At 52.8% G+C, this 71,229-nt stretch overlaps 1 protein-coding gene across 1 annotated transcript; it reads right to left on the bottom strand.

The window, feature by feature from the left end:
* Positions 1 to 2,984: 2,984 nt before the first annotated feature.
* Positions 2,985 to 49,141, bottom strand: ACVR1B (activin A receptor type 1B). The gene is made up of 9 exons (XM_075551659.1): positions 49,017 to 49,141; positions 24,398 to 24,637; positions 23,155 to 23,403; positions 19,936 to 20,166; positions 16,987 to 17,154; positions 16,022 to 16,178; positions 9,695 to 9,819; positions 7,380 to 7,510; positions 2,985 to 5,874 (listed from the first exon to the last, which is right to left on the bottom strand). Exons 1-9 carry the CDS (start codon positions 49,105 to 49,107, stop codon positions 5,749 to 5,751), a joined length of 1,518 nt encoding a protein of 505 aa, XP_075407774.1. The 5' UTR covers positions 49,108 to 49,141; the 3' UTR covers positions 2,985 to 5,748.
* Between the last annotated feature and the right edge of the window lie 22,088 nt (positions 49,142 to 71,229).

The following is a 71,229-nucleotide window of genomic DNA, read 5'->3' on the forward strand; positions in this document are numbered from 1 at the left end:
ATTGGTTGGATTACAACAGAATGGGAAGATGGCCAAAATTCTCACAACTGGATCAACAGGTCACAAATGGAGAAAAGGGTGAAGTTGTCAAGGATTTTGTCTTGCTTGGACCCACAATCAAGGCTCATGGAAGCAGCAGTCAAAAGATCAAAAGACATGCTGCATTTGGTAAATCTGCTGCGCTAGAGTACTGAAAAGCAAGGATGCTACTTTGAGGATTAAGGTGCACCTGACCAAGTATTCTCCATTGCGTCTATGCATGTGAAGATTGGACTCTCGATAAAGATCGGGGAAGAATCGATGCATGTCAATCGCGGGGCTGGTGAAGACTACTCAAAGTACCAGGGGCTGCTTAGGAAGTAAGGCCAGAATGCAAGAATTTAGCTTCCACACTTTGGACGTGTTGTCAGGGGAGACCAGTCCCTGGAGAAGGACATCATGCTTGGGAAACTGGAGGGGCAGGGAAAGGAGGCAGGCCCTTGATGAGCTGGATGGGCACAGTGGCTGCAGCCATGGGCTCAGGCACAGGAACCACTGTGAAGCTGGCGCAGGACCAGGCAGTGCTTTGTTGTTGTGCACAGTCGCTGTGGGTCAGTACTGACTCGATGGCCCCTAACGACAGGGTTGTTATGAGAATCCTTCTAGCGCTTAGCCTGCCTCTACTCATTGGTGCATCAGTTTCACTTATCTCAGCTGAACCCTCACCACCTGGACTAGCTCGGAAGAGAGGCAAACAGTGAATCCTGCATTTCCCGGGCTGCCCTTCTGCGTTGCCTCATTGAGTTATGTTTGTCATTTCAAGACTGTCCTCAGCACTTCCTTCTTCTTTGAGCAGCAAGAATTACTATTTTCCATATGCATGAGGAAATGGGAAACCTTGGATCCTGCAGGTTCCTGTGCGTCCTAATTGCCTTAACCAATGGAGCTTTGTGTATCTTCTTGTGTTTCACAACAAGGTTTGCTCACGGGGGTAGTTCGCTTATCTCCCCAACCTGGCTGATACACACAGGTGGTTAATTGAAAGGTGAGGGATATGTGGCTCACTGAACCCCTCCTTTCGAGTTCTTGAGGCTCTTGCTTTTTAGTGGTCAGATCAGGGTGAAGTTACCTTAGCTATTTAACTACTTTTGCTTCCAAGGCTCACTTCCTGCCAGGCAACTCTGAGCAGAAGCCACATGGACCTACAATGCTGCAGCCCTGGGTGCCGGAGCAGCGGCGTGGAGCCCCCTGCTAATCCTGAGGTGATGACCCTTTCACTGACTTGGCTTTCCCCCTGCAGTCGGCATCATTTTGCCTCTTTTGAGAGATGGAGGAAAACGATGGATTGGGGGTGGACATATGGGATGCTGGACTTGTGAGCTTGGGCAGCTCTGGGAAGGGATGTTTTCTAGATGTGCACTTAACATTTATATAAAACTCTCGCCTCGGGTTAATGCCTGGGTTGAATATTAGGTTCCCTTTTTGGCCAACGGTCCTAGCTGCGCTCTAACCAAAGTTGCAGCAATGGGCAAAGCTCAGAGATCCGTGAGAACGCAGTGGGTGGTGCCCTGAACCCCAGGACGCGGCAACTCAGGCAGCTTGGGACTGACCTTGTGTGACTTCTCTTATGCGGTCAGAATGCCCACCTCCTACTGTTGTTTTAGGGGGTTTTTTGGGGGGGAGGGATTCAGTCAGTCAGTATGTGAGGCAAATTTTTGCCCGTTAGCACCACAATTAGTATTTTTTGTGAACACAGACTCCAAGAAACTCTGGAGCCCTGGTTGCATACAGTGAGTGTCAAGTTGGGCTGCTACCCATAAGGTCAGGTCAAAGCCACGGGCCACTCAGGGCAAGAGGAGGCTTTCTGCTTCTGTAAAGACGGACAGCCTCGGAAACCAGAGTCACTTCTGCTGTCCTGTAGCATCACCGTGAATCAGATCAACGTGACGGCAGTGAGCTTAGATTTTGGTGAGAAACTCCCAAGTTTCACCAGAAGAGACGTAACAAAAACGACAGTTGCCTCCCAACACGCGGAGGGATCCTATCTGGAAGAGGGTCCTTTTTAGGTGCTGTTGAGTTGGCCGTGACTCACAGTGACCCCGTGTCTGTCCACCAGAACCAAACTCTGCCGGGCCCTGCACCATCCTGACCATGCTGTTTGACCCCATGGTCCCAGCAAGTCTCAGTCCGCCTCGTTGAGTCTTCTTGACCAAGCTGAGGGCCTTTGAAAAGCCACGACGTCACATGGAGATTGCTCAGTGGGGCTGCAGAGAGCAGCTCGGGCCGCAGGAGGAGGTTGTGGGGAAACCCAGGGCCTCGGGGATGGAGCACGCGGGCCCCCACTAACCTGAGATTCTGGGTCCTGCTACTTTGGGCTCCCTCAGCCCGGAGGGAAGCCATGCACGGTCACCCACGCTCCAACAGAAGTCCACCTCACAGTCACCTGTTGTCCGGTGCCCTTGCTTGAGTTGGTTCCAAATCCTCACACCCCCAGGTGACACACGCAAGGGATTTCCGAGGCTGCCTGTCGTCTTCCCGGGGGCAGGCCTTCCGCTTCCTGCTGAGTGTCAGCTGACCTGCTGATGGATGGGCTCAACCTGTGCGTTCATTCTCCTTTAGGAGGGGGAGCAAAGCGCAGGGCAGTCCTCGGGGCGGCCTGCGTGCCATGCTGGCGTGACTACTGGGGATCTGGACCCTCAGGGGTTGAGACTTCACTAGCAAGCAAAGCCCCCCAAAGCGGGGGTTGGCTTCTGCCCTCTTTCCCATACCAGGCCCGACCTCCATGAACATGGCTGTCCTTCAGGAAGCCTCTCGTTCAGGAGCTCAGATCAGAGCTTCTCCTGAGGGTGACCTGTCCTGCCCACTGTTGTCCAACGCTGGGCCCGGCCTGACCATCAGCCCCTGATGGGCTGGAGGGCAGAACATGGGCACCAGTCCCAACTTCCCTGCAGAGCAGGGTGGTGACTGCACATGCGCAGGACAGATGGCAGCCGAGAGCTCTGTGAATAAAACCTTTAATAATGTACAGCAGAAATCGGACAGGCTTGTTCTTATATTAAAACAAAAGATTTTCTATATTACAATATATTTACATTTGCATACTGAAGAGGTAAAGTGTCTAAGTGACTATCTTACAGACCTTTCTAATAAAATGTACAAAAACAAACAGAAGTACCGAGAATGCCGTGGGGGTAGAGGGGCGGCTTGGCGCCAACAGACCGGCTTGGGCTTGGTCTGTGAATCCGGGTCCACAGGTGCAGGCAGCTCTATGGATCAAGGTTCGCCCCAAGGGGCTCCAAACCACGGCTTTAGCTTCTCCCCAACTCTTGCTTGGTGTTACGAGTGTGTGCCTGTGCATGGGGTGGGTGGGGGTATGAGGGCGGGGGTTTGGTGTGGGGGGTGGTCCCCCAAATGTCTTCCCAGCGATGGAAGAGCTGGACTTGGGGGCGAGGAGAGCACAGAGGGGGTCGCTAGGCCGACAGGTTGGCAGACCCCAGAGGCTAGTTGTGGCTGGGGCGGGAGAGGGGGCACGCATGGGAGACGGCCCTCCGCGGCTCTGCTGTGGGGCGCACAGGGGGAGCCCGCAGGGTGGGAGATTTCCCCTCCCGACACAATTAGTATTCAAGGAAAATCAGTCAGTCAGTGGCCAGTAAATTGGCCTAAAGGGCTTGGGGAGGATCTCCTTTAACCAAGTAAAGAAGCGACCCATCAGGGAAATAAATAGCCACGGCCAGAGCGCGGAGGCCAAGGGGAAGGGGCAGGGGCCAGCCTCTTCGGGGCTTTGGCAGGGAGCGTGTCCAACACGCGCCTGGGGGGGGGTGTTGGGGGGGGCCGTGGGAGGACTCAGCTCGACCGGCAAAGGTTTGTTGTCTCAGCGGGATCCCCGCACTCTGCCTTTCTCCTTAGTCAGTCCACAGTTACAGTTTCAGAAGACTTGCAAACAGGTGGGCGGGGCTCCCAGAGTAGGGGGCGGGGCCTGCCTGGCTGGGGAGGCATCCCCGGGCCTAGCACAGTGCCTGGCCCCCAACAGACATCTGCTGAGACAGGCCGCGAGGGGAAGACCCAGCCAGCTGGACACAGCACGAAAGACAAGGGCCCTGGACGAGGGGGGTGGGGGGAGCTCGGGCAGGGGCAGAGTGCGGGAGACGAACCAACCACTTCTCCCAGGGGACAGAGGCAAGCGCCCTGCAGACCAAGGGCAGCTCAGGTACAGAGACAAGCATTTCCAGTGTGATTGAGCGCTGTGCGTTTGATTGAAGATTTTTTTTCCTTTAGCAGTTGTTTTTGAAGGGATTTCTTTAAAAACAAATAGATCGAGAGGTAATCATCGCATAGAGATGGTTTTTCCTTTTTACAAAACATAACATTAAAAAAAGTTAAAATCCAGACCCTCCCAATAAAATTAACAAAACACAACAAAGCAAAACAACAAAAATCAAACCGCTCTAGGTAAAAGTTATGGCTTCAAAGTTATCATACACCTAAGATACACTGATCACTCACCACCCGCCACCGTGTTTCTAGACTGTTAAATCCTCTACTCGAGTTCAACACCAGGCGCAGCTTGGTGGTTCCCTTCTGGGCAGGGCCCCAGACTGATGTGGTGCGGAGCTCACACCTCTGCCCCGCCCAGGTTGGATCACCCATGCAGATGCCTCCCCACCCCGCACCCGCCCCACCCCAAACCCACCACTACCAAAAATATACACTGCTGCTTCCAGAACCTGGGATATGGGAGGCAGATGTGACATTCCAATCTGAGTCCCTTGTTGCTGCAGAGGTCAATGCCTTTGGGGGGCTCCTTCCCCATGGAGGCTGATGTCCTGGCTACAATACTCCAGCTACCACCCCCAAAGATTCTTTCTCTGTTCCCCACCCCATCCCTACTCCCCGCCTCCATGGTGACCCAAAGGCCTTCCTCCAAGGGTGAGTGGGCCAGCTTTGGTTCCAGTCTGAAACAGAGAAGGGCTGTGTTGACACCAGGGCGTGCAGGGCGGCCTGCGGGGAGAGTCCCCGGGGCTAGGGGGATGCAGGGTCCCCGGGCTGGGCACCAGGACTAGACGCTGCTCACTACTGAACACAGAGGCACCAGCACGCGGATGGCAGGACAACCACCCCAGCCCTGCACATGCACAGAAGCTCAAGCAGGTAAGGGTGCACCTACAGACACGGACACGGACACACACACACACACACACACACACACAAGGGCGTGGCACAGACCAGGCACAACAGGACACACCTCAGCACATGCACACACGGCTGGACACACATGTGGCGGATTCAGGCTCCACTGGCCACCCCTCTGGTGTCTGTGCGAGGGGGCGGGGCCCTTGGCTCAGAGCTGCCGGGGGAGGGCTGCCCTGGGGTCACCTCAGGTGTACGGTGGGCTGGCCCCTGAAGGAGCCCCTCGTGGCCACTCAACACTGGCAGCCACAGCCCCTGCGGGGCACCCCTCCCGGCCCCGGCTGCAGGCCAGGTGCCCTGAGGTGCCTGGGGACCTCCCGAGCTGCAGTCGTCCAAGTGGTGGCATGGGTGTTCGCCCTCGGCGCCCCCGTGCCTACAGGAGGTAACTAGAAGAGGTGTCTGTGTCTCAGACCCAACGTGGGGGTGAGTGCGGCTCTCCGGCAGCTCGAGGGCTCTGTCCCCCGGGCGGGCCAGGGCTGCTGGCCACCGAGGGCTGGGCAGAAACGAGAGGTAGGCCTCCACTGGATGCTCCCCGCGGCAGCGCTGGGGGAGTCCTCGCTGCCCGGGTCGTGGGGGGCAGGGCTAGATCTTCACGTCCTCCTGAACGCTGAGCTGCGACAGGGTCTTCTTGATGCGCAGGGCGGTCAGGCGGGCTGCGCCGTTGGCGTACCAGCACTCTCGCATCATCTTCCCCATCACCCGCAAGGCCTGCCAAGAGACCAGAGGCCGTCCGTCACCTGCCTCCCGGGCCCAGTTCCCGGCGTCACCGCCCACTGTCTCCACATCTCCTTCCCTTACCCTTCTCTCAGGTGTGTCCTCCCGCAGGGACAGGGGGGTCAGGGTAATGAGAAGAAGCTGCTACCTGCCTCCGGCAGAGCGTGGCAAAGCCTGGGGACCAGCAAGCACTGGCGGGACCATCTGGACGAAACCCCTCAGACATCAGGGGGTCTACCACTAGGCCTTCAGGATGCAGAGCCCATTTTAGGACGGCTTACTGATCAATCATGTTAAGAAAAAACGACCCACAGCAGTGGAGGTGGTGGCGAAGGGAGAGAACGCAAACCAACCCGCTGCCAACGAGCCAATTCCAACTCACAGCGAAGCTCGGGGCAGGCACATCGGAGGCCCATCTTTCGCCCACAGAGCGGCTGGTGGTTTCGAACTAAGCTACTTGGGCTCCCCTGAAAAGCCATCTGTCAGCGGCAGAGGATGGCACCGCTAGTTCCTGCCGAGAGGTAGGGCAGGGAAGTCACCTCTGACCCCTGCTGGTTACTGGGGGCTATGAATTTTCCTGGTTGCTAGGGTCAGCATTGGTTTGTCGGAGTGGCGGAACCCATTTTCCTGCGCAGAACTCCAACATATCACCACAAAACTGCAGATGGCACCGACTGAATGGGGGAGTTGAAAATGCTGCCCCAGGATGCAGTGAATCCGCTCGGGGGGTGCAGGGGTTAAACACTAGCCCAGAGGTCAGTGGTTCAAACTTACCAGTGCCTCCACAAGACAGGCCCCTTATGCAACAGGAAGGCAGGCATGCACCCACCCTCCTGCCCGGAGGCAGCTGTGCCCGGCATCAAAAAGCCTCTGGCTACACTAGGCAGACACAGCTGCTGAGTAAAGGAGGCCCAGGGGTAGTTAGTGAGGCCAAACCTTGGTGCAGTTGACATTAGGCCTCAGTCATCAGAGTAGCCTCGTTTCAATGCCCCACTAGGTACTGCCCCATCCCCACTGCACCTGCCACCTCTCCCCGGTCCTCATCCTCCATCTTCATCCCAACCTGGCCTCGCTTCACCCTCCTCCCTTCTTTTAGAAAGGCCACTTCCCTGACTGCCTGGCCAGCTGGCTGACATGGACAAGTCTGGCTAAGTCCTGTCCCACCCAGTCTTCTGAGCCCCAAGACATCTCTGCTTCAGGGTCCCGCAGACAGGCAGACAGACAGGGCCAACAGCTCCCTGGTCTGGTCTTGCTCACTGGTCTGGTCTCCTGGTGGCCGCCTCCAGAACCCATGTCCCAGGCCAGAGCCTTTCTCCCCCACTCGGTGGTCAGCACCAAAGGGGCATGTCCCAGTGCCCAGGGCAAGGGGCTGTAGTCTCCAGAGGCCAGGACCGAACAGCACAGGCCTCCTCACTCCCTTGGCGGGTGTTCCTGGGGGACAGCGACGGATCAGGTAGATGGCATGGTTGCCTCAGGGGGAAGGGAAGCATCTGTCCTACCTCATAACTCTGCCACCAATTAGGGATGTTGGGACGTAGCTTCTGGTCACAGACAACCTTTCGCATTTCCTCAATGGAAGGGTCAGAGGGCACTAAGTCGTAATATGGCAGCTGATATTCTTCATGGACTCCTGGAAGGAAAGAAACGGGCAACCTGCGTTATCCACGGAGGGGAGAGGTGACCTGGAAGCCAACGACAACACGGCCCTGCGTGTCATTTCCCACCGAGACCGATGCGGGCTCCAGAGAAGCTGGTCAGTTCCTGGAAGGAGACCAGGCATGCTGGAACTTGCCAGGAGCATCTTGTGTTCAAGACTAAAAGGCAGCCATCAGACTGCGGAGGTCATACCAGAAGGACTTCGGCACCGACTTGAACAGCGCACACCACCAACCAGCGAGGAGGCCGCTTTTTCACTCCTGATTCAGAGAGGAACCTGGTAGGCACCTCTGGCAGATGCTGGGCACAGGCTCCCTCTGAGCCATGGATGGATAGGTGTAAGAACCAAGCATTGAGCCTGCCTTTCCTGGCCTAGCCCTGCCTCTCGGTAACCTCCAAGAGCTTTAGACTACGGTTTCTCTTTAGAGAAGGAAGTCGGCCAGCGCACGCGGAGGGACAGGATCGAGACCCTGGCCTTCTTCAACGCTCGTGCGTCTGCGCCTGGGCCAGCACAGGGAACCAGACCTCCCTGGCGACGTAAGCAGAGAACACGGTCTACCAGGGGGCTTTGCTACAAAAATCAAATGGGATGCTGGCTGCTAGATCGATTTCACAGGAAAATACTAGGAATGGCAACCAGCAAATTCTAGACTGGAAAACTTGACAAGACAAATGGCCTGGATTCCCCACAAACAGATGACAGAAGTAGGGAGCGGAGGAGAGAAATTTGAATAAACGGTTTAAAAAAATAGCCGGAAATAACTGGAAAAACCTCAACACTACTTGAGTATAAAATTATATCAAGAAATTAATGTTAAAATGCAAAAAATAGAGAAATTATTGAGCAATATTTTAATATAAAATGTAAACAAAACTTTTCTGACTTTAATGCAAAAAAGAAATAGAAATGAAAGTTACTCAAGTATCTACACGGTCGTTTTAAAGAGTGATAAAATGACAGCCCTGTAAGCTGATGAGAATATTTTCCACAGTAAAAACTTCATTGAAAACAAAACTCGGATAATAAGTAAATAAAATTCCCCAAACCAAAATTCCGACAAAACCTTCTTTTCCCAGAACAAATGCTGCTGCCCTGAGCTGGCAGGACAGGACTGTACAGTCTGACTTGGTGACAACTTAAAGGGTAGTTAGGCCTTTAAGCCCTGCCCTCAGCCTGGTTGGGTTTGAATTTTTACTACTGTGCCATCTTGGACCAGTTTCTTAACTTCTCTGATGCAAATTCTTCACCTGCAAAATGGTGACAGTCAGAGTGCCTACCTTATAGGCACAGCAGCGCTGGTGGCACAGTGGTTACGCCTTGGGCTGCCAACCGCAAGGTCGGTAGTTTGAAACCACACCAGCAGCTCCGCAGGAGAAAAGCAGGGCTTTCTATTCCTGTGAGGAGTTACAGTTAAACTCACCGGGGCCAGCAGTGAGAGAGCACTGTAGACAGGGGTCTGTGCGCACCAAGCCCCTCTGCTGCAGGGGCCATGCCAACTCACAGCGGCCCTCTAGGACACAGCACAACTGCCCCGTGGGGTTCCCCACGCTCCACAGCTTTCGTCCACAGAGCAGCAGTGGGTTCCCATCACGCAGGCGCTAACCGACGCGCCCCAGGCCTCCCTTTACACACCCAAAGGGCTGCGTGAATGGGGTCTAGTGGGCGCAGATAGCCCTCCACACTCAGCCTGGCGCCCTGTGGTGGCTGGCGCGCTGCCGAGACACCGGGCTGTGGGCAGGGCCACATGGAGAGGAGCAGAGACTAGAAGTGGTCCGTGTGGTGGAGCACGGGGACGTCAAGAGGCTCCTGGCGGGGCCCTGCAAAATGCAGATATTCTGACTCCCCTTGGGGAAGGCAGCTGGTCTGCGAGATCTGATGTTGCCTTTGACAGATTCTGACATGGCTCAACATTTGCAAATACCAACTATTTTAGAAGAATGTTACCCACTCCCCTAAGCTCTCTCCAGCTTAGTTGAGAAACGACCACCAGGACAGAGCCTCGAGGCCAGGGTTCTTCGAGAACAGGTGTGCTAGGACCGGCTGCTGCTGGCAGAGGCCAAGCCCACACAGTTGGTCCCCGGGGCGTAGTTTTAACGTGCCCGAACTGGGCACCAGGCATCACGGCGGGTGGGAAAAGAAGGCGAGGCAGAAAGGTACCTCCGGAACTGCATCTCCGAGCAATCTCCCAGTAGACGAGCCCCAGGGCATATATGTCAGCGCACTTGAAGGAGTCGAAGTGTTTCATATTGATGGTCTCATCAAGGACTTCGGGGGCCATGTACCTGCATCGAGAAAGGAAAGCGTCGTCAGGTACGAAAGTGCAGGAGGGAAGCACTGGCCACAGTGGGCTTACACCCAGCCACTGACTCGGGGCCTTCTCAAGGGGAGAATGGCTGTTGCCGTCTCAGCTACAGCCTCACCCCAAGACAGGCCTTGGGCAGGAGGACGTGGTGGTCCATGCTCTTCATTGCAGACGGTTCAAACCCAAACACTTAGGCAGGGATCTGGCGATACTCGGAGCCCCCTTACTTGTCTCTACTTTTATAATCCTCAAGATTCACTCATTTCAAACATGCTCCGAGTTCTTGTACCCAGAGCATCATCCGGTTGTTCAAAAGAGCAACCCTACAGGGCAATGCAGACCTGCTCCTGGGGTTTTATTTATTAAATAATATTATCAGGGGCTCATACATTCTTTTTTTTTTTTTAACAATTTATTAGGGGCTCATACAACTCTTATCACAGTCCATACATATACATATATCAATTGTATAAAGCACATCTGTACATTCTTTGCCCTAATCATTTTCTTTTTTTAAATTTTATTAGGGACTCATACAACTCTTATCACAATCCATACATATATATATACATCAATTGTATAAAGCACATCCATACATTCCCTGTCCCAATCATTCTCAAAGCATTTGCTCTCCACTTAAGCCCTTTGCATCAGGTCCTCTTTTTTTTCTCCCCACCCTCCCCGCTCCCCCCTCCCTCATGTGCCCTTGGTAATTTATACATCGTCATTTTGTCACATCAGGGCTCATACATTCTTATCACAATCCATACATCCGTCCATTATGTAAAGCACATCTATACATTCATTGCCCTCCCTCATCATTCTCAAAACATTTGCTCTCCACTTAAGCCCTTGACATCAGCTCATGTTTCCCCCTCCCTCCCCATGCTCCTCCCTCCCAAACCCTTGATAATGTAGAAATTATTATTTGGTCATATCTTACACTGTCTGATGCCTCCCTTCACCCACTTTTCTATTGTCTGTCCCCCAGGGAGGAGGTTATATATAGATCCTTATAATCGGTTCCCCCTTTCTATCCCATCCTCCCTGCACCCTCCTGGTATCACCACTCTCGACACTGGTCCTGAAGGGATCATCTGTCCTGGATTCCCTGCGTTTCCAGTTTCTATCTGTACCAGTGTACATCCTCTGGTCTAGCCAGATTTGTAAGACAGAATTGGGGTCATGATAGTGGGTGAGAGGAAGCATTTAGGAACTAGAGGAAAGTTGTATGTTTCATCGTTGCTCCCCTCGACCCTTCAGTAAGGGGATGTCCAGTTGCCTGCAGATGGGCTTTGGGTCTCCACCCAGCACTCCCCTCATTCACAGTGATATGATTTTTTGTTCTTTGATGCCTGACACCCGTGCTTCTTCCATGTGGGCTTTGTTGCTTCTGAGCTAGATGGCTGCTTGTTTACTTTCAAGTATTTAAGACCCTAGATACTATATCGTTTGATAGCCGGGCTCCATCAGCTTCCATCACATTTGCTTATGCACCCACTTTGTCTTCAGCGATCGTGTAGGGAAAGTTAGCATCACGGAATGCCAGTTTAACAGAGCAAAGTGCTGTTGCATTGAGGGAGTGCTTGAGTGGAGGCCCAGTGTCCATCTGCTACCTTAATACTGAACCTATAAATATATGCACATAGCTCCATTTCCACATCCTCATGTATAGTTACATATGTACATGCCTTTCTTTAGACCTCTATAAATGCCCTTTGCCTCCCAGCTCGTTCCTCCATTTCCCTTGACTTTTCTCGTGTCCCACTGAGACTGCAATTATTTACAGGAATGGAGAGCCCGTCACTCTCCTGAGGAGCAGCTGGTGGTTCTGAACTGCTGACCTTGTGACTCCCAGTCCAACACATAACCACCACACCACCACCAGAACTGCTCTCTGGGTGCTACTGGGGTCTTCTGCTTCATTCCCAGCCAAGGGGTGAGGTGGTGATGGGTGGGCTTCAATTTCATCCTCTACTTCTTTGGTGATCTTAGTTGATGCTAACATTAATTCTAAGGAGTTGTCACCCAAACTCACTGCTGTCAAGTCCATTCTGATGTGGGGAGACTATGGGGCAGGGTGGACTTGCCTCAGTGGCTCTCTGAGACTGTAATTCCTGCTTTCTGTTGTTTTGTTTTGAAATCGTCTTGGGGGCTCTTCTAGCGATCCATACACCTGTATCAAGCACATTTGTACATAGGTTGCCACCATCATTTTCTACAGGAGTCCTTGGTATCAGCTCCTCTTTTTCTTCCCTCCTTTACCCTCCCACCCTTGTGAACCCTTGATAAATTATAAATTAGTAGTTTCATATCTTACACAGCTCGCTGTCTCCCTTCACCCACGTTCCTGTTGCGTGTCCCCCTGGGCAGGGCGTGTTATACACTGATCACTGCTATCGCTTCCCCTCTCCCCCCCCACCCCTTCCTGGTATCGCTGCTCCCATTACTGTTCCTGAGGGGTTTATCTGTCCTGGATTCCGTGTGCTGAGAGTAGTTTTGTGTTGTTGTTTTTTAAATTAAATACTTTTATTTGGGGCTCATACATCTCCATACATTACAATCTATACATTCATTCACTGTGTCAAGCACATTTGTACATATGTTGCCATCATCATTTTCAAAGCATTTTCTTTCTACTTGAACTTTTGATATCAGCTTCTCATGGAGAGCTCTCATCTGTACCAGTATGCATGCTCTGGTCTAGCCTGATTTGTAAGGTCAAACTGGGGTTAAGATAATTGGGGGGAAGAAGCATTAAAGAACTAGAGGAAAGTTGTATGTTTTGTGGGTGCTGTACTGCACCCTGGCTGACTTGTCCCTTCCCGTGAGGGGATGTCCTATTGTCTACAGATGGGCTTTGCTTCGGTCTCCATTGAAACCCTTCTCATTCACATCAATATGAATGTTTGGCTCTCCTGAGAGAGTGTAGTTCTTTACGGGAGTAGAAAACCTCATCTTTTTCCTGAGGGGCAGCTGGTGGTGTAGAACTGCTGAGCCCACCACCTGTAGCCCACTACACCCCTGGAGCTCCTTACAAGGCGTCTGCACAGTCATCTGATGTAATCACTAACTACTACTGGATTCACAGTAAAGAAAATCATGAGGTCCTCTGAGGCCCTCCCCACCCTTCTGGGGCCTGGGTAGCTGCGGTGATTGACAGGAGGTGGGCAAGGCAGCTCCATCATTTGGTGAAAGTCAGCGAGATTCTGAAGGTCAACAGACCTGCTGGCATCCTATTGCAAGGCAATTCCCACCTCACCCCCCAATGGCCATTAAAGAAGCCATCTGTCCCCTCGACAGGGGCAACTGCAAGAATAAAGCTCTCAGGGAAACAGGGGGTCAAGTTCCAGAGCCCCCTTTCTGAAAATAGGTATGACATTTTCCTATTGTGATGAAATTGACGTATTTACCATCTATCCACATTCACCTGTATAATTCAATGATATTTACATTTATCACGTGATGAAAACATCCCCATTAACTTCCCAAATTGTCCCATCACTCTCTTAAGAGACACTCAGTGCTCCACATCAGCCATATTTGCCCCCTCTCCCCTTTGCCCGCCCGGGGGTGTCATAATCACCTCCGGCCTCTATGCATTTACCGAGTGGAGGTATCTCTGTACACGAGATAAATGCATACGGCACTTCTCCGGTGTGACTGACTCATTTCAGCGTGTTTCCAAAGTTCATTCATGTTGTAACACAATCTGAATCTCGTTTACTACTGGGTGGTGAGCGCCACTTCCCTGCTGCTGATGGACGCCGGGGCTGGGGCCAGCCTCTGGCTGTGTGGACAAGAACCACGCGAGCCCGCTTCCATCTCGTTGGGATTTACATGGAGGCGGGAGCTGACTTCAAGCAAGACCGTCCAGGAAGAGGAGAAACACTGCAGGTTATGTAAGGCGCTCCTACGACTCCATAGCAAAAAGAAGCCATCCAAGTGACAGATGGGCAAAGAACTTGGAAAGACGCTTTCTCTAAGGAACCCGAGGAGGCTTTACAAGGTCACAGGAAGCCGCAACTCCACCTGCAGGGTCCCCCGAGGGGTGAAGCCCCCTTGGACACGCCCTCGGACCACAGCCCCCTCAGACAGATGCATCTGTCAAGTGAAGTCCCCAGAGGCCATTCACTGAGATCTTAACATCCCATCACTTGTTTCCCCCCCTTTGACTCGTTTTTTAATTCGCCCTGGTTTTTTTTCTGCTTTGCTCAGGTTGAGGATTTCCTGTTTTATGCTGTTTGGAGGTTTGGGGGTTAAGATTTGTTTTTGGTGAATGAAAGCTAGGACAGGTAAGCTAGAGAGACCGCAATGGGATGAATAGTGTCTTAGGGTCGGAGGTTGGGGAAAATGGGGAGCTAATAACAAGGAGCACAAAAATGAATGAAATGTTCTCAACGGATTGTGGTGGAGCCTGCCCAAGTCTTTTTGTAAGCTATTCACACCACTGAACTGTATGGTATGTGAGACTACATACATCTCTTAATACTGTTAACACAAAGGGAATTTAAAGTTTCCCCACAGAAACGGGAGTAACCACCTACCAACATTCTCAGCACCATGAGACCCCGGGACACGGGGCGCAAAGGCGGGCTACAAGCAGCCGCACCAAGAGCCAGTGCCAGTGGACAGCTGGGCATCTCGTGCACTGCTGGCGGGCAAGTCACACTGGGCAGTCCCTGGGCAGCAGCTTGGCAGCGTATCAAAAAGTCCATCACAGAGCTATCACGGGCGTGTCCTGGGCACACTCACCAGCTCCTTGGACACCCAGGTTCTTTTTCTTCCCAGCAAGCCTACACTTTCACTTACTTACTTCCCACAAAGTTTAAATCCTCGAAGGGCACAGCATGACACGGGCCCTGTGTCCGATGGCCTCGGCGGGCAGGCTGCTTCAGAGTGCGGCAGAACCTGCCCCTGGCCCCAGGCGCCCGGTTACCCCTCCCTCACGGTCACTGCCCTACCCATACGAGTGCAGTTCTTGCCTAGGGAGCGCTAGGTTTCACCTTGGGCGCCAGGAAACACCTTCAGTTCTAACAGAGCTGTGAGCCCCTCTGGTTCTGGCAGTCCCCCTTAGAGAGAGCAAAACTGGTGTTGGCCCAGAGTCTTCCAGACCGATTTGCTGGCCCGGAAGTCCTGTCCCCGACAGGCAGGGCACCAACGTCCTCTGCTGCCCCGCTCACAACAGCCACCCGAGAGCCTGTCCAGAGGAGCGGCTACACGAGACGTAGCGTGTCCACGCAATAGGAGCCCAGCCGTTCGAAACCGCCAGCAGCTCTGCAGAGAAGAGTGCCACTCTCGGAAAGCTACAGGGTCGGTTCTCCTCTGTCCTGTGGGGTCCTTAGGGGCGGGCATCAATCGGTGGCAGGGAATTTAGTTTTATACCTACGGTGGGAGCCATAAGGAGGAACAAGGTGCTAACACAAGCTACAGCACGGCCGAACCTTGCACAGGTTGTTAGCTGCGGTCAGCTCTGGTTCACAACAAACCCTCTGGATACCAGAATCTTCCGCTGAGTACAGCCAGGCAAACACACCATCACAAATACAGCAGGAGCCCGCTTTCAGGGGCCATCTAGACTAGGTTCTAGTGGTTATCAGGGGCTGGAGGGAGGGACAGGTGGAGGGAGGGACAGGTGGAGCACCCCCAGTTTCTTTCTGTAACGATGAAAATTATAAATGGTGATGTCTGCACAGATGTTGAATGTAATTTCCATCACTGAACTGTACTAACACGGACAGTGTTTTGGTTACCCAACCACCATTTCCAACGTCAGGGGTCAATCTTGCGACCGCAATTCCTTCCTCCCTTCTAGTTCTCATCTGCAGGGACGGGGCAGCAGAGCCACACACTGGGAGATGCCCGTCTCCACCCTGGCCTGCCTCTGCTCCAGCCAATGCACCCCTCCCCAAGCACCAGCCTCCTGGTGTCCACCCTCCTACCCACCCTGCTCCAGGGCCTCTTTCTGCCCAGAGGGCTCCTGAACTACATGTACCTCTAGTCCCTCCACCGCCCCTCGGACCGCCCGTGAGCGGCTCTGTGGCGCACCCCGTGGTCTGCCACAAGGAGAGTGTTCCAGCAGAGGGCAGGTCCACCTTGGAGGGCAGGAACCCGGTGGCACCCCCTCCCTCGACTTCCTCCTCCATGCCCATGGGGACCCTCTGTGCAGGCTGCTGTCCTACCGTTTGGTCCCCACCCTCTGATTCGGGGCGATGTCGATGGTGTCGGTGACTGCGTCGTGGCGCACGGCCAGGCCCAGGTCTGCGATGGCGCACATGCCATTTTTCTTCACCAGGATGTTCTTGGACTTCAAGTCTCGATGGGCGATCCCAGGCTTCCCTGGAGGAGGGAACGGTGGCACCTTCACAGGAGACCGTGGCAAGGCTAACTGGCATGGCTTTGCCTCCCACTCACCCAGCCCCCTGTGTAGCCGCAGCTTCACCTCGTACTGGCTCGGTGATGTAAATAAGGGGCAGGTGGCAAGTGCAATCAGACTACAGAGCACACTCGGTCCCCTCCCTGCAGGCCCACTATTCCTGCTGCTTGCCCTCCCGGAACTACGCTGTCCAAAGTGGACCGGCAGGGATGGTTAGCTTCCCAGAATCTAGCAGGCCCGGGGGTGTTGCTCCCCTCGCCGCTAGGGCAGGAACAGGCATGCTTTCACACCCCCCACCGTAAAGGGATCCAGGGAGTCCTCAAAGTTGCCATCACTGCCAAGAGCTGGTGAAGCTTCCTGGTTAGTCAGGGCTGCCCCACACAGGGGCTCAGAGCACCCGGGGAGGGGAGGGATCACAAAGCCAGGCCCCGTGCTTAGTGCGTCTGGTCTCCTCCTCAGCGCCCTTCCCTCCTTGCCCACAGTGCGTGTCCAAATCAACACCGGCTCACCCCACCTCCTGACCCCTCCTCCTGCCCCAGGAGTTCCCAAACAGCGGGGAAGGAAGGGCACCCCCAGCTTTACACGCTGAGGTTAGCCCCGACTTTTCTCCCACACCCCCTCAGTTTTACTGGCACATAATGCACACAGCATACAAGTCAATCACTTAACGCTATCAACCGACTTTCCCGGGAAAAAGGAACTCTGGGCAGTGAGCCAGGATGGGCCAGTCAAATCTCCTTGCTCCAGAGTGGCTGGGCTGCGTCCACTCACCTTGTGTCCCCACGATCTCCATGTGCAGGTGCGCCAGCCCACTGGCGGCTGACAGGGCCAGCTTGATCATGCCCTCGATGGTTACCGTGTAGCGGTTCAGATAATCGAACAGGGAGCCGTGCTCGTGGTAGTCGGAGACCAGCCACAGCTGGGTCCAGGTGCCGTTATCTGTGAAGAAGCACAGGCCCCCCCAGAAGAGGCGGGTGAGCGGCAGGGAGGAGGAGCAGCGTGAACGCAGAGGCACAGCCCTGGTGGCGCGGAGGTTCCGGCAGCTGACTGCTCACGGGTAGGTCTGCAGTGGACTCCGTGGGCCAAAGAAGTGTTGGGCCGCTTCCCTCGAGCTTACAGGCAGCAAATCCATAAAGACCAGAGCTGGGTCAGGAATTGTTTCTGAGGGTTATGGCAGGGGAGGGGCGGGGTGGGTGGGAGAAAGGGGAGCTAATAGTAATTTAGTACAAGAATGAAAAAAAAAATGTTCAAGATGGACCATGGAGATGAATGCACAACTCCTTAATCTACTTAAACCACTGGACTGTATACGAATGACTTCAGTAAAACGGTTCTAAAGAAATGGTTGAGCATCTCGGAAAGCCCATGGGGCAGTTCTGCAGTCCCCTGGGGATGCTGTGAGCGGGTCTGGACAGACGGAGCCCCCCCCCGCCCCCCAGGTGGGCTGCAGGACACCACACTCTGAAACCCAGCGTTAAAGGACCACTGACAGTGTGGAGAAGGCAGCACGTGAAAAGATCATGGATGGGCCTGTGCTCCCTGGCTGGCAGCCCAAGGGTCAGCGGTCCAAACCCATGCAAGAAAGACGAGGCTGTCTTCCTGGGATTCGGAAACCCAGAGAGGCAGTCTGCCCTGTCTGGTAGGGTTGCAGTGAATCGGAATCGTAAGATTCTGGTCGTGAAAAGATGGGTTCAGGGTGACCTGCTGCGGTTGCCACCACCTCTGTGGTCCATCAAACTGTGGGCACAGCCCAAACACAGTGCTCACCTCCTGGGCGCTGGGGAAGGACCCGCATGCCTGGCTGCCCCCGTCAGCAGGCGCGCATAGAAGGTGCCTGGACCTATACATTGCAGAGCGGGGGGAGGGGGGCATGGAAGCAGAGGGCTAGAGAAGGACAAGAGGAGACGTCAACAACAGAGAATGGAATCGGGTTCCACTGCTCTCAATGGGAAGGCTGGGAATTGGAATGAGAGCTCCCAAATTCCACACTGGCCACCCTACTACTCGTTGCCTTACAAAGGCCCAGGGCGGAGGGAGAGCCACGTCCTTCCTTGGCCCGACGACAGGCTTCCACGGCCAGATCCCGACTCCCGGGAGCTGCCAGAAGCAACCCAGGGTGCGGCCCCTGGAAGAGCCCCACTCTGACAGCCTCTCCAATCACAAGCATAGGCCCCCAGCACACCGTCGGCCCAGGACCTCGAAGACCCTGCAAACCAGGCAGCTGGATGCCGCTGTGGGGCGTGTTTAGTGCTGATGCACGGTGGAGGCTGCGTCTAACTTACAGGGGAGTGCAGCTCCCCACGGCCCCCCTTCCTCTGTGGGTGAGCCCGAGATTTCAGCCTGGGGGCGGGGGGGGGGGGGGCTGGGGCCATGACACAGAGCCTCAGCAATGTGCAGACAAGCAGCCTGCTGCTGTCGCTGTCAGGGGAGGGAGGCAGGGAGGGAGGCAGGGAGGGATCAGTAAACAAACATTCTGCAGGCTTCTCTGTGCCAAGCGTGCAATCTGCGTCCTGGTGGCTGGTGGACCCTTGGGAGGTGGGGCAGGGACCCACAGCTGCCTGCTGGTCTTTTCTGCAGGGCAGGACTGCTACCTGCCCAGCTGTCTGTCTACCCCTCATTGGGAGTGCCCCCAGGGCAGGGGCTGGGTCCAGTGCAAATGTGTGACTCAACAGCAGGCAGAGGACCTGGCCCACTGGAGTGAAGGACTGCTGACTGGAGGGGTGCCATTTCTGTGACTCCTGACAGTTTTGGGGAGAAAGAGGCCCTGGTGGGGTTGGGCCCTGGGCTGCCAACCTCAAGGTCAGTGTTCAGACAGACCCCACCAGGCTCGCCGTGGGCGGCAGATGAGGCTGCTCCCATCAAGGTCTGGCCTTGCAAGCCCTACAGAGTCTCTGAGTCAGACTGGGCTCAGTGGCAATGGGGTTGGTTTAATTTATCTTCATAAGTACAAGCTGCTTACAAAAGCCCTTTGGAGCCCTTCTGGGGCCATGACAGCCGCCCTGGGTGGAACGCAGGGTCTCAGCAAGGCTGCACCTCTGCACACATCCAGAGAGCCCCCTCCCTCTCGCTGGCCTTTCCGTTTGCCGCCTGGGCCTCATCGAGCTCATGTGCCCTGCTTGCCTCAGCAACCCCTTGGGGACAATGGACAGTTAGTTCACTGTCCTTTGCCCGTCAGCGAGAGCCTAACCTGGGAGGATGAGAGAGGACTGAAAGCAAAAATAAGAAAGCAGGGATTGTGTGTGTGCGCGGGGAGGAGACAGACCAGGCCAAGAGCCGAGCCTGAAGGCCACTAGGTAGCCCTTCTGGGGCAGGCTGGCCTTTCCTCCGCTGGGTCTGCTCCCCTAGAAAAGTTCTCTGGGGTCCTGGTCAAGCACAGGACCTGGGCTCCAGGCCTTTCTGCCCACCCCATCCCACCCAGGTTCCCCCATCACCCCTGGTAATGAACTCCCTGGAGCCGCCGCAGGGACTAGAACGAGGGGGTCTGGGGCGGGTGTCCGACACTGCCAGGCAAGCAGAGGGCTCGCCTGTCTACCTGTTGAGCAAGCTGGGATTCTACTTAGTGTCTCCGGGAACAAAGGGCTTCACAGCTGAAGGAAAGTCTGAGCACCACGACCTTATTCAGGTCACACTGGGGCGGTGCGGCCACCCAGCTTGAGAGCGCTGTCAGCAAGGAGGCCCCGACCCCACGGCCCCGCCCTGCCTGCCCCGCCCGCCTGTCACCTTTATTGTCGGCTGCAATAAATCCCAGGATGTTCTCATGGCGCAGCATGACCGTCTGGTAGATCTCGGCCTCCCGGAACCACGAGCGCTCTTCTCGAGAGGAGAAGATCTTCACGGCCACGTCGCCGCCCCTCCAGCGGCCCCTCCACACCTCTCCAAACCGACCCTTGCCGATGATCTCCTGCAGGACGATGGTTCGCGCCACGGTGCGCTGGACAAAAAGCGGCAGCCCTGTGGACCAGACAGTGGAAGGAGCCCGTCACTGCCCAGTCACTAACCTCGGCGACACGGGCCACAGTAGGCGACAGCTGCCCCACCCCCATCCCCGGCCCGTACCCCCTCCAGGGCATTGGCCCAGGTTGGGGAGACAGAGAGGGGGAAGCTGACGTGACCAGTTGTCCTTGGACTGAGCGTTTTCTCCTCTGTTTGGACGAGATCTGAATTCAGATCTCTGACCAGACTTGCCAGCTCTGCATCCAGCCACCGGTGGGGCAACCAACATCTGCTCAATTCTGGCGCCAGAGGGGAGAGGGACAGAGGGGAAGGACAGAAGGTGAATTGGGATCGGCCTTCCGGCTGCTTGCTCTCTGCCCACGAGAGGGCAGTGCAGTGCGGCCCGCAAAGGCAGAGCCTGCAAGGGAGCCTGGCGCCCGCCCCTCTCCAGGGACCAAAGTTCTGCTGGCAGATGCAGAAGGGGGGGGTGTCCATGTTTATCTTAAAAGTCACTTTCCCGTCTTTACTGGGCACATGTATGGCCTCATTTGACTCGCTGGACTGTGTCTCTCCTGCAGCAGACACACGTGAGACATTCCTGACGCTCCTGGATGTGAGCGACCACGTACTGTGGCCTACTACGGAACATTACCGAACTCCTCCGAGCCACCCAAGAGGGTGGGTGCTGTTATCACCCATCCATTTTACAGAGTAGAAAACTACAGTTCAGAGAGGAAGGTTCAGTACCTCATTCCAACTCATACAAGCAGGAAATGGCAGAGCAGAGATTAAAATCTGGAACTGTCTGACTCCAAAGTCTACACTTTTAATTATAATAGTGTAGATCCACTGATGCATTTCTTAAATACACTAGGCTCCTCCTCCTCCCCATCCCCGCTGCACCTGTCGTGTTCAGGCTTTCTCTCTTGTAACCCACAGGACATACGATGCTCACCTACATTTCCCACCTGCGGGGCTTCAGGAGAAGCTGTGGTCCCACTTTTGGTGTATACTGCCATCTGAAGGGAGCCTGAATAACTGCGCGGATCTGAAGAAACGGGCCATTTCCCACAAACCTCAGCACCAAAGACTCCTCGGGACATATGTGTCCCGCTAACTGTATACAAATCTTTTATTACCTCAAGGGAAGATATGTTATTTGTTTTATTCAAAATGCCTTCCAGTAGCGAAAGTACATGGTTTCAACAAAAAATTCAAACAGAAAACAATGCCATCTTGAAAGGGTTAAAGATGTCCAACTGGTCTCCTTGTCCCTGGCCCTCCCAGACTCTTATCTCACCTTGCTCCTGCCCTGCAGACCCACATCCAACCCTGCCTCACCCCTCTCCTCCCTGGGGATGTTTATTGGTGAATGAACGGAGCCCTGCTCCACACTGTCAGAAAAAGACAACACTCATTCCCAACACAGTGGGGCACACTCGGTACCCTTGACCTTGGGCCCGCCTGCCCTTCCCCACCCCCATCGTCAGCACAGCACCCTACTCTCCTTATCGCTCCCCAAACACACCGAGGTGAACTGCGGGCCCATTTGCTCTTCCATTCAAGGTGCCTTCCTTGGCCTGGAATGTTCTCTCTCAGACTTTGTGCCCTTCTCTGTGAGGTCTTTCCCAATAGCCCATCTCTTCTACCCAGTCCTGGCTCAGCCACTTTTAATCTCCAAGTACCCTGGTCTCCTCGAAGGGCTCGCAGGTGTTTGTAAAGACGAGTTCAAAGGCATAGGAGCAGCCGGGACTTCCTCAGTTAAAAACCCCCGCACCCTGGGGAGCTCTGTGCCGTCAGAGTCAACAATGAATAACTGAAAAAATAAAAATGCTAAAGCTTATTTAAATAAATAAAATGTGAATTTTTGTCTATGTTTAAAAAGAAAGAGTGAATAACCAGAGAGCCGTGGTCAACGAACCAGATGGCTCTGCAGCCACGAGGGTCAGCTCTGATGATCAAAGGGCTCCTCCAAACCCTGGCCTGCCCTCCTCCAGCAGCCGAGGGGTCTAACCACTGCTCTCCCTGTCAGCACAGAGCAGGCCGTGTATTTTTCCCCTTTCTAAAAATACGCAGCTTTTAAATATATCCATCACTTGGGCACTTGCGACTGCAGGGCTTAATAAAGGCAGAAGCACTGAAATCCAGAGGATGTCGCAGCTCAAAGTACCCCCGGTGTCCAAGGAGTGTCTGCTGCCACGGCTGGCAGCCCCATAATCTCCCCACAGAACAACAGTCTCGTCACATGGCAAGGAAACTTACCTCCCCCCCTCCCCCCCCCACCGTCCAGCACACCAGTCCACCAGTCTCCACAAATACGATCCTGGATGTGTGGCTTGAGTGGGAACAGTGACCTCGTGGATGATCCCCCACTTCCCAAGAAAGGAATACCGCTGTCACGAAAACAACTGCTCTGTTGCCTGCAAAACCTCTTCTGCAGCCGCGTTCACACAGGCAGCGAGCTGGGGTGCATGCCGCCTTCCCTTCATGCTAACTCCTGGGCCTGTGGCAGAGGGCCAGGGCTCGGTTCAATTCCCCCACCTCAGCAGGACGGGGTGTAACAGCAGACAGCACAGGAAATGGTGCTGAGAGCCCAAGCCTGCCCGCCTTTAACCCCCACCCAAAGCGCCTTGGGCAACCGGTATGAGTCAATGATTCACCACATGCCAACTCTCCAGCGACACTCCACGTCCTTCCACTCCCCTCGTGCCTGCCCCGATCAATGATTAGCCGCCACCACCTCTCAGGAATCCGGCACACTCCCGCTCCTCCAAAGGGGCCTTCCATGGAGCTGTCGGGCGCTCAGGCGGAACCAGTCCAAGTCGAACCCCACGTGGAGTTCCAAGCGCCCTAGAGAGACCGGGTTTCTGGATGACCTCTAAAAGCCGTGTCTTATCTCCGTGCATGCCAGGCTCCAGAGCAGGGGAATTACGGAGCCACGGGACTCCGGGCCGGTGGAAACTGGCTGCCCGCTGCTGGGCGGCGAAGGCCTGGGGAGGTGGGTACCTGAGCCGGAGCCTGATGTGGAGAGATCGTAGACGAGATCCTGCAGCGTCTTGTCTTTGGAGAGACACATCTCACAGGAGGGGTCCTCCATGTCTAGTCGCTGGCGGTTGTGATAGACGCGCTGATGGTAGTTAATGACAAGGAAGACAGTGATGATGATGAGAAACAGCAGGAACACGGGCCCGGCGATGATGCCCACCAGCTCCACGGGGCCCCACATGGAAGGGTGCTCGAGCTCCTTGAGGTGACCTGGACGAGGGGGCGGGTTGGGGAGAACAAGGAGTAACATGAGGGGAAACTGTGGTTGCAACGACCCCCAGCCCCTCCCACAAGGCCAAAGGGCTCCTTTTACCATCAGTGTGTTCAGGGGCCCTGGACTGCTCAGGTCTCAGCAGGCAGGCTGTCTGCCACCGCTAATGGGGCCAGGTCAAAGGTCCCACCCCCCACCGCCTGCCATTTCCTGGTACCCGCCCCCACCCTCCCCCTACTCCGAGGGGCCTGGTGGCCCAGGAGTCAAAGCACTTTGCTGCCAACAGAAAAGTTGTTGGCTTGACCCCACTCGGCCACCGCTGGAGAGAGGCGTGGCACTCTGCTTCCGAAAGGACCCTCAGCCTCAGCCGGGCCACTGGGAGTCAGCATCAGCTCCCGGGCAGTGGGGGTGGCTTCTGGTCAGGAGCTTGCACCTCAGCCCCCTAAAAGGATGCCCGTCCCCACCCCACCACTCACAACAGCTCCTCAGCCTCCCCCGCACCTGCCTAGTACTACCTCCCAGCCAGTACACTGACTTGGTGGCAGGCTTGCAAGAGGCCGCAGCTAGCACTGCTCAGCCTTGCTCACTGCCCATTTCCAATCCGCGCCCCTCACACTACACGGCTAACAGCCATCCCGACCAGCAGTCCCCTCTGCACAGCTCTTGGGCCATGTCTTTGAGGGTCAGACCACATTCTCCTGTGGGGACCCCTCTCCAGTACGCCAGCCTATGTCCACTCGGACACTAGGCCATGCCCAGCGTCCACTTCTGCAGCTACCTGGAAAGTACTGTCTCCCCCCACATACCCTTACACAATCTGCAAGGACCGCCCGCCCCCACCCTACCCCCGGCCTTGTCACCTTGGGGAACATCAGAAAGGCCCCTGTGTCTGTCATCAAACACAGGGACTGGGGGAGAATGGAGAATGACGAAGCAACAGGGGTGCCCTACCTCCACGATGAGCCAACAAGTCCAACAAGGGCGGCCACTCACCACTGGGCACCCTCAGGTCTATCTTGTTGCAGAAGTCCGTGTAGCAGCAGTGGGTGTTTCGCAGGTCTTCAGAGCTCAGGCAATAGAAGGGCTTCCCGGCGGGGACCAGCTCCACCTTGGGGATGCAGGTGCGCACGTGGTGCTCCATGCCGTCCAGGTTGAAAATGGACACCATGCAGGCCCCGTCCGTCTCACACGTGTAGTTGGTCTGTAGGCAACTGGTGCATGCACACTGCAGAGCTGCAGGACGGGAGGGGAGCAGACATGGTAGGGGGGGTCTCACTTCTTTTTTCTTCAATCGGGAGCTCTTACAGATATTGTTTAGCCATCCATATTTCAATTAGATCACGCACAATTGTACAGCTGCTGCCACTATCAGCTTCTATACATTTCCTTCCTTCTTAAACTCCTTGCTATCAGCTCCCCTGGTTCCCCAGGAACCCTAAATAATGTATGACATCTTATTATTTGCCATATCTACACCACCCAATGTATAAATTCACCTGAAATTCTGTTATTCGTTTCCTTCGAGTGGGGTGATATCAACGCCCCCCTCCCCACATCTTTGAGCACACTTGACGGTCCAAAACAAGGGGATGAAGTTTAGAGAGACCGGGCCAGACAGGTGAGGCACCACCTCTCCACCTGTCTGGTCAGCTCCCAGACAGGGCTGTGCAGCCCCTGGGTTTGCCTCGCACCAGCACCCTACTGCAAGCCTCTGAGAAATACAAGCTCCCAACCCTGCCCGAGACTCACTACAAACTGCTGTCTGGCTGAGGACGCGGCTTCCTTCAATCCCCTCGCAGACGACGGGACATCCCCGACACTCCATCCTAAACCACGGCCAACTCGCCCGCTCCTCTCCCAGGAGCCACACCGAGTCTCCGAACGGGGGCTGTGGGTGGTCTTGGAGCCCCTCTCCTGGGACCACCTTATTCTAACGCAGCACGCAGAGACAGACAGACTCTTAGGCTGCCGCAGCGAGGGGAGGGCTCTCTGCAAGCTTCCCTCGGCACACACCTAGGGCCTACTCAGGACAGACACGTGTGTGGGATGTGACCCCACAGGCTGCATTCGCTCAGCTATGACACTGCACAGGACCACAGGCCAGACTCTCAACAGAGTGGCTTCAGGGACTCCCCAGGGGAAACGCCCGTTCACTGGGTGACCCCGGGAGGCCATGGGCATGTTCACGGGCGCCCGATCCGGGAGGGCGGGTGGAAACCTGGGCCCCTTATTTCTGACGAGGCTGCTGAGTGGGGAGAAAACGGGAGCCCACCAAAGCAGGAGCAGGTGCTCCTACGCAAGCCTTCACCAACTCTACCTTTCTTTCCCCTGGTACCTACCGCCTGGCACCAAAGGCGGCAAGACAAGTGCCTGCCCCTCCATTCATGTGAGGGGCAATTAGGATTGTGCAGGGACGAAAGAGAGCGAGCAAGGGAAAGCGCTCTGCTGTGTCACGCTGTGTTGGCCATGGTGTCAGGAGAGCGGGCCCTGGAGAAGGACAGCATGCTTGGTCAAGTGGTGGTGGTGGTGGTGGGGGGGGGCAGTGACGAGGGCGGAGAGTCTCAGCACGATGGACGGACACCTGAGGATGGTGCAGGACCGGGAGGGGGGCCCTTCTGTTCTGCCTCGGGTCACACCCCCCTCAGAGGCCCCCAACAACAGCAATGCAGGCCCCCGGACAGCCCTTAAAACCATACCGCCGCACTACGGCCTGCAGACTGGGAACCAGGAAAAGCCATGACGAACAGTCAATGCGTGCGGCCCTCTCTGGGCCTGCTGGGCTTTGCTGGTGGCGTGTCATCCACGAGTGTGTGCCACTGATAGGAAATTACTGGAAGTGAATTTGGCGCCTCTCAAAGCCAGTTGGGCAGCCCTGGAATCTGAAATCCTTTATTTATCCCTCTCACCAGAATAGCGCAGACAGCAGCCGTTGGTTCTTCCCGACACTGTCTCCCGTTAGCCTAACCCAGCCCTGACCCCTTCCCAGGTCCACCAGTGTGCTGCTGGCCGCCACAACACCGCACCCGCCTCCAGGGGAGGCCTTCCCCCCCACCCCCCATCAAAGATTCTGCTTCCTGGCTGGCTCTTCCTACAGAACCAAAGCCTCTTTTTCAGCAATCCCTGCCGGAGACGGGGCAGCCAAAAGGCAAGGCAAGCAGGGGCTGACTTACAGGCTGCAGAGAACAGTTCCAGGTGGGCCCTGGCCTTACAGATTAGTGAGCAGGCACAAGTGAGCCGGTGCTTACCTGGCTTACAGGGTAACGTGCCCCGGCTCACCCACCGGGGGCAGAGGTGGAAGGGCCTGCCCAGCCCAGACTGGCCGGGATATGACGGTTACTTGGGCATCACACAGGCATGAGCTTCGCTGCGATCCCCAGGAAGAGGCATTTAGGACCAACCCCATAAAAAAGTGAGCGGTCACAGCTCGAGCCTTGGAGCTGTAAACAGTCTATCTTCGTCGCCTGCTCTAATACACTGGAAGGCATCGCTGGGCCTTTCAAATCCCAAGGCGGGCTCTAGAGATCAGGGCATCTTGCCCTGCCTCTCCCGGAGGCAAGCCCTCGCTCTTCCCTCCTGGGCAGCAAGAGAAGGGTGTGCGGGCAGGGGTGCGGCCGCGGCGACAGAGATGGGCACCGTGCACCCAGTCAGTTTTCAGGGTCTTATCAGAGAACGTCCAGAACACGCAGGTACCTGCTGCACAAGGCCTGCGTCGGCATCTTGTTTTGGAAAGGAAGCTTTGAATGGGCATCCTGTAGACATGAATCCAAATCATTAAAAACTCCCACAAAGCTCCCACCTCGCAGTCAATACCAAATTTTCTCCCCTTTTAAATCACTTTATTGGGGCTCGTACAACTCTTCTCATAATCCATCCATCCATCCATGGGGTCAAGCTCGTGTGTACATCTGTTGCTACTTTTCTTACTACTTGAGCCTTTGGTATCAGCTCATTTCCCCTTCCCTCCCTCACGAACCCTTAGTAATTTTTTAAAATAAATCTTTTTATTGGGGCTCATACAACTCTTATCACAATCCATACATACATTAATTGTGTAAAGCACCCTTATACATTCGCTGCCCTCATCATTCTCAAAATTCGCCTTCCACTTGGGTTCCTGGAATCAGCTCGTTTTCCTTTTTTTCCCTCCCCCTCCCTCCCCACGCCCCCCTCCCTCATGAACCCTTAATAATTTATAAATCATTATATTCCATGTCTTACACTGTCTGATGTCTCTCTTTACCCCCTTATCTGTTGTCCATTCTCTTGGAAGGTGGTTATATATAGATCATCGTGATCGATTCCCCATTTCTCCCTCTACCTTACTCTTCCCCTCCTGGTATGGCTACTCTCAATATTGGTCCTGAGGAATTTTTCTGTCCTGTATTCTCTGTGTTCCAGCTCTTATCTGTACCCATGTACATGCTCTGGTCTAGCCAGATTTGTAAGGTAGAATTAGGGTCATGATAGTGGGAGAGAGGAAGCATTAAAGAACCAGAGAAAAACCCCCTGACTGGCCTGTCTTCTCCCCAGACCCTTCTGTAAGGAAGGGGATGTCCAACTATGGGCCTCCACTCTGCACTCCTCCTCCCCACCCCATTCACATGGAAATGATTTTTTTGTTCTGGGTCTTTGATGCCTGATACCTGATCTCATTGACACCTCATGATCACACAGGCTGGTGTGCTTCTTCCACTTGGGCTTTGTTGCTTCTCAGCTAGATGGCCTTTGTTTATCTTCAAGCCTTTAAGACCCCAGACACTATAACTTCTGATAGCCGGGCACCTTTAGCTTTCTTCACCACATTTGCTTATGCACCCATTTGTCTTCGGTGATCATGTTGAGAGGGTGAGCATCACAGAATGCCAGATTATTAGAACAAAGTGTTCTTGTGTTGAGGGAGTACTTGAGTGGAGGCCCAATGTTGATCTGCTTCCTTAAGACTAAGTCTATAAATATATGCACATAGATCTATTTTCCCATCATCATATATAAATATTTTTACATATGTACATACCTAAATACCAACTTTTAGTGACCCCACAGGACAGGTCAGAACTGCCCTGTGGATTTCTGAGGTTGTAACTCTTAGGGGATAAGAGAGCCTCCTCCTCCTCCTTGGAGAGGCTGAAGGTTTTGAACTGCTGAACTTGATAGTTAGCAGCCTGACAAGTAAGCACTACACCATCCGGACTCCTTCCAAACCATAAAAGGAATTTTAAAAAGAGGTAAATTCCTCCTAAGTTTCTAGGACAACCTTCTTAAACACAAGAACAACTAACAAATCTCCTGGTTTTCCCCCCAAATACCTTCATCTATGCTTGGTGCCAACTTCAATTTACCTCTCGACTTTCTCAATGCTTGCTTTCCTGTGCACGCTGGGGTTCCCACTGGGATGGGAGAACTAAGGCCCGATTCCCTCTGGGCACAAAAGGGTGGGACTTAGGGGTGGGGGGGGGTGGAGAGAGGCACACCTCTCAGCTCCTGTGTCACAGGCCCAGCAAGGAGTTTGGTCTATTCTGGAAAGCCAGAAAGGGAAATTAACAGCTCCACGGGAAAGCTATTCTGGGCGCCCTGAGACCCACAGCTGCCCTCTTATCAGGGCAGGACAGTCCAGCTCTGGGTTCCCCCTTAGCTGGTTCAGGGCTTTCTGCAGGGTGATTCACGCTGGAGAAGGCGCACCCCCACCCCCACAGCACATGGCTTTTGGGAAGTGCTTAGACAATCTCAGTGTAGGACGGGAAAGAGGAGAAGTGGTGCAATCTGCTCCACGGGCCAAGGAACGGAACTGGGAGTCGGATCGCGGGGGCCTGCGATAAGGAACTAGGCAAGACCCAGATCTATCTGGGCCACCGCCGCTCCACCAGCACACAGAGCCAGCCCCAGGATCCAGCCAAGCTTGTGTTAAAAGCATGGGGGGAGGGCCCCCCACAGCAGTGACTGGAAATTAAGTGGTCAAAGCAATCCCTCATTTACCCCTGGGCAGAGGGTTAGGAAAAAAGCAGGCTGAAAACAGGAAACAGGGTGATGATGATACATTGAGGGGACAGGAATGGTGAACTGAAAGTAAACGTGTATGGATTTCTACACCTAACACACACACACACACACACACACGGAGGAAGGGAGGGAGGAAGGAGGGTAGGACGCTGTTGGCGTAGCATTTACATGGTATTATTGCAATAGGTATTACAAGCCATCTGCCTAGGACTTAAATGGGAGAGCTTCAAAAAACTTCAAAGAACGGAATATTTCCCACAACTCTTTTGAAGCCCCTTCCTACACGGGCAGATGCGCCAGGATCCTGAGGGACTTGAGCCCCCAAGTCTGGCAGACACGGACTTGTAGGCCGCCCCTCCCCGGCAAGCGGGCAACAACGAAGACTGCTCCACATATGATGGGTCGGGACCGCGGGAGCTCAGCTAGCGCCTGCTGGGTGCTGTGTCTCTGGAAAACCTCTGTACCCCCTGCTCTGTATTTTACAGGGCAAGTGAGAAGCTGAAAAGTATCATTCGTGAAGCTCACCCGAGCCCCGTGCTTCACACCACTCAAGAGCTTGGCGCTCCGGTCCGTGCGGGCCACTGCGGGTGCCCCGGCAGGAGGTCGCAGAGACCCGGTCCTGCCAGGTTCCAAGACCAGCTCTAGTACTAACCACGTGATCTTGAGCAAGCCAGCACTGCCCTTGCCTCCAGGTCCCTAGCCTATAAAATGAGACTATTAATCGTCACCTCACAGGACTACCAAGGAATCACACACAATAATATATTTAAAAGAAAGGGGAAAACAGTAGGTACTCAATAAATATTAAATCCTGCCTCTCAACGTAAAACCTAAATAATAAAAAATTCAAGTAAATCCTCTCTCTAACCACTACTTAGGCAGGGAGTGGTGAGTTTGAGCAAGGTGCCTCTGCCGGAGCCTCAGCTCAGCCAGTGGCTAGTGGCACCTGGGCAAGGCATGCACTTAACCTCCCGCACCCATGCTCCTCATGACTAACCAGTACGTGGGAAGGGCCCAAACCAGATGACCTATCCAATCCTTCCCCAGCTCCTCAGGTGGACTGTGTTGTCTCTGAAGCCACACCATTGGCACCACCGGGAGATTCTACTTTATGTTTTATATACCTTTGCCTGAACTTAAGGAGCTCCGGTGGTGGAAGTAGGTTACACCTCGAGCTGCGAGCCACAAGGTCGGCGGTTCAAACCCACCCAACCACTCCATGGGAGAAAGATGAGGCTGCCTGCTCCTGTACCGACTTCAAGTCTTGGAAACTCACAGGGGCAGTGGTACCCTGTCCTATAGGGTCGCTCTGAGTCAGCATCCACTCGATAGCAGTGAGTTTTGGTCCTGGGCCTTTTGTGAACCTTCACTTTTCCCAGAAACAAAGCAAGTGACAGTGAAGTGACTTATGCGTGTGAGTCTACTGTAAAGTTAGTATGTGCACACAAATCGCAGCCTAAATTCAGCTCTCGTTGGAGAGCCGAATCTGGGCTACTGATAGCAGCCCCTGGTCCAGTGAGTCCCCACGTTTCATCAGAGCAGGCTGGTGTACACGAGCCAGACACAGCTAGCCCTGTCCTTGCCCCACCCTCAGCACGTCAGGACTCCAAGTCAGCCAGGTTGGGACCCCAGATCACAGGGTCGAGAGACCACTCTGGGCAGACTGAAGCCGGAGAGAAGCCAGCCCTCCCAGCAGGGGCACCGGCTGGCTATGTGCGTGTTTGTTAGTCAAACCTGAGCTAAAGACAAACCCGTCTTGGCGGGATTTGAATGTGGACACAGCCTGTGATTAGAAGGTGGTTTGTGGTAGGATGTTAATGCCATTTGATTCATGAGCGGAGTTGTGTTTTGAAGAAGGTTTACAAGTCCCAACGTGGGCAGGATCTGCCTGGCTTCGTACTGTGAAGGCAGCCAGCCGACACAGCTGGGCCTTGGGGCCGCCGTGTCACCTCCCTGCCCAAGAGGATCTCGGGTTGGCACCTCTCCCAGTTCCCCATTGAGGGAACTCCGGGGGTGCCCAAGGGTTGGCTTAGAGGGTTAGACCCATTGCCACCCAGTTGGCCCAACACGCTGCCTCTCTCCTAGCATGGCCTGGGAGGGGGACGTGGGAGAGCACAGCGGGCCGGAAGCCACCTCCGAAGGCCGGGTGCATTTTAACACACCTGCTTGCCCCACAGAGAAAGGTCTGAGAGCAGATCCGTAGCTTTTTGTGAATCCGTAGAAGTTATGACTGTTTGGCATATTAGTTAGTGACTCACGGGGGGAAGGCAAGTTTCGTGAACTTGGTACAAGAAGCACTGCACTGTAAAAGGGGCCCTGAACTTATTTTTTTTCCCAAATCTCACTGGGTGGCCTCTAGTTCACCAGACTCCAAGGTGTGGGATCCCAGTGGGCCTGTACTGCCCTGCCTTAGTCTCCCCGAGTCATAACTTGATTGTAAGCTGCCCCTCAGCCTCCATCCTTCTGGGCGAGCACATCCACCAGACAGGTCAAACTGTTAACAGTCCACCAAAGCCCGTGATTAACTCAATGATCCTTCCTGGGGCCCCAGACAAACCCTGCAGCTTCCTTCGGAGAGAGGGGAAAGCACAGCGCTGCACACCTTGGATTTAGGGATCCGAGGCACCAGGAGGTATCGGGGTCTGGAGGTGCCTCTGCATTGAGCCAGGCTGTGTTACTTTATCAAGCGCTCACATCGTCCTCTCAAAGTAGATGGGCCAGGTCTCACCTGACAGTGAGGAAAGCCCCCGACAGCCCAAGGGCTTACAGATGACAAACCAGTACATGATGGAGCTGTATCTCCAATGCAGCCCCTAGCCCCCCAGCCCGGCATGGTCCCCACAGTGCCTGCAACACCCTCCAAACCTTCCGGGCCAACACTGCACTCTGCAAACCAGCATCCTGCAGGCACTTCACACCGCTCTGAGCGCACGCAGACCCACAGCACGCCCGTTTCATCACCCCCTTGGTTTTCTGCCCAAAGAGCCTCACCAGGTTCTATGTCGGGTATTCCCAAGGGCAGGTTTTGTTACCATCTGAAGTCAGTGCTTCCCAACGTGACAGTCCCCCGAGCTGGTGCGCACAGGAACCTCTGGGGGGAGAGGGGGTGTGCAAGAGCAGATACCTACATTTTATCCTGGATCGTGGTCTACAGGACATAGGTTTTTAATTGCCAGGGGGCAAGGGTAGCTTATTTTCTGAAGAGGGCGGGAGTGAGCCAAATAAGTTTGGGGGCCCATGGTCTAAGGTCACTGAGGTCCTCCAGGGTCCACCAAGGACTCCTAAATTTCATGCGGGCAACACCGCTGTCACCGGAGGAGGCCTTTACACCTGCTTTTAAAAAAAACCCGAAACTGTGGTATTGGGGAGGTTTGATTAGTAGTTTAAACTGTTGACTACTAAACTGATCATCTGAAATATAAACCCTCGCCTAGCTTAAAATAAAAACCCTGTTATTAAAAAATAAGCTGGGAAACGTTTTTAACTGTGGTAAAAATACATGTGGCAAACATCTGCAACGTCTACGGCTGCACGCACCAGTCAGCGGCGTTCGTGTGAGTCGGTGAGTTGTGCAATCGCCACTCGAGTCCAAGCCTCCCCACCCTGGACAAACTGGTGACCCTGGCGCTGTGCTCGTTTTCTCTGCAGACACTCCTTCATACACGACAGAAGCTTCTCGAACTGCTTTACAGCTTGAGAATAGGTTTGGCTTTCTCAAGGAGCCCCTGGTGGCCCACAAGGTCAGCAATTCGAAACCATCAGCTGCTCTGAGGAGTTCTGCCCTGCCCGACAGCGTCGCTAAGAGGCAGAAGTGACTTTAAAGGGACTCGGTGGCGGTGGGTTTGAGTTTAGTGGTTCCGGGATGCTAACGACACGGGTGGCAGTCCACGGGCACCAGCTGCTCCCTGGTAAACGATAGGGGCGCCCCCTGTCCTGTCCTATCGGGCCAAGGTGAGTTGGGATACACTGGATGGCAGTGGGTTTGGTTTGGGTTTACGAACTGTATTAAAAGTCCAGATGGTCGCCTAGTTCCTCTATCATCTTACTATCGTTCCAAATTATTAAACTGCCTGGACTTTAGAGAAACCATACTGTCACTTTAGCCTAGTCCCTATGGGTCACAATACCCTCTCAGGTTCGGTAGCTTTTCCTATAGACCCCACCAGAGTAACCTGGGCTTCCCTGGAGAGCTCTTCACGGAAAGGGCTACTGGCTAGTCTCAGGGTCTATGGGCTGAGGTGCCCCTGGGCTGAATCCTAGTAGCTCACATGAAAAAGTGCTCCCAAACTGGCCACTCGCAATGGAATATCGCACCAGGTGCAATGGCTCTCTAACCAACTGCCCCACAACTTGGTGGTGTAAAACCACCCTGTATTACGCACAGGGATGCTGTGGGTCAGGAGTTTGGCTGTGCCCTGAGGGGAGTACTTGTCTTCCACACAAGGTACCTGCAGTTTCTTCCGGAAGACCTGAAGGCTGAGCTCTCACGAAGGCTCGCTCGCCCACTCGCTCTCTCCCTCACTTTGACAGCAAATGTTGGATACTGGAGAGGGGCCTTAAGAGGGCTTATTTAGGCGTTCTGATCACTGGCTTTCCAGAGGCAAGGGCCCCAAAAGAGTGGACCAGGCAGAAAGGACATCCTCCTCGTGGCCCGGCCTTTAGTCATAAAGGCCCTCCCACCATTGTAAACAGGTTGAGGCCGTGAAGCCCAGACCCAAATCCAAGGGGGAGGAAACACAGACCCCACCTGCTGGTGGGAGCAGTGTGATTAACTGCACTGGGAGAGAAGCATGTGGGATAGGGTCCAGGTGCAGTCATCTGGGAAAATACAATGTCACCAACGTCCAGTCCTTAATTCCGGCCTAAAACATCCTGTGCATTACTTGAAAATGGAATGAACTCATGACGTTCACGGCATCCTAACCACGAACACAGTGATGGCTTTAACCCTTGAATCACCTCCAAAGATATCTAACGGCTACTTCCAAAGACTTTGATGCCATCCTATGCCTTCCTCGACTAAGCTCCATAAAAATGGAAGAAATAATTCTTCCGGTTTCTTTGCTGCCGCCTCTACCATTCACTAGTACCTGTAAAGAGACATAATTACATGGTAATTAATAGCCTGGGCGCTGAGGTCAGACAGCTTGGATCTGACACCTGGCTTCTGCACTTGCAGGCTGAGTAATACTGGACAAGCGTCCTGGCGGCCCGAGCTTCAGATGCCCAATTATAAGCGATAACAACAAAGCCCACTTACCATACTTCATAGGGCTGCTCTGAGAAATAAGACAATCCGCGCAACAACAACCTCTTAGCACAGTGCCTGTTCAGTGTCGTGCTCCATTAAACGTTAGCTATTCTTATTTGGAGCCCTGGTGGTGTAGTGGTTAAGAGGTGGGCTGCGATCTGCATGGTCGATGGTTTGAAACCACCAGCAGCTCCTCAAGACAAAGACTGGGCTTTCTACTGCTGTCAACAGTCACAGTCTTGGAACACACCCCCTCCACCCCCGCCCCAGAGTGTGTGTGTATGTGTGTGTGTGTATGTGTGTGTTATGAGTCAGCATTGACTCAGTGGCAGTGAGTTTGTTTTTTCTATTCCTCTTGTTAGGCAAATTCTTTAGAAGGTCCCCCCACCCCACTTGATTTTAAAATTCCCTTTAATTTTCTATGATTGGCTTTGGGGTTGTCTGCATGTTTCAAATTGCCCAGCCCCCCACACCTGAACTGCCACCATCCCGTCCAAGAGTCACTGTTCAAGCTGCCTATGGTCACACACGCAAGGCCCAAAGGGGCTGTCTACAGCCAGATCTCAGGAAGGCCTTTGGCTGTTGTACTTGGCTAAGGCGTCTGTCTCTTAAACTGCCTGTCACGCACAGGCTCCCAGGCCTCGGTTGCTGTTTGGTTCTCCCTAGTAGATGTCGCTCACCATCTTCTGGACTGGTTAACATCCCACAGTGTAGATCTGGAGCAGGGCTTCCCCAGTGGGCAGTGCACGGGGGCTGCAAAAGCAGATGCCCACACCTTATCCTGCATGATGGGACGCAGCACTAAGGTTTCTTAATTGGGGGTGGAGTCATTTTTCTTCCTGAAAAGATAAAGTCGGCCAACTGTTGGGACCTGTGCTCTAGAGGCTTTCTCTGATTCCAGTCAGCGTTGTTTGGTCAGGAGCGTCATGGGTGCCGAGTACTTCCCTCGTGAGGCACGTAATTTCCAGTTGTCTCCTTCTGCCATGCTCGTTCTCGCTGTGTCGTTGTTGCTGTTGAGGGGGGTCTTTTCTCCTCCATTTCCGGGTCCGGGATAGGGAGGCCCTCTTCCTCTAAAGCCCCCTCCCTTCCTCCTCCACCTGGCAGGTTACCTAACATCTGCAACCCGCCCACTTCAAAAGGGAGTTGGGGTGTGTATTTCCACACTCAGGAGTCTTGGGCACAGACAGTTTGAAAGATCGCCTAGGAGTGACTGGCAGTCCCTCTTCCAGATCACTCGCAGTCACTTCCTTTACTCGATTTCATTCCAGACCCGACTGCATGTATTGTCTTCCTAGTTCTTTGAGAACGGGCCCTTAACCACAGCTTAGGTTCATTCGCCTTGTTCATGTGTAATTACGGTCTGACCCAATTCTGCAGCTACTCCAATGGCACCATCAGGTGGTCTGCTCCACAGCGCTCCTAGGACCCGCTCTCCCTGAGATCCGCGGCACCACCTCTGTCAAAGTCAAGCTTCCGCCCACTGGGTGCTTGATACGCAAGTCTGCCTTCCCAGAGTCTGTGGCCAGAATCTCCACGCCTTCTCGGGCTCTTCTGCCACCACGGCCCGAGGGCAAGCCAAGCAGGTCCAGTCAGATCCAAGTCTAACGTTTCACACTGGGGGATTCTACCTGCTCCGGAGGCCCAATCACTACCAATGTTTCTAATGCGATTACAAATATGGTATACCAGGTGGTTTTCATTTTTTTTAAATACTTACCCTTAAATTTTTTCCCCTGCTTACACAAGCAATCCGTGTTTCCTTATTTTAAAAAAAAATTCACCCCCAAACATCAGATAAATGTACAATGTAGAGGTTGAAAGCCCCATAATGTCTGCCCTGGAGACAATTACTGTTAGATGTCTGATACAGATACTCTCCCAGAGTTTCACAGGTACACAAACATTCGTAATAGAAATTTTACAATTACGTATATGATAACAAGAAAGTTAAGAATGACACAAATTGTCCGCCAACACAAGATTAAACGATATAGCATCTGAGATAGCAGGGATTCCCCGGGTAGTGCACACAGTTAAATGCGCAGCGACGGGCCAAAAGGTTGGTAGTTCGAACCCACCCAGGGATGCCTTGAAAGAAAGGTTGGCAACCTGCTTCTGAAAAGTCACAGCTAAGGCAAGCCTGTGACGCTCAGCTGTCCACGGCCGCATGCGGGTCCTCGAGAGTCAGAATCAACTAGAAAAACAATAATGGTTGAGAAGAGATGCATAGAGTCTCTATTCAAGGAGACCCACAGATGCAACACCATCCTTATCGAAATTCCAACAGCCCTGCGTGGAGAATGGAAATGCTGACCTTAAATTTTTTTTTTAATTTTTTTTATTAATCATTTTATTGGGGGCTCATACAATTCTTATCACTAACCATACATACATCCATTGTGTCAAGCACATGTGTACATTTGTTGCCATCACCATTCTCAAAACATTTGCTTTCTACTTGAGTCCTTGGTATTGGCTGCTCGTTTTCCCCCTCCCTCCCTACTCCCCCTACCTATTCCAAATTTTTATGGAGTTGCAAAAATCAAGTAGATGCCAACTCATATTAACCCTATAGGATAACCATCCTACGGAGCTGCTCCTATGAGTTTCTGAGACTGTTAACGGGAGTAGAAAGCCCCATCTTTCTCCCAGAGTGGCTGGTAGCTTTGACCTGCTGACCTTAAGAATCATAGTCCAACCACACCACCAGATTTCGGCGTATTGCTGTAGGCAAGCACAATCTGTCTGTACTACCTAGGGACTTGGTATTGTACTCACACGTGATTAAAACTTAGTACAAATCTACCGGGATCAAATCTGTAGCACTGCTGCAGGGATAGTATGTGAATCAATGAAGCACAAGTGGCCGTCCACATGCATGCACAGAACATACATCTAGCTGACCGACTTGGAACAAGTGCCAAGCCCACTCAGAGGGGACAATAAATTTCTTCAGTTAATAGTGCTGGGTCGAATAAATATCGCCACGTGCCATAATGAAGTTGCATTTTTACCTCATACCACATATAAAAATTAACTCAGGGGGGACCAGTAGCCTAAATGTAAGAGCTAAAGTCTTCTTGATCTTAAATGCGGCAACTGTCCTCAGACATGCATAAGCAACAAAAGAGAAAACACAGCTCCATTGGATTTCATTAAACTAGGACAAAAACTTTTGTGTATCAAAGGACATTAGCAAGAGAGTGGATGATGAGCGTGGGCGGTCAGTCACATGTCTGACGAAGGTCTAGGACCCCGGATATATGTGAAAACTCTTACAGCTCAACAACCCAAAGACAAACACGTGGTTTTAAAAAACTGGAAATAGAACGTAAGACGCTTCTCCACAGAAGATACACAAATGGGCGAAAGAGCACATGAAAAGATGCTCATGGCTAGGGAAATGCAAATGAAGCACACCATGAGACGCCACTTAGAATAAGACACCACCAGCAGAGAGCACCAAGGGTGGCCAAGGACAGGGGAACTGGGACGCTCACATGGCGGGTGGATGGCAGGGCTCTCAGCTGCAGTGGGAAGGGTTTGGTGGGGTTTGCAGTTAATGAAACACAGGGCTAGTATTTGAACCACAAAGTCTGCTCAGAGGAAAATACCCCCAAAGAAGGGAACGCAATCCACAGAGGTATTACAGACAGGTGTTCATAACATCTACAACAACCCAAGAGCAGAGACAACCCAAACGCCCATCAACTGGTGAGTGGATCGGCAAGATGCACTTGACCCCACAACAGAGTGTTTGAATTCAGCCACCAAAAGGAAGCTGGTACTGAGAAGGCTACAAAGTGGTGGATCCGGAGAGCCAAGTGAGAGAAGCTAAGCACACAGGCCACATCCTGTCCGAGAAAAACCCAGAGCAGGCAAATCCAAAGGCAGGACGGTAGTCCCAGGGGCTGGGAGAAGGGAGGCATGGAATGCCTGCTCAGAGGGGACAAAGCATCCCTTTGGCGTGATGCAAAGGGGTTGGACCAGGGCAGTGGTGAAGGCCACACACCCCTGTGCAGGGACCCCATGCCAGGGAACCGGGCACTTTAAAATGGTAAATGTTGTGCTGGATGTATTTTACCTCAAAACCAGGAAAACAGAGCCACTATGTTCTAACATGAAAAAAGACAACAACACCAAATTAGCAAAGCACATCATTTCAATCACAAACTAGCACACGAGTAAGGGGGACACACAAGACACACTGGAGGTGCCGTGCTTTTCAAATCAAGTTTTCCCTAGGCCCTAAGTTCTCTCCGAGATGTCGCTCTCACTTACCGGCATTGAGCCCGTTGGGACGCATGGGGACCCTACAGGGTAGAACAGGCCCCCCCCCCCCCCCGGAAGTGAGACTAGTTGTCGCCAGGAATAGAAGGGCGCTCCTTCTTCAAGCTGCAGACCTCACAGGTGGGCAGTCCCGCATCAGCCTCTAGCCCCCAGGCTACGGGTCCCTTGACATCCCACAGGAGGGCTCTTTCCCACCTGTCTCCCTGTGGACCAGGCACGGTGCATGGGTAACGGAGGGAGAGGGGCCCTGCCGAAGTCGCTCGGCTTTTCCTGTTTGATTTGACGGCGAGGCGGGTGCAGGACCAGGTGCAGGGATGCGGCGTCAGAAGCAGCGCGGTGGGTGGAAACCACCAGTTGGCCATGGGAGAGAAAGGCTTGGCTTCTGCTCCGGGCCAGTCACCGTCCCATCAGCCCCCGGGGACAGTTCTACTCCGTCCCACAGGGTGGCTATGAGTTGGAACCTGCCGAATGGCAGTGTGTTCATTTTTTTTCGCTTAACAATGATACACATTCACTGTAAAAAGGGGCCCCCTGGCTTACACAAGTGAATAAAATAATGTGCAGCGGCTACCAATCTAGACAAACCATTTGTGAAAATCCTACGTCAGTTCCCGAAATGGAGGCACGTGGTACCAAACCGCCACAACATAAAGGCAAGGCTTGGTTTGTAGAGGAAAGGATAGGTGCGTGGGGCGGGGGCCATAACTGGGCGCCAGCATGGGACCAGCGCTGCACCAAGGGGACCGCCATTGTGCTGGAGCCCTTGCCTACAACCCAGAGGTTGGAGTTAGCACCCACCAGGACCCCTGTGGGAAAAGGACCTTGAACCCAGCTGGGCAGTAACCAGGGTCTCGGTGAGTCTGAACCAACTTGATGGTGGCACGGCGCCCGCCGAGGGTCTTCCTTGACCCTGGGCGGCATCGACACGATAACCGGAGGGCTGGCGGTTTGAACCTGCCGTTGGAGAAAGGCCTGGTGACCTGCTTCCATAGAGATCACAGCCAAGACTCACTTGGGGTGGGGGTGGGGCTTACAAGCAGATCATCAGGCAAAGTCATCAGAGGCAAACGGTAGGGAAGATCACGTTTTCGACCTTCCCAATCCCAAGCTTTAAACAGACGCATTAAGATAAACAAGTTAAAAAAAAGCTCTCAAATACTCAAGAGCCTACAATAAAGTCGAACTTGACATGAAGAACTGCTGCTATCGGGAAAATGGAATAAAATAAACAAACCAAAGTACTGGTAAAAAGCACTTTGTAGAAAACATCTGACTTAATAAAGGAAGCTATTTATACGGGGGGGGGGGGTGTCACAGATTCAACAATAAGACACTTGATAAGCTTGGTATTTAATTCCGATCTGGAGAAGGTGTCGGAGCGGGCTTTGCCTAAGAGAAAGGCGTTTGGAAAGCCAGTTCCACACTCTATCCATTCTACACACTGCGTTTCTGACATTCCCCTGGGAGACAAACCCAGCCCCAAGAGCTGTTTAAACAAGTCCAACCTTAAGCCCCGGGTCCGTAGAATGAACGCTTTGTTCTCACTCAAAAGAGATGTTTGATGTTTCTGCTGGGGAGTCCTGTCATTGCGACTTAATTTATGGACGCCTGTAAATACCTGAACATCTAACGAGGGCCCACCTGCTGCCCAGGGGAACGCCAAGGCAGACCTGGAGTACTCGGCATCATGATGGGCACAGCGCGGGACCTTCCCAGGACCTGCCCCATTTCACCCACCGGCTGGGCAGCTTCGGGTTTCGCCTTCACACACAGTTTACGACGAACGTGTACAATCATCCCTTGGTCTGTCCGCGTGTGTAAACAGACACGCTGCTGCCTCAGTCAGGCAGGGGAGAACATGGATCAGTGGCACTTCGAGTATTCTCTTTCTGACCTATTTACCGCACCACGGATGAGTGGCGAGGACGTGGACGGGGCATGCCCTGGCTGTAAGGGAGGTGGGCCAGTGACGGAGAACGGCCCAGGCTGAGGAGGAAACAAATGGGGCTGAGGTCAAGTTCGGCTGGCTGGAATAAACCAGGTGGGAGGTGGTGGAAGGGAGGCCCAAAAGGAGTTAACGAGGACGCTGCTCCGCTGAGTTCACCAATGTTGGCGACACTTCTGAATGACTGGGGGGCGGGGGGAACGATGCATACACTGGGAGACAATAAGAAAATCTTAGCACGACAGAACTGGAATTACCGCCCCAAGATTTGTTGAGGGGATACAACAAATCTTAAAGAGTGAATTCAAGTAAACAAAGTTCTGACGTTGCTCAAATCTGCAGCGCTCTCTGACAGGCCAAAGCCCTATGGAGAAGCGCAAGCTGGTTGCTGGGGTACAGAGAGGGTGGTGCTGTGGGGGAGGTACTGTGACCCTCCACATGAAGAGCCACAAAGATGGTGTCATGGAGTGGAGGAGCCCCGAGGGCAGAGGAGGGCCCACCTAGGAGGGTGCTAGGTGTAGTGAGGAAGAGAAGGTGGCAAGGTGCTGCAGAGAGACAAAGGGCCAGTAGAGACACACAGCCGTAGGAGGGCCACAGTAACAGCCAGGCAAGACAACTCGGCACGAGGTGAGGTGGCGAGGAGGACGAGGGCCAAGGCAGGCTGACGGGGCCACACAAAAGTGATGGATAAAGGGACTGCCCCAGAGATAAATCACACCGCGGTATCTGGGGCCAGGGGGAGACTGGACGCCCCCTCGAATAGCAATTGTGGCATTCAGTGCAGTCTACAAAGCAACCACCCCCCCCACCCCGCAGAAAGTCGGCTAGCCCTCCTGCCTCTCTGGCTTAGCACCCCGCCTGGACACAGTGCACATTCAGTAACGGAGACGCCTCCCAGGGAAGGAGGAAGGTGCGAGCTCTTGCTACCTGGGTGGTAGAAAACAGAAGAGTCATTTGGTGTGTAACCTTCCAAAGGGCCAGGACAATCTCCGTGTCAGCTCCCAGCTCTGTCCGAGACACATCCTGGGAGGAGACCAGAACACTGACTGGATGTGGCTCTGGAGATGGAGTGGGTTCTGGGGTGCACTGCTCACCCCAAGGTTGGAAGCCACCAGTGGCTCCCCGGGCAAAATCTCCTCCCGGAAAGACTGACACCCTGGGAAACCCACAGGGCGGCTCTACCCAGTCCTACGGGGTTGTTATGCGTCAGAATCAACTTGAAGTCAGTGAGTTTAATCTTTGCAACAAGTAAAGAAGGCACTATACAGGTACCTACACAAACAAGACAACACATGAGAATGTGAGGCAAGAAGGTGCTCTACAAATATTCCTCAATTAAAAAAAAATCCTCATCTTCAAAGTACCCACAATCCCCCGACACACACCAAATAGTCGCATATCTCGGGAAAGGTTTCAGGTGGTAGATGATGGTTGCACACGATCAAGGGATTTCTTTCTACCTCCTGAGTCCACCGATAGCCGGCTGCACGCCAAGTCTCAAGATCTTCAAGCAGAAATGGCCTGTTGCTCCTTCTCCCCGCTGTCTTACTTCTCTCTGAATCGCCATCGCTCAACACACACCCATTCACAGACATGCAGAGGCATCAAATCATTCCTGGGAAGATGGAATTAAAAGATAAGGGAACTTTCCCACTAATTTTTTAATCCCATCACACATCTGTGTGTATATGTGTGTGTACACATACACAAATGAGTACCCAAAATCTCATGGCAAAATGAATGAAGAGGTAATGGAACTTTCCCATGAACTTTTTGAAGTCCATTTGTGTGTGTGTATATATGTGTGTGAATATTTCTGTACATATATACGCATACACACACACAGATCTGCTCAATCACAGAAATGAGGGGGAAATGTAATTAAAAGATAACGAAGTTTTCCACCCACTTTTTGAAGCCCTGTAAGACATACTCGTCTATGAGAACACGTGCATGCCCACACACATAAACACACACACATACACACACACACACACACACACACACAGCACACACACACGCTATTTTCCCTATTGGAAATAAGACCTATTAGTTCACCACTTCTGCAAGGTTACAAGTCCAGGCCCAGAAGGACTACACACCCGGAAGGACTAGGTCCCTACTCTGGACCTCCGCAGGCTACAATCAAGAAGTCCACCTGGGCTAAGTCTCATCTGAGACTGAGTCCTCCCCCAAACCCCTGATGGTTGCAAACATCCACTTCCTAGCCCTCTTCCTCCTCGTGGTCACCCAGGGACCACAGTTCCTTGCCACCCAGCCCTGACAGGCAGTTCACAAATGGGGTGTTTGCTTTCTCCCATGCCAGCCAGCATGCCTATCTCTGACCTCTGGTAACCAGCTGAGAAAAGTCTGTGTGTTTAAAGGGCTCATTGGAGTCAATCACGTCCCACACCCCTTCAGTGACCAACCGGGAGCAGGCATGTGTGCACCAAGGTCGGGCGTTTTTCGGGGGAGGGCTGTGGTGGGCAGGATTCCTGTTTTCCTTACTGTCTAGTTTGCCAGTCAGAAGGTCAGCATCCCAAGGGCAGAAGTTTTGGGTTATGCCCAGCCCTTACGAGGGCACAGCGCACAGGACAGGCACTCCCACAGACATATCTGTCTGACTGACTTAGACAGAGGCGGAAATGGGTCTTGTGAATGAACAGATTAAAAGTTCTGGTTCCGTAAACCATTTGGGGGCCTTTGGAGTCCCACCCCATACCATTTGATTGGGCCACAACCACTCCAGGGACAAACAAATGGCCCCATTTAAGAGATGAAACAATGAAGCTGCGGGAGAGGTGGAGCACCAGACGTACTGCAGCAGCTGCACCCCACTTTAATTTCTTCACAGTACTTATGACGGAGCCTTCTTGGTTTCTGTATTTATTGATTTATTCTTACCCTAAGCTGCCCCAATTGAGCGGGCCGGTAAGTGGGGATTTAGGGATTTTCTTCTTCTCCCTTGTCCTGTTATTCCCCCGTGCCTAGAACTGTCCTGGGCCCCCGGTGGTGCCCTGGTTCAACACTGCGCTAACTGGAGGGCCCGCACTGTGAGCCCAGCAAAGACCCGGAGACCTGCTCGGAACAGCGTCAGTAAGGGGTGGCACAAACAAATCCACCCCCTGTGGCAGCCGCGGATTCTGACTCTTAGCGGCCCTATAAAGCAGAGCAGAGCCGCCTCAGGGGGTTCCTGCGCTGTCCATCTTCCCAGAAGCAGACTGGCATGGCCTTCTGGGGAAGGGCTGCTAGGTTTGAACTGCTGACCTTTAGGTTAGCAGCTGAGTGTTGTAACCACAGAGCCGCCGGGGCTCCTCCCTATAGACGTGACGGCCCAGGCCACCCTATGAGGTGGTTCTCCTCTGTCACCTGGGGATGTCGCAGGCTGCACACCACCACTCTGGGCGCAGAACCAACCAAAGGGGCTGAAGAACTGTCCCGCCCCGTAGGTAACTTTGTCAATGTTAGGGGTGTTGCTACTCTAAAAGGAAAGGGAATGACTTTCATGATGTTGAACTTGGAACATTTTGCCAGGCAATTGCAGGAAAACCGAACTCACTGCCACTGAGTGGATGCATACTCAGGGCCACCCTCACAGGAGAGAACTGCCCCTGTGGGTCTCCAAGGTGGTGACTCCTCACAGAAAGAGAGAGCCTCATCTTTCTCCTGGGGAGCAGCTGGTGGTTTCCAACTGCCGACCTTGACATTAGCCAGCCATGGCACAATCCACTATGCCACCAGGGCTCCACCAGCACAGGCCTATGAGCGGGGAGAGAGAGGAGGAAACTGGCTGCAGGGGCCCGGCCCTTCTCAGTGCCTGAGACTGGCGGCTCCACAAACAAGGGGAAGAAAGGTGGGTGCTAGAAGAGTCTCCTCACTTGGTGCTCCTTTGTCCAAGATGGAGAAGCGGGCTGGCAAGGAACAGACAGGGCAGAACAATGCCACTGGCGCCCCCAGTTCAGGTCACACTGAGCAGGAGACAGAAACAGAGGGCCTGTATCCGAACCAGGAACCTGCTTGGGAGAGAAATGCAAGTCAGGCTGTAGGGGTAACTGTCCCGTCTGGGGAGCTGATTTCTCGAAAGGACTCAACATTCCCAGTCTGGGCAGACCGGATGGGCCACGGCCGCCGGCGGCATTTCCAGCACCAGAGGGATGATTGGGAAAGAGAAGTCTGGGTTTTTCTTTGTATGGCGACAGGGAGGAAAAGGAGATAAGACCCTCTTACATCAACTCCTACTGTAACAGTCAAGCAGCGGACAAGAATGCACGAGGGAGAGGCAGGAGTCCAGAATGTGGGCTCAATGCTGCTGTGAGCAAAATCCCACCAGCAAACAATAAAGGGTTCAAAACTGAGAACAAGAGCCACTTCAGTTCGCGAAGTTCCCCTTCAGAATTACAGGAGGTGCAGGGAGCCGTGCACGGAGGGTCCCGCTCCGCCTCAGCGCCCCGTGCTGATGAGAACAGATGCCACCCACTTTAACTCGGGCGCACGCCACGGAGCAATGAGCAGCCTCCCAGGGGCATGCCGAAAGCCTTCCTGGTCCCCATTCTGGGAGCAGGGTGACACTGAGCTCAGTGCTGGGGAGGAGACCTCGCTGAACCTCGGCAGTCCACCTGAAGGACACAGCCGGCTACAAAAAAAGGTGGGGGTAGGTGGGTGGAGAGACAGACAGGGACTGAGAGAGGCAGCGCCTGCCAGTGGGGCCTGCAGATCCCCGGGGTGCTTTCGGATGAAGTCCTGGGTCGAAACGTCCTGTGCTCACAGCCACCATTCTGGCCACCTCTCAGCCTCCATGTTCTTATGTAACATTTACATAGTGCCATAAACATACCCCGGATTGCATAAGAATCCAAATGCTGCCAAACCAATAAAGCCTAAAGCAGGTCGTCGCTTCCTCCAGACTGTCTCCGATGAGCGCAGGTAGGCTGCCAGGTCTACAGATGTGAGGGCCTGTCCAAGACCGAAATTAACTTGAGGAAATCTGAACTGGGTACACACACATAAACACACACCCCGACACGCAGGGGGAGAGGAAGACTTCACCACACTGCTTGTGACATGTGTCGATTCCAGCAATCACAGAAGATGTTATTGGGCCCCGTAAGATAAAAAGTAACCCCATGTTGCTTATTCACTGAAGTCCGAAACTGTGTCTAAAAATACCTCCCAGCCAACTGGCTATCAGCAAGGCAGGCTAGCGAATGTCCCAGGAAGAAAAGAACCACCACCGAGGGGAAGGTTTCCTCACTTTACAGGAGAAAGACTGAGGCCGAGTCACACAAAGGTTAAGTTACTGATCCAAGGACGACCTGCAAAGGGGGGTGAGGTTGGTTCCAGGCAGTAAACCTCCACCCATCTGGCTCTAACCTTTAACCGGAGAAGCCATTTTAGTGTTTGAATCACACCTGTCCCAGGCGCTGGCTTAACAAAACCAACCACACATTCTCGTTTGCTCACTTCCCGGCCCTCCTAACGTGGGTCCACTCCACACCATGACAAGACCGGGCCTGGCGTGAGACCTGCACTTTGTTCAGGGAAATTCAAAAGGTTCCTCTCGGGAACTCAAGCCTCTCCCTGGCCTTCTCTCCCAGCTGCTCGGCTTCAGAAATGAAATGCCGGGTTCCTGTGCTGCTAATTTCATTCCAGTTTAAAATATTCATGTGAAAATTCCCAAACGAGGCCTTAAAGCTCGGTGCACCTATCGAATGGATGTGGTTTCTAACCTGAGGCTCGTCCTCCTCATCACTGGCCTTGACTAAGTCTCAGTTAATTTATTAATTAACAGAGACGCCTATCCCTTACCGCCCTCAGATCAAGTTCAAGCCCCAGTGCCATGCCTCAGAGCTGCCTGCCTCTGCCACTCCTCCGGCCCACACGGTAGAGGAAACAAGGGGGGGGGGGGGAATCAACTTCTTATCCCACAGTCTCTATCTTCCCAGAACTGATGTTTCACTCTCTGCCTTTTGTAACCGTGGTCTCGGTAGCGTGTACTGCTGGCAACTAGAGGAGTCCCGGAAAAAACTGCCATGTCTGGCCAAGAAGTTTAAAGGTCTTTTGAGAATGTTTGCTAGACACACAATCTAATTTCCCATTGACAAAAAAAGAAAAAGAAACTAACTCTCCGTTATGCCCACCCATCCTCATCACCCCAACAAACAGCCACTCTAGAAAGGTTACCAAGGAAAACCAAAAACCCAATCCAAGCTAAGTGGGGATTCTCAATTACCCACTTTCAACAAGACTCTCAATGAGGAACCCCCCCCCCCATACTACACCAACTCAGCAGGGAAATGACTGAAAATTCTGCCACCGTCCCAGAGGCAAGAGAAAAAGGCCTGTGGAAGAAATTTAAAGACTTACTCATACACATGATTAAAAAATTGTTCTCAAAGACAAACCTGAAGGCTGATGCCTCCTTATTTACTACCCCACTAGAGAAATCACATTGTGTCACGTACTCCAAAAGCATGGCCCATACGTAATAAAGTCCAACAAACATCCTTATTCACGAAAGCCATTATCTCACCACAAATGTCAGGCTCCATCCAAACACCTCCGCTGTGCTGATCAGCCCATACAACATGGTGAGGGCACAGCACATACACCCAAGGTGCTCCAAACCATTCCCCTAGCAAACAAAGACCCCCACCGCGCAGGCTGCACCACCAGGAGCGGACTTCAAAGGCAGACATGATGAACTTGTTGTTGTGGCTCCACAGTGGGGTGATGTCTGCTCCTGATTGTCTGGGCGGCCCCAGGAGGCCTGAGCCCACCTGAGCAGCAGTATTTTTAGTGGCGAGAAAGCCACTTGGTCTCCCATGGCTGGGAGGCAGCAGGCTTTGTACCTAGGAGGAGAATCCAATCCCGTGGGCTCTGCAGACCCATCTGTGGGTCAATAACCACTTCCACAGCACTGCCATGCATAACCTTCATCTACTCCCCCAATGCCAAACCACGGTTGAGCCAGTTCTCCTAGAAGGCATGTTTGGGTTCCCCCTGCTCTTTCCACCTCCCAAAGCCTCACAAACCAACCAAACCCACCGAGCGTGGAACTGCCCACGGAAAGGTTGCCGGCCTCTCTCTGGTGGGCAGGCTAAAGGAAGCCAGCAGAAGGCTGTGGGGACTGGAAGGTGAGGGGGGTGCGCAGGAGGAGGGGAGCTGGGAGAGAGGGATTGTGTGGGAAGGTAAATAAGTCCGAAGCAGGGCTAAGGAGCCGGTTCCGGCGGTGGGATATTTAAATAATCTTGGGGGCTGGAGGCAGGCTCTAGAATTTCACCTGAAAGGCATCCACAGCCTCATTAACAGAATGTGCCCCCTGGGGTGGGCTGGGGGGCAGGGAAGGAGGAAAGCGCATCCTACACCTAGATCCCCAGGAACCTTCCCAGAGCTAGATTTCTGAGGGCTGGGGCGATCCGAAGCCCAAGCTCCCACAGAGGGTCTAGAGGCCTGTGCATCTCGCTCCCTTCAAGCAGCTTCTACAAGGCACGCGGGCCCGACGGGGGCAGGGGGCTCAGCCCCCACCCCCAACTCCAGGGAGGCGAAACGTGACCCCCTTTCCCGGGGCATTAGCGAGGTGTAGGGAGGGGAAGCGCCACCCCAAGTGCAGGAGCTGAAGGTAAGGTTAGAGACCCCCCTCCCCCCCGAGAATCCAAGGTGCGCAAGGACCCTCAACGCCCAAGACCTCGAAGCACCAAAGCCCCCTTCGCCCGACTCCCCAGGATTGCCGGGAAAAGGCGCCCCCAGGAGCACCTGGGAGGAGGGACTAGAGCACCCCCGCCGCAGGCACGCTGAGGGGCAGAAACCATGGCTCCCTAAGTCTTGGGGACGGAAGCCGACTCCCCTCAAGGTACACGGTGAGACTGGGGGCGCGACCCCTGTGAGCTCCCCGAACCCAGCTTCGCCTGGGAGGAGGTTGGTGTCTCCGGGGCCCTGGCGTAAGCGCCAGACCGACTGGGCGGCCGCGCCTTTGGAGGTCGGGGGACGCCGACGGAGGGTCACCCCGGCTCCTCGGGGACCCCCGCCCAGCCATATTGTGCGCGTGGGGAGGGGGCGCGCTCAAGGCCTCGCCCTCGCCGAGCCCACTCCATCCCGGCCTCCGCGCCCACCCCCCGCGGCCGGGGACTCACCCTGGATCCCCCAGGGCCCAGACCCGCCGCTGCCCGCGAACAGGAGCACAACGAGAGGGAAGAAGGAGGAGGCTCCGGCCGACTCCGCCATAGTAACCGCCGCCGCCGCCGCCGCCGCCGCCGCAGCCCAGCAGCGCCCAGCGCGCGCGCGCGCCCCCGGCGCCTCCCCCTCCCGCGGCCCCGCTCCCGCCTCCGCCCCTCCGCCCCGCGCCCGCACGTGCGCTCCCGGCGGAGCCGGCGCCGCGGCCGCCGCGCGCGCCCCCGACGGGCGGGGCTGGAGGACGCGCGGACGCCCGCCTTAAAGGGGCGGGTCCCTGCGCCCGGAGGGGCCGCGTGGGCGCGCCGCGCTCCACACCCGCCGCCCGCCGAGGAGGGGGAGAGGCGCCGGGCGCGCGGAGCCCGCAGCCTCCTGGGCTCCTGCACCCCGCGGGAGGCAGAGTCGCCTTGATCGGCACCGCCCCCGCCATCACACAGTCCACGAGTCCTTGGCGTTTGCTTCCGCCCTTCCAGCTCCGCCGCGTCCCCGCGGACTCTTTGCAACACGCTCCGAGCTGGTCTCCTGGCCGCCCGCAAGCCACTCCACACGCGACAACCTGTGTCACTGAGCCACAGGCACGCTCCTGTACAAAACACGCCAGCGCCTCTTAATAGGACGCAACCGCACCGGACCACTCTTACTCCACTGGTGGGGAGAACCCTCCTGGTGGCATATCAGAGGGCTTAGAATTTCATATTCATTTAACACTATTATCCCCTGCCTTCACTGAGCGTGGAGGACAAATATTTATGGGAAATGCTAACAGGTGCATGTTCATCATTATAAACAGCTAGCAAACAACCCCCCCCAAAAAAAACCCTAAGAAGCAAAGCCACTGCAATTGCCTGGATTCCAACTCCTTGCAAGACCGTGCAGGACAGAACAGAACTGCCCCACAGCGTTTCTGAGGCTGTAAACTTCACAGAAGCAAGTCGCCACATCTTTCTCCCTGACAACAGAGCGGCTGGTGGGCTAATAATAGTTGTTTACATACGGTGTGGAGGTTAAGATGCTGTACATAAAGCATTTAGCATAACCCCTGACCTGGAGGAAGCTGGAAAGACTCGTGATTATTATTATTACAAGTTGATCTTCACCGCAATCCCATGAAGTGATAAATACTCAGAAGCCAGAAACTGAGGAACAAAAAGAGAAAGGCAGGAACACGGAAGCTGGCTTTCACCTGGGACGCATTTGCAAACCAGGTGAACTTGAACTTGGATTTGCACAGGCCGGCAGAATATAGGGAATTGGAAACAGACCTCAAGGTGACCCAGGGTGAACAGTCCAATAAAGACAGGCTCTGCACAAAGGTGTAACCCACAAAGGTACTGTACTCCGTCTAAGGGTGCACTGGAAATAAGCAGTCCTCCGGGAGGCTGCGAGGAAAATTTCCTGACTTGAACTTTGACTCTGAGTGAGAACAGGGGAAAATCTTCCTAGGGAATTCATAGCCACGAGCTGGATTTCTTGATTGAACTTTAACTCTTAGTTCGCTCTACCAGGAGGACGTGAAAGACTACATCTTAGATTCAAGTGGACTACCACTCCTTGGTAGTATCCAGAGCAAAAAAATCTCCTCTGCAAGAATCCACCTTCAATGCAGACTACAAAGAATTCTCATGGACATAATTTCAAGAACTGTGATCTCCATAAGGAGCGCTGGTAGTGTTGTCAGGTAAGCATTGAGCTGCTGACCTCAAGGTTGGCGGTTCAAACCCACCAGCTGCTCCTCAGGAGAAAGTTGAGGCCCAAATCTCCTCAAAGATCTACGTTTGGAAACCCTGTAGATATATATGAGTCAGCATCGACCTGATGGCATGAGTTTCGAGTGATGGCCTCCAGAGTCAGAAATCTAAAAACACACGAGGAAACGGCCACGAGAAAGGAACAACACACCTAGAATTAGATCTTCATAGAAAATATCTTTCAGATATTTCAAAGATCCTTACCGTTCAGATCTACGTATTGGTCTGAGTGGCTGAAAAGGAAACGTCTAGCCGAGGATGGCAGGTGATGGTGGGTGTGCTTCAGGAAGGTGGTGAGAGTTTCGGATCACACCCCAACGCGCAACCACTCCCCCACCAGGGCTGCTTTACTTGGTGAGAGCTTCTATAAGCCCCTGTGGGGAATAGGAGGGTGTGCAGGGACACAGAAAAGCAGAACGGTGTCAGGGTCAACTAGAGGTCTGGATGACCCCTCCCAAACTGCCCCCCAGGGACCATTCCACCGGTCCAGACCAACACAGAGCCAGATAAGGACTGAGGCGAGTCAACGCGGTCCTGCCACCTGTCCCCCATATAACCCAACGGCATGCCCCGAGACGTCGTCTTTGTCAAGTCTCAAGGCAACCCGTTTTGTGGCTGGAGTACTTCCGCTGATGACATCTTTGTGTACCTGTCTTGTTGCGGTCTTGCGTGTGTGGCTCCCTCTGCTGTGGTGACAAAGCCCTCGGGAGAAACTTGTTGGCCTTTCTCAGCACAGAACAAAAAGGATTGTTGGAGAGGCACTGGACCCAGCTAAGATTACAGCGTAGACATGTGAAGTCATCCCAAGCTTCGCTGATGGGTCTTCTGGAAATGCTAAACAACTGAGGCTGGGAGCCTAAAGAAAGCCATTTGAAGGTTGGGGAAGAGGGTATAGGAGCTGGCAGAAGGATGAATGGGCCAGGGAGATGAGGAAGCAGAGATAAGGCAGGTTGGGTAACAAGGACCTTGCATGTGGTGTGGCTGCGGATGAGAGGCTCATTGGAGGGATTACTGTGGGCCCAAGAAGCCCGAAGGCCCCGTCTACATCGGGGACCTGGTGCAGTTAGCAGAGCACTGAGCTTGTGCTTAGTAACCTCATGGGATCGTGCTGAGTGGTGGAACCTTCTCCAGATTTCCCCGCTCGCTTTCCACCCCAGAGTCTACGGCTTGATCTTAGAGACAAGCATTCTTTCTTTTGCTTAACCCTCACGCTGACTTCATTGCAGCCCAGTGCATCCTGGGTAAACAGGCCCTGCACGCCTCAGCCTTAATGATTCTACTTGGGTTACTTTACTATCTGGGCATACCCAGTGGCCAAGCAGATTGTTCTCTCAATCCTATCCTCCCCATATTCTGGGTGAACCCCAAATCCAGAACCTTACCCACACCTCTCCGGCACTGCTAGTGCCACCACCTCTCTTCCTCCTGGTCACTCCCCCCAGCCCACTAGGCTTCCTGCCACAGGACCCTCGTACTAGGAAAGCGTTCATCATTGGCGTTCTTGGAAATAGGCGACAAGTCTAACCCCAAGTCTACACCAAATCTGGGGGGATGCTTAGAAACTATTTTGTTGAATCCCTTATTTTACATCTGAGGAAACTAAGGCCCAGAGAAGATGAGTGACTTGACCAAGACACAAGCCCCAATTGTCAGTGAAGTATGTGACAGGAACGTACCTCCCACCAGACTTCACTTCCCCTGCGCATAGGCGGAGCGTGCAGGGACAGAACCTTGAACATTTGTTCTCCTTAGAGTTTTACATGGGTGGTGTATTTAATCTTCACAACAACCCATGAGAATGCCTCTATTATTCTCCTCATATGTAGACCATGAGAAACACAGATGCTGGGGGGTTAAGTTGCCTAAATCCCCTAGTTTACCCCAGTCCAGAGACCTCCTTATTGCCCTGACTTCTCCTTCCCTCCCTTTCTTACACACACACACACACACACACACACACACACACACACACACACACACACACACACACCTGTTCACATTCTGTCTTTTGCCTGGGGGGCAGCCCTGGACACCACTTTTCTATCTAGATCACTAGTTTATAGCTTTTGCCTATCTAGACTCCCTTCTAGAGAATTTGTACAGCCTGCCCTCAGGCCATGGATGATTGCCCCAGTGGTAGGCATCCAACCCAAAGGCAGGGAATGCAATGAATAGACTGAGTGAGTCATTCAGAGTCTCTCTTGTGAGCATTTAACTAAAGAGGCTCAGGAACGGAAGTGCTTCAGTGGTGGGGTCTGGCCTTGTAGACTAACAGAAGTCACCCTGGGCCAAGTGGCAGCGGAGTGAGCCAGAAGACAGTGGGGCAGACACAGAGCGGGAAGGAGCCACTAGGGACCCAGGGCATGTGCACTACCAGGAACACAAGAGTTTACCTGAGATGAGTCATGCATGCAACAGGCTCTCCACGCACGCACACACCCTCCACCCTCACCTACTGTTAACAGTCATATGTTCCTTGACGCAAACCCAGCTCTGTGTCCTCTCAACTCCCATGACATCGGGCTAGATTTTCCACTACTGGCTTCTCTGAGATTCCCATCTATCATTTCCAGAAATCTTCTTTTTCACTTCCACTAGCTTCGAGTATTGGTCCCGTGGTCTATATAGCCCATGGCTAGAACCTAGCTCACGGAATTCTCCCTTTTGTCAAAACCAGCGCAGGGACGGATTTCTTGCAACGGTTAGGGTTATGTGTTAACATTGTGAAGCCATGATTTTCAGTGGGTTGGTAAGAGGTAACCTAGTCATCAGAATCATCTTACTGGTATGGCTTTATAACATTGGTACCTAGTCATGGTGTCTCCTGGGAGTGATATATATTGAAAACCTACTTAATATTTACTTGATCTCTAAAAGCGGCAGGATTCTAGATCAAGAGAAAGCTAGTCTAACTTGAATCACCGGAATAGAGAGCCGTGGCCCCTCAATCAGTTCTCCGACTTGAGTCAGTTCCCCGAATGAAGGAAAGGCCGGATTCCCTTGAGGAAGGGACAATAATTTATATTGTTAATCTTTTCCACAGCATTTCCATATATGACCTTTTACAAGAATTATTGTTCGTTGGACAAGGGGAAATAATCAGACTTTGGGAGGATTACCGGTCACTGACTCTGAACTGATATTAATTTCTTTAGACCCGAAACATCACCTTGGACTACCACACAGCATAGGGGCAGGTAGAGGTCAGGCTATAATCGGAGTCTTCACAAAGGTCTGTCGCACAGTGGGCCCCTGCACCAACAATCCTTTAGTGAAGTCTCCAGTTCCAGGATGCATATTTGTAATGGACATACTCCGCAACTGGTAGAATTCCCACACTGGATCCCTGACTCTTACGGTAGGAAGAACCAAGCCATTGGAATGCGGCTACCTAGGTAGATAGTAAACCAAAAGCCCCACCACATTCCTGGAGGGATTCCAGGGATTAGAGTCATTATCCAGAACTCAAAGGAAGGAAGCTTTGAAATTCCTACCACCTCCTCATTCAACTAGCCCATTTGGCCTCTGTATAAAATAGATGGATTTTGTAGAATGAAGATGGATATTTTTGACAATGCGACTGCTGTCTTATATGTGGTGTCACTGTTTAAGCAAATTCATATCAGAGAGCTTCAAAATGTTTTGGGGGGAAATGTAATTGAAAGATAATGGAATTTTGCCATGAACTTTCTGAAGCCCCCTTATACGTTTCCTGGTACCTGATATTCCGTTATTAACCTATGCAATGCTTCTCTCGTGGTTCCAGTTTTGAAGGAGCATCAGAAGCAGTTGACTTCGGTTGGCAAGGCCACGGTGCTGCCTCACAGAATATCAGCTCTCTAGCACTGTGCCATACTTTAATCCACAGGGCCTTGATTGCCTGCCCTGTCTGTCATGCCTCACGCTGGCCTATTACACTGGGGACATTGTACTGACTGGATCTAATAGGTTATTGTAACAACGGTTCTAGACATATTGGCAAGACAATTTGTGAGCTAGACAGGAAGTTGTTGTTCAGTACCAGCGAGTTGGCTCAGACCCATAGCGGCCTTACGTACAACAGAGCAAAACACTACCCGTTCTGCACCAGCCTCCATTTGTTGTGGCCACTGTATCAGTCGATCTCAGGAAAGGTTTCCCTGTCGCACGGCCCGCTACTGTACTACATATGATATTCTTTTACAGGGACTTGGGGCTTGATAACATGACCAACGCACCTGAGGCAGTCTTGCCATTCTCACGTCTAATTAGAATTCTGACTGGACTTGCTCTAAGTCAGATTCGTTTATTCTTCTGGCATTCCATAGTGCTTTAAAAATTCTTCAACAACACCATAATTCAAAATCACCCTTTCTTCTTCCATCTTCCTGATTCAGTGGCCAGCTTTCACGTGCATAAGGGGCTTGGGTCAGGTGCACCTTAGTCCTCAGCATTGTATTTGGCATCCGGACGCTTCAGAGAGGTCCCTGCAACAGATTTGCCCAATACAACGAGCCCTTTGATCTCTTGACTGGCTGCTTCCATGAGCATTGATTGTAGATCCAAGTAAAATTAAATCTTGACAACTTCAGTCTTTTCTGTGTTTATCTTGATGTTGTCTATTGGATCTTTTGTGTTCTTCACATTGAGTAGGAATCCATACTACAGGCTGTAGTCGTGGAGCTTCATGAGATGAATCTAACCAAATCCAGGCTCCTTCCTCGTCGGTGAAATTTCTAGAGATCCATCCACATTTCCAGCGGTCCGGTGGTGTGAAACACATCAAGGTATTCCCTTTAAGGGTGGGTTGTTACGTCTGGCCTGCTTACAACTAACAGAGAGGCACGACACTTGGTGGAACTCTTTGGAGGTTGGAGGCAGCATATCCCTCATTTCGGTGTGCTAGGCTGGCCTATTTACCAAGTGAATAAAAACATGTGCTTATTGTGAGGGGGGCTCAGAACAACAGAAGTCTTGTGCAGTGCACGCTCCTCTGCTTACTACTCGAGCTGTGTGATCCAGCTGATCCAGTGGTGCTGGCAGTGGCAGTGGCAGAGAGAGAGATGCAATTCAGAGATTGTGCGTGGTTTAAGGATATGTGTAAGGATGTCAAGCTGGCAAGGGGTAGACTGTGATAGTTGGGGTTATGTGTCAGTTTGGCTAGGCCACGATTCTCTGTGGTTTGACAGATACTCTATAAGCATCCTCTATTTCTGTGTTCCAGTGAGAGCGGTCATTCTGTTGAAAAGGGAGTTTTATTGGGGGTGTGGCTTGTGTCCCATATATGTGGATTTCCTAGCAGCTTGCCTTCTTTGAATCCTGCATCTGACTCGTCACTCTCTGACCTGAAGTTCTTGTGCTATGAGCTAGCTGCATTCTCACTGGCAGATTTTTGGATTCACTGGCTCCCATAATCTGGGAGCCAGCAGCCTGCTGTCTGACCTATTGATTTTATATTCATCAGTCCCTGAAACCACATGAATCAGAAGCCTCCAGCCTGATGCCTGGTCCACAGACTAGGGATTTGCCAGGCTCCACAACCACATAACGCATTTCCATGAAATACACACACACTTTTTTTCCCTTCTTTTTGAAAATCCCTTGAATACTGGAAAAATTCCATTTTCCCAATGGACCATTTCAGTGCCCCTTATATATATTTATATGCTTACATATATGTCTTAAGGAACCTGGTGGCTGTGTGGCATAAGCATTGGGCTGGTGGTTCAAAGCCACGAGGGCTCCCTGGGGGAAAGACAAGGCTGCCTGTTCCCATCAAGATTTATTGTCTCAGAACCCCTATCTGGGGTCCCTGCGAGTCGGAGTTGACTCGGTGGGAGTGGGAGGGTATACACCTCACAGTTTTGCTCCTCTAAAAAACCCAGCTTAAGACACCCAGCAAGTTTCTCCTGAAATCATTCTGCAATAGAACATTCATGGACTGGAATCTTAAAGCACACCACTCAGATTTCTACCTCTAAGCAGCTATGGATTGCCTTCAAGGTATTTCATGTATGTTGTCCTACCTTCCCTACCCTCCGACTCCCCCCCACCCACCCCCCCACACACAACTGCAGACAGATCAACCCCACCAGGGCAGCAATCACTTATGTTTCCCTTCCCATACCCAGTGAATACTCAATGGTTGGATCTGCGACATTTGGGGTACCATTTCTCTTTGCCACTTAAAGTGGGACTAGCCTTAATACTACCACTTTACATTCTAACAGATCCACACACCCATCCATCTATATTTTCTTTCTACTTGAAACAAGTAGAGAGTGCCTACGTGCCAGGCGCTGAGCTGCCTTGGTGGCACAGTGGTTAAAGTGTTCAGCTGCTAACTGGCAAGTTGGCAGTTCAAACCCATCAGCCGTCTCCTGAAAGAAAGCTGTGACAGTCTGCTTGCATAAAGATTTTAACCCCAGAAACCCTATGGGATGATTCTACTCTTTGTTACAGGATCACCAAGAATCAGAACCAACTGAATGGCAACGGGTCTGGTTTCTTGGTTTGGTGTCAGGCGCTGTACAGGGTCCTGGGAAAGACTACGATGAAGCTCTTAGTTGAAGGAATTCACAGTTCAGGAGGGGAACCCACATTATCCTCATAGAACAGTGTTCACAGGCACAGCCTATGGTTTTATGCACCCAGCTACACACAGACACACACACGCACATGCACACACGCACACAGGCTCCAGAGGCATCTCTTCACCCTGCGTGGGGCCAGGCACACACTGAGACACAGGCTCCATCCTATTTTCCCCTGCTGACCTGCGTCACCTTGCTCAAGTCCAAGTGTGCACCCCAGTCCCTGCCGGCCAGACCCTGTTCTCTGCTCAGGATGATGATCAGAGTCCTGGATCTATCTACCCACCATGCTCCTCCCTTTCTGAGTCTCGGTCTGTGCGACAGGGATTGACACTAGAGTCTGAGTGTGTGCGTGTGTGCGCGCGCGCACGCGCGCACGCCTTTATGCTATTTTAAGACCCCAGCACTTTGCAAAAACCTGATGGAGAATCCTGCCAAAGCCAATGGTGGGGGAGGGGAGACTGAGCAATCTGAGCCGGGGGCAGACGGGGCGTCTGGGGAGCCAGGTTAGCAGCCGCCAGCTGCAGGGCCTCCGCTCAGCCCCGCACTGTGCCTGGCCTGCTCTCTTGACCCGGCGTCATCCATTCACCTCATCTCTGTGGTGCCCAGCCTTCATGCCTCTCAGGAGGAGTCGGGGCACCAGGCATCATGTAAAATGGTTTTGTTTCTGGAAGCAACACACACACACACACACACACACACACACACACACAGAAGCCTTGAAATTCTTCCTGGAACAGATCCAGGGATTTATTTATGAAATTCCCAGGGGGTGGGAGAGCCAGAAGTCTGGACTTTGCCGACTGAGTGCTGCCCGCACCTCATCAGCAGAACCACCAGCTCTAGTGTGCACTCAAGAAATGCCCACGGGCCGGCCGGGCTGACCCAGGGAGGGGGCGCCCGCAGGTGCTCCCTGCTCCAGGCAGCAGGGAGGCCCTCTCCCCACCCCGAGCCCCACCAGGGGAACAACCAAGCGTGGTGGCCGCCGACTTTGGCCGTGGTCCGCTGTGTTCTCCTGTCCTCTCTCCCGCCAACCCACAATCCCTCCCTTCCCTCTCACTGAGGGTACAGCCTCTCCCCCCTGCGCTCTGCCCTGCATCGGGGGTCCTTGCTGTGCAGAAGAGCAGGCTTCACGGCCGGTTTCTGCAGAAGTGAGAGGCTGAGGGCTGGCTGTACAGTGCTAAATCTTCCACGCCACCGCAGGGGACCTGCATGACCAGGCATGGCAGGGCTCTGCCCGCTGGTTTGAGAAAGCTGCCATTCCAAAGCCAATAGGCCCCCTGAGGGGAGCTAGATGGAGGCAGCCTGTCAGACGAAGGAGGAGGGAGTTTTGGCTTGAGGTCCCAACCGGTCGAATGTGTAAAAATTACCTGGGGCAAGACAAACCTTCAGGTGTCTGTCCCGAGAGAGGAAATTTGACAAGCGTGAGGCTTTGTTACCTCTCTGGACTCTCTGGGGGATGGGGGTGGGGGTGCGGTGACTCCTAAACGATGTTTCATTTCCCAGGTCGAGCCAGGCTTTGAGGGGTAGGCACAGAGTCCGTATCTATGGAATGACAGATCTTATGCAAATGTGATGCTCACGTCAAGATCCCAGAGGTCAGTTCTCAGTCCAAAAAAAATCCACAGTAATGTCTGTCAGAGATGAGATTAAAAAGAAAAGACACTAAAAGGGTCATTGAACTTCCTTTAGGGAACAAGAAGCTCGTAAAAATAAAAGGCCACCACTGGGGGATGGGGGGATAAAAGAAAAGCTGATACCAAGGGCGTAATAGAAAGGAAACGTCTAGACAATAATGAGGACAACATACGTACAAACATGCCTGAGTCATGGATGAATGGATTGTGATAAGAGTTGTATGAACCCCCAATAAAATAATTTAAAATAAAATAAGAGGCCACCATTAAGAATGCCATCAAGTCAGGGGGGTGTGCAATCCACACCTGAAATGAGGAACAACCACAGGGGGAGGACCGTAAGGAACTGCCCCTCCGTCCCCCAGATGGTCCAGTGTCACATCTCTCAAGTTAAGACTCCCACCATGTTTAGGTAAAAGAAAAAAAAACAAAGTCCAGGTGGCCTCTGAGACCTCCAGAAGTTTCCCCGTCCCTTGGGAAGGCCCAGCCTGGTTACACAGAATGAGCCGAGTGGGGTGACACGCCTTCAGCAGCCCCTCCCATGGGAGGCAAGCAGGTGTGGGCAGGCTCACCTGCCGGGGAAGCCGGGTGTGAGTAGGCGGCCCGTTCCTGACTGGGAGGAGAGTAGCCTCAGCTTGCCAAGCGGGGTGGCATGGTGTGTGGAGCGTGTGTGTGTGTGTGTGTGTGTGTGTGTGTGTGTGTTGAAAACAGCTGGCACAGAGTTAAAACCAGAGAGCCATGCCCCTCCGGCCTGAAAGCTATCCTCTGTAACCATAAGCTGTCAGTAGCTTGGCTTACAGCATACAAACAGGTTTCAAAAAGTTTGTGGGAAAATGGGATAGAGACATCAAGGAATTCTTTCCACCAGCTTTTTGAAGCCTCGTGGCTTAGCCGAGTGAAGCTGTGACGGCCCCGATCTGCTTCCAGGCCCCCCAGTGAAACAAGGAGCCTGGTGGCATCCTGGTGACACGTCAAGCTCCTAACTGCAAGGTCACCAGGCCACCACCACCAGCCACTCACCATGGGAGAAAGGCAGGGCTTTCTACTGCCAAGGGTCCCCGGCTCGGAAACTCACCGGGGCAGTTCTACCCTGTCCCGGAGGGCCCCTGGGAGCCGCCTTTGCTTGATTCCAGTGAGGGAAAGAAAGAGCATGGCGCTTTGGGGCCAGACGGAGCTGACATGAATCCCAGCTCCCATAAACCAGCTGTCCTCTGATCGGCTTCAACGGAAAGCGGAAAACCGTGTGAAAGGGGATGGCCAGTGCTGATATTGTGGGAAGCAGGGAAGCAGGTTTTTCTGCTGAGGCACCTCGGGGTGGACTCGGTCTCCACCCTTTCAATTCCCATGTGTGATTTGGGGTGTGTCCCTTAACTTCCCTGAGCTCTGGGTCCTCGCACCAAAGGCATAATCATTTTTATCTTGAAATGCATTTTATAAGACAAACCCGTCCTTTACAAATTGCCCAAGATGGTCAGGCTGAGAACCAGGGTTTTCTAGAAGTCACTGGCCCAGCAGGAAGGTCAGCCAGCCAGCTTTTCACCTCACCGAATGCGCGGCTGGCAGAACAGGGGTCCTACTGGTGCCAATCTCCCAGGTTGCTTGTGAGGATCCAATGACTCAACCTAGCACCGTGCACCGTGCCTGGCCATTGCAGGTGCTCGGGCATTGGTCTATAGACAGCCAAGTACAGTGCTGGGGCTCAGGACACCCATTCCCGTCTGCTCATACCTCTGGGGCCTTTGTCCCATGACCCAGCCCCGCTTCAGTACCCCTGTCCCAGCTTGTCCTGCCTGAGGCTTCAGGCCCGTTTTCTCCTTACAGTAAAAGCTGGTGTGTGTGTGTGGTGTGTGTGTGTGGTGTGTGTGTGTGTGTGTGTGTGTGTTTCCCAAGCTGCTCCTTCCCAGGCGTGCTGTTGTCATGGGAACATGCAGGCACTGCCTGGATTTGGGGGAGGAAGGGGCTGTGGATTCCAGCCAAAGAATCCCACCACTGTTGCTACAGACACTACAATAGTGGGCTAGCCACTGTTCTAGTCCCCCTCCCCCGGAATAGATCCAGACAGCAGGGGCTAGAGGGAGGACTGATGCAGCCCTCCCCCACCTGCAGCCTAGGGCTTCAGTAGGCCTGAAATGAAGCCGCCAGCCGGGTGAATGAAATCCCAGGATTCGAAACGCTGTGCCACCATTTCTCTATCATTCCCCCCCTACCCCCCAGAAGCCAGCACATCGCTGTTTCCTTGAGGGACTGAACTAATGCTTGCCTTAGAAAGGGGATTTATAATTGATTTATTACTGATTTTCACCAGCGAGACAAACTATCAGAGAAAACAAAGCCCCCAAAACCTCACCACTGTCAAGCTGATATCCATTCATAGTGACCCTATAGGACAGGGCAGCCTCATCTTTCTCCCGTGGAGCAGATGGTGGTTTTGAACTGCTGGCCTTGAAGGTGATAGCCAAACTCATAACCACGATGCCACCAGGGCTACCCATACCCAGAATGGGTCTAATGAGCCTCACTGAACAGATGGGAGAGCTGCGGCCAGCCCTCGAGTGCCTAAGTGACTTCCCTGTGTCATTTAGTAAGTTGTAGCATCAAGGCCTGCTGCCTTGTCATTACCCAGAGACCCCTCAGACTGGGAGGGAGCTTGCTCCTGAGCGGTGCAGGGAAGGAGGGAGGGAGGGGGATGGAAACATCTCCCCAGACCCGCGCCTAGTAGCTGGCTCTTCTTGGAAGGTGATTCTAAGAAAGCAGAAAACCGATTCTTCCTTCCTCCACATGAGAATTCCACTCATCAAGATTAAGGCAGCTATTACCATTAGTATTGATTTAAGAGCAGAACAGCAACGCGGCAAGAGTTGTAAAGAATCCCACTAGCGCAGACTGGTAAGTCTACTCATAGGTACCGTTCCAAGTATATCTGCGTATCTCTTGACGTAGCCTTCCACTTGCTGGAATTCTCCTTAAGGAAACAGCGTAATCACACCAGCGCACAGAGATTGGACGTGGGCAACGTCACAGCTCCACCTAAAACAGTAAGCTATCAGAGGGGAAACAGAAGGTGCGCTCAGGTAAGAACATGCATCCGCAGGAAGGAGTGTAGAAAAGTGACAGAATGGAAAGATGTTTCTGGTAAACGGTTAAGGTGGGAAAAAGCAAGTTACGCAACAAGTGCAGTACAAATCGATGTTTCTACAAAGAAAACAACAAGTACAATAAAATCTCATAGTTGTAGAAATTATGCATAAAAGGAACTAGAATCATATATCCTGATAAAAAGAAATAGCTACAAGAGTTTTTGTTGGGTAGTAGAAGGATATTTTCTTTTTGATTAGCTCTATCATCAACATTGTCAAAGACGACTGCATATTCCTTTGTAATTAAAACAATCAATACAAGCTAATTTAAGATAAACTTATCCACAGAGACCTCTAGTGCAACATGATTGATGATAGACAACACATAAGACTGCAGAAAGCATGAGCACTAATGGCCGAGCTTGTCTGCTAAAGGTTTTTTGCTTCAAGCCCAACCCGCAGTGCCAAGAGAGAATGGCCTGGAGTTACATGGCCGCTTATCAAGTGGAGATTAGGGAAAAATGCAGGACTCGCCCCGCTGGCTAATCTTAACCTTGTTGATTGAACCCCTCACTGAGATAAACTGATGTCAGGTTACTGGTGATCTGGAAGGAGCATTGGTTGCTAATGACCAAGGTCAGTGGTTCAAGCCCTCTTGCTGCTTCTAGGGAGAAAGCTGAGCTTGTCGGCTCCGATACAAATGCACAGCCCTGGCGACTCTGTGGGGTGTTCTCCTCTGTCCTGCAGGGTGCCTATGAGTCAGGACGGACCGGAGGACAGCAGGTAAGCTACCTGAGGAGCTCATCAGGAAGCAGGGACCCTGCAGTGGCTGGGCACAAGGCAGTCATCTCGTTAGTTCTCATTCCAGGTCACCCTCTGGATAACGGGCTAGTACCGCATTGTAGACTTCCCAGGGCCGTGAGTCCTCACAGCCGCTGACTGCCACGGTTTCGGCTCAATCGCTTTCAGACCACACCCAGTGGCCCTGTCCAGGGGACGCTAAAAGGGCCGTCTAGAAAATTGTCATGCCATAGTTCAGCACAAATTTATTATTTTTAATAATAATCTCCCTGTATGTAGTTGTAACAACCAAAACACATTTGTTTTTTGTGGGTTTTTTTTTTACCATCCCAGGCTAAAAAAAAACCCTCTGGGGCAGAGTTGGTTCTGACTGGTGGCGCCCCCGGAGGAGAGAGAAACGCCCCCAGAGTGTGTGCTGGGCTGTCAGTCTCGATGGAAGCCGAAGGCCTCACCTTTCTGCCGTGAGTGGCTGGTGAGTTCCAGTCTGGGACCACAAGGTCGGTAGCCCAAGGCTTGGCCCTTTGTGCCACCAGGACCCCTCCTATGAGTAGGCTAGTGCCAATGTACCTACAGGGCTAAAAGTGGGTGCTAATTTACTTTTTGAACCCTGGTGGCCTAATGGTTATGCTTGGGCTGCCAACTGCCCGGTCCATCAGCCGCTCGATGGGAGAAAGTCGAGGCTTCTTCCTCCCATAGAGAGTTGCAGCCTCGGAAGCCCACGGAGGCAGTTCTGCCCTGTCCTATAGGGCACCCTGCCCTCCCCTGTCACCTCCAGTCAGAATCGGCAGATGGTAGTGACTTTGGCTTTGGCAGGGGGCATGCGCCCTGTCCTGAGCTGTCGTTAATACCCCATCACAATATCCTTTTGTGTCGCGTGGCTTCGCACTGTAAGCGTCTGGTTTTCGTTCTTGCGGGTGTTTGTATCGTTGCTAAATTTGTCCCCTTTTTCTGGTGTCTTAGCTACGGTACTATATCAATTAGAGTTTGTGAACCTATATTAATACCTTTGCTAAGCGTGAAATAGTAAATAAAAAGGAGGAAAAAGAAGAAAGAATGCATGACTCTCTGCTTCCGGACAGATTACGGCCAAGGGAACCTTAGGGAAAGCTTTCTGCCCTAACCCATGGACTTGCCACGAGCCGAAATCAACTACGTGGCTAAGGGCTTGCTTGTCTGTCTGTCTGTTTTCCATAACAACACCGATTGCAGCACGATTCATAAACACGCACACACATGAAGAGCACCTGCAGCATTAACTGTTATAAAATCATGGGAGTGACGATAAAGTAGAAGCACGCAGCTGTTTCTGATCCGTGAAGCGAAAAAATTCAAGACGCTAAATGAAATGCGCACCAAGACTACATCTACGCAAAGTATGCAGTCAACACGCTTCCGTTTGCTGGAAGTGGAGTTAGAGTAGGTGTCATTCTCCCACCCCCATCACCCCTTTTTTCTTTTTCAAAATTGCCATCATAGGACACTTTGCCTTTTCAATTAAAATATATACATAGTCATGGGATGGTATAGTGCTAAGCACTTGCCCTGTTTCTGAAGCAACTGTAGTCGCAGGCAATTCCACCTCATTCATACACTGAGTATGAATGTATCCATATGTTCCTTGACTACTCAGGACAGGGGTACAAGCCTCACTTTCAAGTTTTACCATAACTCTGTACACTAGGTAAATGACGTCAGATTTTGTTAGTTCCAAGTCATCTAGGGTAGTGACGTTAAGGGGGAAAATCATTTTATTTTAAAGAAGCAGAGGTCTCCTACAGGCTCTGAGCAGCCGGTCTCAGTCAGTCCCTGGAACCCGGGAGGCCCATGTATGAGACACTTTCTGTTTCCACCCCTCCTCCTCTCTGGGTCTTTCTTTAAGTCCTGGCTGTCGGTCAGATTTCTCCATTTCCCACGCACACAGGAACATGTGGCTGCTGACAGCTGTTGGCTCTGCTTAGTCTAGTGACATAGGCAAAGACCAGGTGCAACCTCTTTGGTCGCAATTCCTAATTCATGAAGTAGGGACTGATTGTCTAGTTTGGGTCAACCTGTGAGCCAGTCATATGTGGGAAGTGGGGGGAGGGGTGTGTCATGTTGTACAAAGGTTGCTGCTCGAATATACTTATATACCTGTACTTTGATGAAGAGGGAAGCCGGGACAGCTTGCGGAGAAAGGGCATGAAAGTGGATGGGTGAAGGTGTGAATTGGAGCAGGCCATTATGATCCATAGAATTTCCACTGGCTGATTCTTGGAAGTAGATCACCAGGCCTTTCTTCCTAGTCTGTCTTCATCTGGAGGCTCAGCCGAGACTTGGTCAGCATCATAAAAACACACAAGCTTCCCCTGGCAGTGCAGTGGTGACAGTGCATGACATGCATTGACTGGGACTCGAACCCTGGACTCCTATAAAACCAAAACTAAACCCACTGCCATGTAGTCGACTTCAACTCATCGTGACCCTATGGGACTATTAGACCCTATAGGACCCTATTAGAACTGCCCGGTGGGTTCCCAAGGCTGCAGTTCTTTCAGGAACAGAGAGCCTCGTCTTCTGCAACTGAATGCCCACCGCCGCCCTAGGTATGCCTGCTCCTCTTTCTGCAGACAAGGACCCTGAAGCTCAGAAAGCCTCTCACTGCCAGCGAGTGGAGTCGGACTCCTACTTGCCCTGTGGGTACAACTGCCCCTGTGGGTTTCTGAACTCTTTATAGAAAACCTCTCTTTCCCCCATGGATTGACTGCCTGGTGGTTTCGAACTGCTGGACTTGCGGTGAGCGCCCCAACATGTAACTACTACGCCACCAGGGCTCATTTAGGAAAATGTGGGTAATATTTAAGATCACGCAGCTTGAAAACAGTGCTGGAGCTCAAACCCACGCCCGCTTCTCTCCAAAGGCCACTCTCCACCACACCACCACACACGTCCTGCTCGGTGCCCGGTGTGAAGCTCAGAATGTCCCAGGCAGACCATGTGTGCAAAGGTTCAGAGGGAAAAGTCCTGTGGACCTCAGGCATGGAAAGGAAGTTCAGTGTGGCCGGAACACACGGAGGGAGGAGGGACATGCCTGGGATGAAATCCAGCAAGGAGAGCCTATAAATAGGGTGTTTGGACTTTGACCCGAGGGTGGTGACACGCAGCGGAGGGCATGGCAGAACAACAATTGGGAGTCTACAGGGACCCATGCAGTTGCGCGGTGAGGGGCGAACTGAATGACAGCGTTCAAGGGGAGATCCAGCTAACCAGGGTGAGAAACGCGGGAAGCTGGGACCAGGGTGGTGGGTTTGAGAAAGAGTTGGGCATTGGAATAAAGTGGCAGGACTTTGTGGGGACAGAATTAGAGGGAGGGGTGAGGAAGAAGATCATGAATGAGCTTTATGTGTTTGTTTGGACGAACAGGACAGGTTTGGGGTGGAAGATGGGGAGATGCCCAGGAGACAGCCAAGCAGGCAGCTAGGCTTTGGATCTGGAGCTCAGGATGGAGGTGTGGGCTGGAGTCACAGATTTGAAAGCCTTCCGTGGTCCTGAAAACGGCAGGTAGGCAGAGTTCACCTGGGAAGCAGGAGTAGAGGGAGGGGAAAAAAGAGGCCCTGGTGTAGACAATAGGAGGGCCAGCTTTGATGGGAGCCGCAAAGAAGTCTGGGAAGGAGCCCTCCAAGCAGAAGGAGGACCGCCCAGAGACAGGAGCGGTCTGTAGTGACAGGACCAGTTATCTCGAGTTAAATTGGGAAGGATCGAGGAGGGGCCATTGACTGGATTTAGCAACCAGAAGGCCAGCGGTAACTGGCAGAGGTCAGCTTCCCTGGCAGAGCCAGAAGGCAGTGGCTGAGGGGGGAGTGGGAGGTGAGGGAGCAGAGACAGGGTGTCGCCGCCTCTTCCAATAAATGCGCCCACAGAGGGAAGCGGGAGCGAGTGGGGTGGTTTGAGAAGGTGTGGGGTGGCGAGACTTTTGTTTGCAGCAAGTGCACATCCTGGGTAGAAGGGCCAGCTAGAGAAGGGGGAGTGGAGGTTTCCTCCAGGAAAAGTCAACAACCAAACCAAACCCATGACCATGGAGCTGACAGTTGGCGCCGACCCCTAGCAACAGCTATGGGACCAGGCAGAACTGCCCCTGTGGGTTTCCGAGACTGTCCCTCTTAACAGGTGTCCTGAGAAGTGGCTGGTGGTTTCGAACTTCTGACCTTGGGGTTAGCAGCCCAACATGTGTCACACCATACACCACCAGGGCTCCCTCAGGAAAGTGAAGGTCACTGAGAAGGAGGAACCCGCAGGGAGCATCTGAGAGGAGGCACGGGGAGGATGTGAGGTTGGTGTCAGCTGTGGAGGGCATTGTCTGTACGTAGGGGAATTGAATGTTTGGACTAAGCAGTGGAGACCTGGGCATCCCTCCTCTCTAGTTAGAAAGGTCACTCACTCACTCACTGCCACTGAGCATATTCCGACGCTGCAGGACAGGGCAGAACTGCCCCAGTGGGTTTCTGAGACTGTAACTCTTTGTGGGAGTAGACAGCCTCATCTTTTTTTCTGCAGAGCAGCTGGTAGTTTCGAACTGCTGATCTTGCCGTTAGCAGCTCAATGTGTAACCCCTACGTCACCAGGGCTACTGCCTAGCAGAGTCACACTGCGTGTGCTCAAAGCCACAGCTGGGAGAAATGAAGTGCAAACCTGAGAGCACTGTGGGAAGGCTGGGTTGAATGAGAGGGAATATTGGTTTCAGGAAAGAGAAAGAGTAATGTATTCATTTCAGGTACATACAGGAACACAAAATATCACTTAGTGATTAGGAAAGCATCACTTGTAATTAGCACAGAAATTGTTGGGAATATGAATTAGTGTTTCTGAAGCACTTGACTATTCTTAAAGGCAGTTCTTTAGTATTTTAAGAATTCCCCTTGTAGGGTGAAACCACTTTATATCTATTTTAAGACCTCGTTAAATCTGCTTCAATATAGTTAATTTTTTGTTTCTGGACAAGATACCAGCTACATGAGAACACTGTTCACCTGGCAAAGGTCCGGCTGTGCAAGTGCACGGCTTCAGCCAGCTCCAAAGGCCACAGTCACCAGAGCGCAGTTGTCCTGAGGTTGTTACTAAGGAAACAGTAGGCGGAAATGCAAATTCCATTTCATAAAAGGCGTCACTGAACTATTGATGGACTGGGAGCAGTCAGTGATGCAGATCAGAAGCCTTTTTAAAAATAAATAAGTCTATATTTCAATTAATACAAGTATTCAAACTTATTCACCAGCCACGAATGCCAAAGATGGAAGAAGAAGAAAAACAAAGATATTTTACCAACTTCTGCAGTCTAATACCGACGTCATCAAGAGACATGGAGAATCACTGGTGATTGGAATGCAAACTCAGGGAGCAAAGAAAAGCATCCTGCTGGGGAACTAGGGTCTTGGCTACAGAAGCAGTGGCAGAGATCACAGAGAGAATGTGCACAATCAAGGGCTTGTTCATGGCAAATATCTGTTTTCAACCACCTGCGCTTTGGCCAGACGCATGGGCCTCCCCAGATGGACTACCCAGGAATCAAGTGGACCCCATCTGTGGGAGCAGATGATGGGGAAGCTCCGCATCTCAGTCAGAACCAGGCTAGGGGCCAACTGCAAGACTGATCGTCAATTGCTCAGATGCCGACGCTGAAAAAAACGAAAACAAGTCTGTGAGAGCCAAGATACGACCTTGAGGGCGTGCTATCCGAATTAAGAGACCATTTCCATAATGGATGTGAGGCCCTGGACACTCACGGCAGAAGAGGTGAAGGTAGGATGCTCCAGGACAGCATGCTTCAGGAAAGCACAGTGTCATGGGAGAGACAGAAAAGCGCAAGACCGGACACTTGTTCGTGAACCTAGGGAAAGAGCTGAAGGGAAGCCTTCCTAAGGAGGCTTTGGAAGATGAAGAACAGTATTATATAAGGAAATGTGCCAAGACCTGGAGTTAGGAACCCAGGCGAGAAGTACAAGCTTGGCATTTCTCAAGCTGAAAGATTGAAGAAGCAAAGCCACGGGTTGCAAACCTTGTGGATTCGATGGGCAAAATAGGAGCCTGTGTTGTAGTGGGCTGCAAGGTCAGCAGTTTGAACCCACCGGCAGCTCCAGGGGAGAAAGATGAGGCTGTCTCTTCCTGTAAACAGGTACTGTCTCAGAAACACCATAGTGTTTAATGAGTGGATAATGAAGGTGGGAGGGGGGGAGCACTAGAACTGATTGTGTTTGTTTGCACGGCTCATTTTGAAGGCTATTTAATCCTGGTAGGGGGATGCTCTAAGACCGGTGTGGTGGTGATTGTACAACTCCATGATTGTACAATGGAACGATTCAAATGTATGACATGTAAATAGCGTACCAATAAAACTGTTAAAAGCAGTTCTACTCAGCTCTGTAGGGTCACTACGAGTCAGAATCAACTCGATGTTAGTGGGTTTGGTTTGATTTGGGTTGGTTTATGGGTAAACTTTTGAAAGATGCAGGAGGAATCATAAGAAGATGAGAGGAACGTACAGAGTCACTGAACCAGAAAGAATGTGTCAACGTTCAACCATTTTAAGAGATGGCACATGATCAATGACCAATGGTGCAGAAGGAAGTCCAAGCGGCACCAAAGTGCAAAGCCAGGCTCCAGGAAATGAGAGAGGACCAGTGGAAATGTTTCAACGAGCTGGTAAAGCACTGGAAGCACTCACCCGTGTCCACCAAAAATTTGGAAGATAGCTACCTGGACAGCCAAGTGGAAGAGATCTTTATTTGCGAGCATTCCAGAGAAAGGCGACCTAGCAAGATGTGGAACTTGTCAAAACAAGATCATTATCATCACCTTCAAGGAATTCAAGCCAGCTTCAGAAGAGAGCATAGCAGGAGAGCTTTCTCACGACATCCGGTGCGTCTTGACTGAAACAGAGACCACCAGAAAGGTGTCTGCTTGTGCTTCATCGACTATGAAAAGACATTTGACGGCACGGAGCACAACAACGTATGGATAACAATGGGCAAAATAGGAATTCCAGAACTCTTGATTACGCTCCTGGACCAAGAGGCAGTCCTCGGAACAGAACAAGGAGCAATGCGTACATGGTTTAAAATCAGGAAGAGTGTGCGCAAGGCTTGCATCCTCTCGCCCTACGAGCTCAATCTGTATCTGAGGGACTGGATCATAGGACGAAGATGACATGCCATCTGGAGTGGATGGCATCAGGATTATTACCAACCCGAGACGTGAAGCTGACACAGGAGGGCTTGAAGCACTTGCTGATGGAGATCAAGATCTGCAGTCATCAGCCCTCATTACAACCCAAATCCTCCCAAGTGGACCCACAAATAACATCCAACTATCTGGAAAAGCGATGGAAGCCGTCAAAGATTTCTTCTTGTGTGACTCCACAAACAACTCTCCTGGAAGCAGCAGTCACGACACCCAAAGGTGGATCCCATCGGGTGAATCTGCTGCACCAGGACCTCCGTAAAGTGCTGGAGAGCAAGGGAGTCCCTCGGAGGACTAAGGTGTGCCCGGCCCAAGCCGTGTGTTTTCCATTGCCTCCTAGGCACGGGAGAGTGGGGCATGGGTCAGGAAGACTGCAGAAGATTCGCTGCATTTGAGTTACGGTGTTGGCAAAGCCTGGTAAAAGTACTGGGGACTGCCAGAGGAGCCAGCACATTTGGCTTGGAAGAAAGACAGCTAGAATCCTCCTGAGAGGCAAGGATAGCAAGACTTTATCTCCCGTGCTTTGGGCACGTTGTCAGGAGGCAGCCGCCCTTCCGGAAGACATCATGTGTGGGAAGTAGAGGGTCAGTGACACAGAGGAAGGCCCTCCGAGAGGCAGGGTGGCACAGTGGCGGCAACAATGGCTCCACTCTAGCAACAATGGTGAGGGTGCTTCACAACATCCATGGCAAAAGTGGAATTAAAAGATCACCGAACATTCCACGAACTTTTCGACACCCCTCCTTTGTCCAGGTATCCAGCTGCCCTCCAGTTGGTTCTGATACATGGCAACCCCCCTGGGTTTCATCAGGTTATCAGTGGCTACGATCTTTGGGAAGGAGATCTCCAGGCCTTTCTTCTGAGGTGCCCCTCAGTGGATTTGAACCCCTCACGTTTCACCCCGTCGTCAAGCGCTGAACTGGTCGGTGCCTTCAATGGAAACCAGAAGCGTTCCCCTGTTTAGCTCTTGCCCAGGGAGGCGAGGAGGCCTGAAAGATTCGTCAACCAAGAGCTGGGCAAAGGTTCCTCCTTTGTCTCCTCTCCTGCTTGAGAGAGAAACAAAGCCAGAGGTCTTACCACCTAGCCAGCCCGCAGCTCTGCACAGCTCAAGCCCCCCAAACCACTGGTAAGG

The sequence above is a fragment of the Tenrec ecaudatus genome, chromosome 6 (assembly GCF_050624435.1).
Source record: "Tenrec ecaudatus isolate mTenEca1 chromosome 6, mTenEca1.hap1, whole genome shotgun sequence".
NCBI lineage: Eukaryota > Metazoa > Chordata > Mammalia > Afrosoricida > Tenrecidae > Tenrec > Tenrec ecaudatus.

What these genes read in the sequence shown, in the direction of transcription:
- ACVR1B (XM_075551659.1), bottom strand. Translation starts at nt 49,107, where the DNA reads ATGGCGGAGTCGGCCGGAGCCTCCTCCTTCTTCCCTCTCGTTGTGCTC. An exon ending in GGAGATCGTGGGGACACAAG is followed by an intron (nt 16,179 to 16,986) that starts GTGAGTGGACGC and finishes TCCCTCCTCCAG; the next exon opens with GGAAGCCTGGGATCGCCCAT. An exon ending in CAGAGGGTGGGGACCAAACG is followed by an intron (nt 9,820 to 16,021) that starts GTAGGACAGCAG and finishes TTCTCGATGCAG; the next exon opens with GTACATGGCCCCCGAAGTCC.